Here is a 72,089-nt window from a genome sequence, read left to right as displayed (position 1 = left end):
GCCAGAAGAATGTGTCAGAACCCCTGAAAATAGAGATCTACGTGGTTTATGAGCCACCATGTCGGTGTTAGGAATTAAGCCTGGGTCCTATGGAAGAGAAACCTGTGCTTTTAACCTCTGAGCCACGTTTCTAGTCCCTATTTTATTTTAAGGTTTATTTTTATTTGTGTGTGTGTGTGTGTGTGTGTGTGTGTGTGTGTGTGTGTGTGACTGTACTTTCTCACAGAGGCCAGGAGAGGGTGCTACAATGCACAGAGCTGGGGTTACAGGGGGTCGTGACCTGTCCCACAGGTGTTCTGCAGTAAGCATTTTTTTTTAGTTTGTTTTTTGTTTTGATTTTTGAGGCGGGATCTCTCTATGTAGTCCTAGCTTTCCTGTAACTCACTCTGTAGACCAGGCTGGCCTCAAACGCACAGAGATCTGCCTGCCTCTGCCTCTCAAGTACCAGGATGGAAGGTGTGCAGTAGCTCTGAGCTTGTGTTCTAATATTCACAAGTGAAAGGATCAAAGAGTAGAAATAAAGGCCCACTGATTTCTTTATGAGTCTAAATGAATATCAAAAATTAATGTTGCAAAATTTAGAGTTCCACTTTTTTCATTTGTATTGAAATTTTATAACTTGCCTAAAGGCGGTGCTCAAAGCAGGTCAATGTTTGATAAATAGATGGAGGAACTACTCTGTGTTACTTGATAAATCTTCACCAAAATGTCATCCATGTTACTGAATTATTAGTAATAATTACGTGATGTCACTGATCAAGCTATTGTTTTCCAATTTCCCTATAGTCATTTTTTCTACAAGCAAAGGTAAGAAAGGAAGGTTAGTGGCTAACTTTTAGTTGTGAATATATAAATTACACACACTGACTGAAAGCTAATTTTCCTTTAGTGATTCAGAATGTACCACAGGATTACATGGTGCTTCGATAGCATCATCAAACTTGTGAGTATCACCCAGGGCACTGGAGTTACAGGTTTCCTATGAAGAAAGTATCTTTCCAGGGGCTGGAGACATGGCTTGGATGTTAAAGATGCCTGCTGCAAGCCTAGTGACGCGAGTTTGAGCCCCAGGGATCCTCACAAAAGAAGAGAACTGACTTCTGTTTAAAAATACAAGTAAGTAAACATGCAACTGTATAGAACACATGCCACTAACTGGACATCAACGGGGATTGCATGATTGGAGGCTGCAACTCTGGATGAGAGTGTGGTGCTGGGGACAAGCCTGTCCTGCTGCAGACAGTACAAACATTGACTGTCTCTTCTACCCAGACCTCCTCCTCCTCCTCTTCCTCCTCCTCCTCTTCATTTTTTGCCCTTCCTTCCTTCCTTCCTTTCTTCCTTCCTTCCTTTTTTTGCTGTTTCAAAAAGCTTTACTTTTACTTGGCCCAAGATTTGGGAGGGGCTCTACGGTGGTTACAAATCTGTCTAGTGGCTTGAGAGGTTCATTCAGGTGGAGATCCTAAGGCAGGCTGGTGGAGGGCCAAAGAGGGAGCCCCTTGCTTTGTTTGTTTGTTTTTCAAGACAGGGTTTCTCTATGTAGGCTCGACTGTCCTGGACCTACTTTGTGTACCAGGCTGGCCTTGAACTCACAGTGATCCGCCTGCCTCTGCCTCGCGAGTGCTGGGATTAAAGGTGTGCTCCTTGGAAGGTGAGGAGGCCTCATAGTCACGCTTGAGAGTGAGCCACTCCTAGAGATACTCGCTCAGAGATGCCTTTGGCCAGCCAGTCTGTGGATGCTGGTCAGGTGGCTGCCCATCTTCTTGACGAGCTTCACCTCCTCATCCAGGAAGTAGTCTTTCAAGAAATCACAGAGATGAGGGCCCTGCATTTTTCTTAATAGTTTCTCTCAACAATTAACTAGGTTATTGTAATATTTTTAATTTATATATTTTTAACATTTTAGAGTTTTGATTCTTTTGTAATAACATTCATCTTCCAAAATATATGCACCCTATCCAACAGAACCAAGAGGAACAAACACCACCCTGTCTGGATCTGTTCCTGATTCTTCCCCTTCCATTCAGAATGCTCTTACCTTCTCTCTCATGGGACAAGGAATGAGACAAATGTGACTTGAGACATTTTAATGACCTTGCTTAGGCTCCAGATTCCCAAGTTAATCTTCTTACATTCCCAAACTCTCACTAGACTGTATAAGAAAATCAAGGACACTTTATGGCATTCTGATAAATGATTTTCTCCCTTTGGAACTTGAGACAAAACCCAGAGTGCTGAGCGAGCATTCTGTCACTCAGCTACATCCCAACTACTATAAATGTCTTTAAATTTGACTTTTAAAATTATTTTCAGAAAACATTTCTATTATTTTCATGAGACAAATGCATAGACAGCATAATTAGAGGTGTTTGCACTCTTAGCAAAGAGTCTAGTTAAAAAAGATTACACAGGATGTCAGCCACTAAGGAAACAGAAAGTGACTGAGAAATTTAAGGAATTAATCTGGGGCCAGAAAAAATTAAGAAAAAGCAGAAGAATACTGATGAACAAACTGAACAAATTTTTAAGATGAATGCAATTTAATGAGTTCAGTCTCTTAAAGCTATTTTAACTCTATTTAAAATGCAGAATAGAAACTGTGAAACTAGTGAAAATAGTATTAAAACAATGAATGGGAAATCAGTTTTAAAAATGCATAATCCTGGAAAAGAAAATATTTGGTCCCTTTGACTGCATATAGCATAATAACAATAATATGAACATTCTATGGAGCTTTAAATCCTTCAGACAGTTTTGAATAGGCATTAAATGTACATGGCATAAAGTCCAAAGAAAGTAATGCAAATTTAGTTAAAACAAAGTTTTTCTTTCCTGCTTCTCTGCTGTCCAGCTCCCCTCTCCACAAACACATCTGCGCTTTTCTTTCACCTGGCTTTGTAATTAATTTTAATCAGGAAATAATAATCTCTTGAATAACTCATGTCTAATAGCTAAATGGTTTGTTTCAGAACTTCAATCAAAGTAATATTTTCAAGCTGAGATTCCTTGGCGAAGAATAAAACTATACAAGCCTATGATCTCAGCACTTGGGAAGTAGGGGCAAAGATGCAAGGCCAGCGGTAACTACATAGAGTTTGAGACCAGGCAAGACTACATAAAACCTCGCCTCTAAAATAAATCCCATTTAGGAGCTGGAAAGACTCAGCAGTTAAGAACAAAGGATGTGTTTCCTTCCAGAGGACTTCATTTTAATTACCATCACTCACATGGAAGCTCACAACTGTCCGCATCTTCAGTTGACAGACTGAAGAGCTGACACCCTCTTGGGCACCAGATACACATGTGGTGTATGTATATACATTCAGGCAAGCCTGCATATGCATAAAATAAAAATAAACCTTAAGGCCCTCGCCCTGGCCCCAGCGCCCACCTGGTTGGCCCAGCCCAGCCATGATCAAGGCCTTCCTCATCTTCAACCACCATGGGAAGCCAAGGCTCTCCAAGTTTTGTCAGCCCTATAGTGAAGATACACAACAGCAAATCATCAGGGAGACTTTTCACTTGGTGTCTAAGCGAGATGAGAACGTTTGTAATTTCCTAGAAGGAGGACTATTAATTGGAGGATCTGACAACAAACTGATTTATAGACATTATGCAACCCTATATTTTGTCTTCTGTGTGGATTCCTCAGAAAGTGAACTTGGTATTTTAGATCTAATACAAGTATTTGTGGAAACATTAGACAAATGTTTTGAAAATGTCTGTGAACCGGATATAATATTCCATGTAGACAAGGTTCACAATATTCTTGCAGAAATGGTGATGGGGGGGATGGTATTGGAGACCAACATGAATGAGATTGTTACACAGATTGATGCACAGAATAATAAACTGGAGAAATCTGAGGCTGGCTTAGCAGGAGCTCCAGCCTGTGCTGTATCAGCTGTAAAGAATATGACTCTTCCTGAAATCCCAAGAAATATTAACATTGGTGACATCAGTATAAAAGTGCCAAACCTGCCCTCTTTTAAATAAAATATTAAAAAGTCCACTCCCAGATAAAACCCAGAGGGAAAGTCATCTAAGTTTACTATGCAGTTGTTTACCAAAAATAGAGGAGGAGAGTCTTAACTTTGCTCTTAGATTTAAGTCAAGGTACTGTACAGACACTGCAAAAAGTCAGTATGGAAGTTGTGTTGCTTTTCTTGCTCAGTGATTTTTAAAGACATTGAGCAGTTCCAGTGTGATTTTTTTTCTTTTCTTAATTGCATTCCTATGCCCACATAAGGTATGCCTCTATATATTGGCTATTATAGTAATTCCAAAAGTGAGATGTTTATTTAATTATGTACAACCCAAGATGTTGATGTTTTGTATGGATCACAGTGCAGCATTCTCTAATTCTTTTGCTGTTTGTCACAATTGTTATTTAAAGAACCAAGTGTGTATTGCATGAAAACATGACCTTTTCCTTAGTTTAAATAAGCTCCAAGGTAACTGGACTTCTAAAGTACCATTTCGTTTTGTTTGGTATCTACTTTAGCAATACTTTTTTTTTTTTTTACAATCTTCTGACTCAACAAAGTAAATAAAAATATTTGTTTTTACCACTGTTAAATAAAACCTTAAATAAACTCATTTAGAAGTAGCTTTAATGTTTTGTGTATGTATATACACATACGTGTGTTCAGAAGCCACTGAGTATCTTCTATCATTCTCTGCCTTCTTCTTTAAGACACTGTCTCTCACTGATTCCAGAGCTCACTGATGGGCTAGCCTGGCTTGCCAGTGACTACCCAGGATTCTCTTTTCTCTGCCTCCCAGTGCTTTGCTAGCAGGTGCAGAGAACCATAATAAAGAGCCTGGTTGGTTTCTCATTATTAAATACTGGACAAACCACCATATACTGCAACCTGTTTGGGCTCCTCAAGCTGGGGGAGAGAGAGGGAGAGGGAGAGGGAGAGGGAGAGGGAGAGGGAGAGGGAGAGGGAGAGGGAGAGAGAGGTGGGGGGAGGGAGGGAGGGAGGGAGGGAGGGAGGGAGAGAGAGAGAGAGAGAGAGAGAGAGAGAGAGAGAGAGAGAGAGAGAGAGACAGACAGACAGACAGACAGACAGACAGGCAGAAGAGTGGGAGGAAGGTTTGAGGGAGAGAGGGAGACAGAGGGGTCAAGGATACCATAAGAAGACCTACAGAGTCAACAAATCTGAGCCCATGAAGGTTTACAGAGACTGAACCGCTAACCAAAAAGCATACATGTGCTAGACCTAGTCCCTGTACACATGTGTAGCAAATGGGTAGCATGGCCGACATATGGGTCTCCTAACAATGGGAGTAGGGGCTAGCTCTGACTCTGCTGCCTGCCTTTGGATCCCTTTCCCCTAGCTAGGCTGCCTTGCTTGACCTCAACTGAGAGGATGCCCTTAGTCCTGCTGTGACTTGGTGTGCTAGCATGGGTTGGTACCCATGGAGGGTTTCCCATTCTTTAATAAGAGGAGGGGTCATAAAGGTGTGAATAGGAGAAGAGGAAGGAGGGGGCTGGGATCAGACTGTAAAGTGCTTAAATAAATTAATTAATGAAGAAAAATGTATTATGTTACAAATGGATGCAACCCCCAAAATGTTAACTTTATTCTGTATTATGTAAAATTTGCATGTGTGTGTATGTACACACACGTTTTTTTGTTTGTTTGTTTGTGTGTGTATGAAAGGTTGTTTTGTGTGTTTTTGTTTAATAGTTGAGGAATTTTCTCTCATTTAAAATTAAACACGTCATGTCTTCAATCTCAGCATCTGGGAGACAGAGGTAGGTGGATCTTATGAGTTCAATGTCATTTTGGTCTACACAGTAATCTCTCTCTTGCTTTCCTTTATGATCTCCAGAGCAGAAACTTTTGCCATTTGCCTTCTAGATTGCATCCACCACAAACTCACTGGGAAGGTAGTACCCAGCTCACCTCTGGTGGTGCTCCAGAACCAGGAAACTTAGCAGCACACCTGAAAGCTCTAGAACAAAAAGAAGCAAATAAACCCAAGAGGAGTAGACAGCAGGAAATAAACTCAGGGATGAAATCAATAATGTAGAAACAAAAAGAACAATACAAAGAGTCAACAAAACCAAGAGTTGGTTCCTTGAGAAAATCAACAAGATAGACAATCTCTTAGCCAAACTAACTAAAAGACAGAGGGAGAATATCTAAATCATCAAATCAGAAATGAAAAGGGGGGCATAACAGCAGAATCTGAGGAAATCCAAGGAATCATTTGGCCAATAGCCTGTACTTCACAAAATAGGAAAATCTGAACAAAATATATGATTTTCTTTATAGATACCACTTACCAGTGTTAAATCAAGATTAGATAAACTATTTAACTAATCCTACAAACCCTAAGGAAATAGAAATAGTCACTGAAAGTCTAACAACAACAACAACAACAACAACAACAACAACAACAAGCCCAGGGCCAGATGGTTTTAGTGCAGATCATTCAAAGAAGAGATAATAACAATACTTCTCAAATTATTCATCAAAATAGAAACAGAAAGAACATTACCAAACTCATTCTATGAGGCTGCAGTCACCCTGATACCTAAACCACACAAAGACTCAACAAAGAATGAGAATTTCAGACCAATTTATCTTTGAACATTGATGCAAAAAATACTCAATAAAATACCCACAAATCTAATCCAAGAACAGATCAAAAACATCATCCACCATGATCAAGTAGGCTTCATCAAGTAGTTTAACATATGACAGTCCATCAACGTAATCCACCATATAAACAAACTGTCTCAAACAACAACAACAACAACAACAACAACAACAACAACAACAAAAACAAACAAAAAACAAAAACCCAAAACACATAAACAAACTGAAAAGGAAAAAACCCCACATGATTCTCTCATTAGATGCAGAAAAAGCCTCTGACAAGATCCAACATTCCTTCATGTAAAAAGTCTTTGAGAGATAAGGCACACAAGGTGTATACCTAAACACAATAAAGGCTATATACAGTAAGCCAGTATCCAACATCAAATTAAATGGAGAGAAACTTAAAGCAATTCCCATAAAATCAGGGACAAGGTTGCCTACTTTCTCCATAGCTATTCAATATAGTACTTGAAATATAGTTCTTAAGTTTTAGCTAGAGTAATAGATACAAATTGGAAAGGAAGATGTCAGAATACTTGCAGATGATACGATAGTATACATAAGTGACCCCAAAATTTCTACCAGAGAACTCCTATAGCTGATAAACACCTTCATCATAGTGACTGGATAAAAAAGTAATTAAACAACAAAACAAACAAAACAGTAGCTCTACATCATACAAATGATAAACAGGCCAAAGAAGCAAAAATTAGGGAAACAACACCCTTTACACTAGCCACAAATAATACAAAATGTATGGTGTAGCTCTAACCAAACAAGTGAAAGAACTTTAAGTCCTTGAAGAAGAGAATTGAAGAAAATATCAGATGATGGAAAGATCTCTCATGCTCTTGGATCAGGAGGATCAACATAGTAAAAATGGCCATGTATCCAAAAGCAACCTACAGATTCAATGCAATTCCCATCTAAATCCAAAAACAATTCTTTACAGAATGTGAAAGAAAATTATCAACTTCATATGGAAAAACAAAAAACTCAAGATAGCTGAAACAATCTTGTACAATAAAGGAACTTCTGGAGGTACCTCCATCCTTGACTTCAAGTTATACTACAGAACAGCAGTAATAAAAACCACATGGTATTGGCATAACAACAGACAGGTTGATCAATGGAATCAAATTGAAGTCTTAGAAGTAAACCCACACACATATGGACACTTGATTTTTGACAAAGAAGCCAAAACTATACAATGGGAAAAATGCATATTCAGCAAATGATGCTTGACTAACTGGATGTCTACATGTAGAAGAATGCAAATAGATCCATATCTATCACCCTGCACAAAACTCAAGTCCAAGTGGATCAAAGACCTCAACATAAAACCAGATACACGAAATCTGATAGAAGAGAAAGTGGGGAAGAGCCTTCAACCCATTGGCACAGGAGACAACTTCCTGAAGAGAACACCAACAGCTCAGGCTCTAAGATAAACAAATAAATGGGACCTTATGAAATGGAAAAACTTCTGTAAGGCAAAGGACACCATCAACAGGACAGAACAGCAACGTACAGAACGGAAAAAGATCTTCACCAACCCTACCTCTGAAAAAGGGCTTATATCCAAAGTATATAATGAACTCAATACATTACACAGCAACAAACCAAAAAATCTAATTAAAATAAATGGGACACAAAGCTAAACAGAATTTTTGTTTTTGTATTTTATTTTTTTATTTTTTGAGACATGGTCTTTCAGTCTTCCCCACATGGTCTTTCTGTGTTAGCCTTGGCTGTCCTGGTATTGCTTTGTAAATCAGGCTGGCCTCGAACTCACAGCAATCCACCTGCCTCTGCCTCCGGAGTGCTGGGATTAAAGGCATGCTCCACCTTGCCTGGATGACAAAGGCATCTTTAAAGGCTGAGAATCACTTAAAGAAATGTTCAAATCCTTAGTCATCAGGGAAATGTAAATCAAGACAACTCTGAGATTCCACCTTACAAACATCACAACAGCTAAGATAAAAAACTTAAGTGACAGCACATGCTGGCGAGGATGTGGAGCAAGGGGAACACTCCTCCATTGCTAGTGGAAGTGCAAACTCATATAGCCACTTTGGAAATCAATCTGGTGGTTTCTCAGAATATTGGGAAGAATTCTACCTCAAGATAGAGGGCATATACCCAAAAGATGCTCCACCATGCCACAGGGACACTTGCTCAATTATGTTCACAACAGCTTTATTTATAATAGCCAGAAACTGGAAACCACCTAGATGTGCCTCAACTGAAGAATGGATAAAGAAAATATGGTACATTTACACAATGGAATATTACTAAGATATTAAAAACAAACATATCATGCAATGTGCAGGCAAATGGATAGAACTAGAAGAGATGATCCTGAGTGAGGTAACCTAGATCTAGGAAGACAAACATGGTATGTACTCAAAAGTAGATATTAGCCATAAAGCACAGGATAACCATGCAACAACCCAAAGAATCTAAGTAACAAGGAGGGCACAAGAGCGAATGCTTGAATCTCACCGAGAAGGGGAAATAAAGTAGACATCTGGAGTAAATGGAGGGAGGGAACTGGGAGGGACAAATGGTTGGGATGGAAACAGGAGGGATCAAGTGTGGGGAGGTTGGAGGGAGAGAAATCTGGTAGAGAAGTGGAATCAGTGGGGGGCATCTCTGGGATAAACTAGAAATCTAGGACAGTGAATACTCCCAGGAATCCTTGTGGGTGACCCTAGCTAAGACTCTTAGCAACAGGGGATATGGAACATGAAGCAGTCACTTCTTGTAACCAGGAAAGACCTCCAATGGAGGGATGGGAACACCAACCCAGGCTCAAAAACTTTGAACCATAATGTTTCTGCCTATAAGAGGTGCAGGAATAAAGAGGAAGCAAAAGGTGAGGGAATGGCTAACCAATGACTGGCCCAACCTGAGTCCCATGCCATGAGAGAGAGCCCACCCTGACACTGTTAATAATATTCTGCTATACTTACAGACAGGAGGCTAGCATAACTGTCATCTGAGTGGCTTCACCCAGCAGCTGGTAAAAACACGCAGAATCCCACAGCCAAATATTAGGTGGAGCTCTGGGAATCTTGTGGAAGAGAGGGAGGTAGGATTGAAGGAGTTGGAGGAGTCAAGGACAACACACACACACACACACACACACACACACACACACACACACACACACACACACAAATCCCCTAAAGACTCAACTATAACCTGAGCTCATAGGGGCTCAAAGAGACTGAACCACCAACCAAAGAGCACGTATGGGATGGTTTTAGCACCCTCGCCCTATGTAACAGATGTACAGCTTGGTCTTCATGTGGGGTCTCTAACAGAAGGAGCAGGGCCTGTCTCTGACTCTGCATCCTGTCTTTGGATCCCTTTCCCCTAGCTGGCCTGCTTTATCTAGCCTCAAAAGAAGAAGATGTGCTCAGTTCCACTACAGCTTGAGATCCATGGGAGGTCTTCCCTTCTCTGAAGAGAAAGGGTGAGGGGCACAGGGGGAGGGGAGGGGAGAAGGAATGACTGGGAGGTGAGGAGGGAGGGGAAACATTGATAGGGATATAAAATAAATAGATAGATAAATAAATAAATAAATAAAGTCTTGAATAAATCATATGAATTTTGCTACTTGCATATTTAACATCATGTTTGGAAGTAAATCAATAAGGAAAATGTTGCATGGTGGTTGGACATTGTTAGATATTAATTAGTAGACAGTTTTAAGATCAAAATCATGTTCTAACAAATGCTGCATGGACAACGGCATGTCTTTTTATTTCTAAAATATATTTTTATTGCTACTGTGTGTGTGTGCGCGCACACACAGTCATTCATGAGTGCAAGTGCACAGAAGTGTCATGTCTCCTTCTCAAAAAGTACTTCCAGGTTCTCTCTCTCTCCCTCCCTCCCTCCGCCTCCCTCCCTCTCTCATCCCTCCCCCTCTCTCTCCATGTAGTTGATGAGACTGATAGGCCTGGGCAGCTCATGCTGAATTCTGTCAGGAAAACTCCACAGTGAATAAAGGTTGGACAAGAAGAGAGAGACTTGTCAAATCAAGGAAGCAGAGATTTCAGTGACATTACAGAAAAGCTATCAGTGGCTTGTTTAAATCGTGCCACTCCTTACAATAGTCAAAGAAAATGAGCATATAATGAGATTGTCCCTGGTTGGGACCCCAGACCACCTTCAGAATGGCAAGCTAGAACTCACCAAATTTAAACATACCCTGGATGAAGTGGGTCAGATGTTGCATATGTGCTCTGCTGATCTAATGGAAGATTTTGACATGTGACATACAAGAAAGATCCCAAAGATGACCCCAAAACATTGCTTTTCTCTGAAACTTGCTCTCACTGTGTGCATATGGTGCTAAGAAATAGTTGAAATCCACATATGAACAGGTGAACCTGATTGGTGAAAAGACTCGGAAAACAGTCATACCTGTGGCATACCTGGCTATCAGGAGTCACTAGACCACAAAAGAAGTTATTGGCCATGTGGCCCCAGTGTACGGTGGTCATCGAGGGCACCTTTTCTGTGAAACCAGAAAAGGAGCGCAGGAGCGGCAAGAGGATGCTTGTGAACACAGGATGTCCAGTGATTACTTGAGCATCTCAGTATCTGGGATATCTAGTGCTGCAAGAAAACACAAAGATACATCAAAGTCAGACGAGGGTCAGAGTGGCCTTGAGAGGTTTGTTTCTGGAAGAGCATAGTGATTATTTTAGACATAATTTGCCGGTTATTTGATTAATACATCTGGACCAGAGTCAAGGCCATGGAAATCTCAAATGTGCTGCCAAACAGATGTGATCACTGAGGGAGAGGGACAGAGGGCTGAGAACTGTCGAAGCAGACACAAGTGGGGCAAGGACTTATCTTAGTCATTTCAGCAAGAGGGAGCTACTCACAGTGTCAGTCCCAAGTCCTCTCCCCATTGTTAAAGGTGCACTGGTTAAAAAAATTATTATTTGCTCAATCCCCATTCCTTTCAAGAGAGACAGGCTTCTAAATTTCTGTGTCTGACTATTGGTTTTCATTTTGAAAAGGGATAGGAATGACATCTTTATTCCAATATATTGCCTCTATTTGTATGTGGATTTGGAAAATCTCTCTCTCTCCCTCTTCCCCCTCTCTGTCTCTCTCTGTCTGTCTCTCTGTCTCTTTCTGCATGTATGTAACTGAACTCAGGCCTTTACACATGTTAAGCATGCACCCTACAAACAAAATCCATCTCTAGTCCCTAAAGATGTCTCTTACTCATGTCCTCCAAAGGAAGTCCCCAAGGGATGATATGGTGGTCTCTGGAGGACTGCATGGGCCTTTGAGTCAGGGATCCTCCAATACTTAGTACTCCTTGGCTTCCTGAAGAACAGTTGCTGTGTCCTATGTAATGTGTCTTCAGAGGATTAATGCTCAACAATGGTTTTCGAACATCATTTCAGATTTGGCTGATTTGAATACTTTGTGTCAGTCTGCTCTGGATGTGAGGGTGGAACTTAGACAGTGTAGGCTCTCTGTAGTGTCTCCTTATATGCTCGGCTTCTCATGACAAGGTGACTGTGTTCTGGTGAAGTCTCTATAGCCAGTGTATATAGAAGTGCATTTCCAATATAGCCAAAGTCTTTAAAGTTATGTCCCATATCTTGGAAGTGGCTCTAGGGTTTTTTTTTTTTTGCATGTAATGGCATTTAAATGCTTGTACACTACTTTTGAAAGACTTATTTACCAAGAACAAATTAAGAGAGGAGGGGACACAATTGGTATTGCTGAAGAGTGCTCCAAAAAGTCATAAAGATGTGCTTCATTTTCACAAGTGAGAGGGCAGGAGGAGGTGTTCTTTGAATGGTGACCAGTTTATAGGTCATGTCTATTTCCAAAGCACAACCACCCATCCACTTTTAAACCACCCATTTTGAAAAATTGAAAATAGATTTTCTCATACAATATATTTTGACTATGTTTGCCCTTTCACCATTTCCTCCCAGATCCTCCCAATCCCCACCTACACAAATCCACATAATTCCTTGCTATTTCTCAGTAGATAATAAACAGGCATTCAAAAATGAAAAATAATAAAGTGAGACAAAATTATAAAGAGCAAACCTGATTAGCACAGAACAGATGAACAAGAAGAAAAATGAAGAGCCAAAGAAAAACAAACAGAAGAAACATATATAGACACACACATGGGAATTTACATACTCTAAAAACAAAATTGGAAACCACAGAATATAAACAAAATACTTGTAGGGGAAAAACAAAAAGCCCAAACCAAGCATCACGGGACAAAAAATGGTCCCGTGCACCCTTCCCTGCTAGGTGGATCACTTCCGTTCTTTTCCAGAACCTCGTTCCACTATTTCACATAACCAAGCATAGCTGCAACCACATACACCCCAGACTCTCTCTACCAATGACAGAGATCCATGTACATCACTGTGCTCCTTGCTTTGCCAAGGACACAGTCTCAGAGCAGCCCGCATTGCCTGCCTCTTTGACTGTGCATGTAATGCGCATCTTTGCCATCAGAGAGCAGATGAGGATCATTTTTAGAGGAAGGAGCTCTTTCAGATCCGGAAAGTTTCAGTGTCCAATGCCTCAGAGTCTGATGAAACTGGACATTTGGGGATTTTTCCTGCTAGAAGCCACAGGACCCTGCCCTGTGCCATCGTGTGGGTTTCTGTGGGTTTCGAGCTAGCCAGGAAAAGCGAGCCTGCCAGGATCATGCGTAGAAAAAAGAAACGAGAACATTCTAAGGTAGATGAGAACTCACTAAAGAGTTTGTTTGTTTTTGTAAAGTGGTCAAAGATAAGAACAGTTAATTACATCAACGTGACACAAATTCCTACAAACGCCGAAGCTAGAACCGACTTCACAGTAAAACTATGACTTTGAATGAGACAAACATACACGAAATTGTTAGTAAGAAAAGCTCAGATTAACCCGGCAGTGGTGGCATACCCCTTTAATCTCAGCACTACGGGAGGCAGAGGCAGGTGGATCTCTGTGAGTTCGAGACCAGCCTGATCTACAAAGCGAGTCCAGGACAGGCAAGGCTATACAGAGAAACCCTGTCTCGAAAATCCAAAAAACAAAACAAAAAACCAAAACAAATAAAAAATTAAAACAAAACACTCAGAAATTCTCAGATTAACCCATTATTCAAACACGAAGATCAATGGAACGGAACAGAATACAATACCCAGATACAAAACCCCAGGCACCTCCTGTCATCTGATTTCTAATAAAGATGGAAAAATATACACTGAAGGAAAGACAACATCTTCAATGAATGGTCTTGAGAAACTTGAAATCCATGTGCAGACTAGGGGAGCTAATTCCTTATCTCCCATTCTGTATAAAAAGCTACTCATGATAACTGAAGGGACCAGGAACTTTGAAATTATTATAGGTAAAAGAAGGAAAACGTTTCAAAATTCAGGCACAATCTGATCTTTTTTGAATGTCTCACATTTAACTCCTTGTCTACAGAGTGGGCTGGGGGGTCTCTCCTGAACTGAGTGCAGGCTTGTGAGGTTCCATCTTATAATTTAACCAGCTATAATTATCTATATTAGGAAAAAAAGATATATGAAAGGATGACAGAGCCGCACATGTGCTCCTAAAAAGCTGCCAGCTGGGCTGCTGTAACCTGCCCAGAGACTTACCACTGTTTCTGTCTAATCTGGGCATCTCATACCCAGCTACAAGCCCCCTTACCCGTCTTCCCCAGCACTGCAGACCTTGCTCTTTTAACCCTTAATCTTCCTTTAAGCGCCACCATTTGTTCTCACTGTAGCATCTGTTAGCAGCTTTCACCCTTGGCCCCTTTCCCTTAACACCTGCAGACAGCTCCGGCCTCGATATGACGATTATAGGACTGGGTGTCTGCCCCAAGGACTCCTAGGCCACATATGTGAGAGATGTTTATTGCGGCACTACTCACAGCAGCTAAGGTATGGAGATAGCCTAGGTATCCTACAAAGGAAGAACAGATGGAGAAAACGCGGTTTAGGTTGGTTATTCAATACAAATGGTCAGTCCTGAAAACGCACATACAAGTAACATTCTACAGACAGAGCAGGCTACATTTAAGAATATATAGTGGAGAAGGAGATCTAACTTTCACACAAACTCTGGTGCCCCATATTTGAACATGTCCCTTGGACGGAGATGCCTGGTGGCACTCAGAGGAAAGATAATAGGTCACCAAGGAGAGACTTGATACCGTATGAGCATATTCAGGGGGAGGAGGTCCCCCTCAGACACAGACTTAGGGGAGGGGAGGGGAGTAGGGGGGAAGTGGGAGGAAGGGAGGAATGGGAGGATACATGGGATGGGCTAACAACTGAGATGTAATATGTATAAATTAATAAAAATGTATTAAAAAAAAGAATATATACGCATATAAATACATGAATCTAACAACAATGAATGAAAAGAGAGGCCTTGAACTTAAAAGACAGCAAGGAGGGGGTGTTTAGGAGGGTTTGGAAGGAGGAAAGGGAAGAAAGAAATTATGTAATTATAATCTGAAAAAAGAAATAAAAAAGAAAAAAGATACTAAACCAGTTTCAGAAAGACATATATCATGTTTTTTATTTCCTTTTTTAAATGTGTAGGAGTGTTTGCCCATCTATATCTATATCTATATCTATATCTATATCTATATATGCTTCAAGTATATGCCTGGTGCCCAGTGAGGCCAAAAGAGGACGTTGGAGCCCGTGAGACAGGAGTTACAGGTAATTGTTAGCCACTGTGTGGGTGCTGGGAATTGCACTCAGGTCTTCTCAAGAACAGCAAGTGCTCTTAACTGCTGAGACATCTATTTGACATATTTGTCACATGTTTCTATTATCATCTTATATTTAATTACTACATTTTGTAGAGCTCTGTGAAAACATGTATATTTTATATGACATTAAAGCAGAATTAAAGCTGTACAGAGGGATATAAAAAGGAACAGTAGGAGAAGTGAGAAAAGGATGATAATAGTGTTTGGGGGGAAGATATGTCCAAGATACTCTACACACTTGAATGAAAGTTATATATGCAGCAATAAAAATTTATTACACATAGTAATGAATTTATAAAAACTAAGAAATTAGTAAATATTTGGGAGATAGAGGCACAAGTATCAGGAGTTGGAGTTAAGTACCTGCAATATTCATTTGCATTCCCAAACCCCAGATTCCAGCCTGGGATACCTGAGGCCTTATGCTTCCTATTCCCCCACAAAAGTATCATATCAGAGTATTTCAGACTACAAAATTGAATATATATATAATATGTGGGGTACAGAGGCCACAACAATTTCATTTTGTGTTGGTTCTCTAATTTAAAAGATTTGCTTATTTCCTCAAACCGATCTGTATGGATGAATTAAACAACAAAGGCTTATAAATGTAGAAATTTGGTCTATAATTTAAAATGGATTTCATATTGCTTGGGGAGAAAGAACTCTAGAAGGTGAGGGAGTAGGTTTCTGAGGAGTGTCCTTGAGGGTCTGTCCTCCATGGCTGTTTCTTTCTTCTTCTCGGATCCTCTCTTCCTTGGCAGGAACTGCTCTGGCCCATCCCACTGTGCCCTGCACACGGATGGGCTAGAATTTCCAAGGCTACTAGCCCATGTAAACTCTCAGTCTCTTAATTTGTCAGGTACTTTGATTACAGAGAAAAAACCTAACACCCAATGTATATGTATATTGAACCATTGAAATGTGCATTTTAAATATACAACCTTTAAAAAGACAGAAATGAGGACTAGGGGGTAGGTCATTTGGTATAATGCTTGCTGTGTGAGTACCAGGGCTGAGTTTAAGCCACAGAATGTATGAACAGCAGCATGATGCCGTGCCCTTGTAGTCCCAGCACTGTTGGAGACAGACTGATTAACAGCATGGTGTCATGCCCTTGTAATCTCAGCATGGGGGATATAGAGACAGACAGATTAAGAGCACGATGTCATGCCCTTGTAATCCCAGCATTGGTGTTATAGAGACAGATTAACAGCATGATATCATGCCCTTGTAATTCCAGTATTGGTGGTATGGAGACAGATTAATAGCATGATGTCGTGCCCTTGTAATCCCAGCACTGTTGGAGACAGACTCATTAACAGCATGATGTCAAGATCTTGTAATCCCAACATGGGGGGTATGGAGACAGATGGATCATGAACACAGAGGTCAGCTAGACTAAACTAATTTTGGAGCTCCAGGCTACTGATTATTCAACTGAGATGTGGCACCAGAGGTTGAGCTCTGTCCTCAACACAGGTGCACCCACTCACACATAAACAAAACACTCCATTTGTTTCTGCAGGTAGTTTGGACACAGGAACAACTATTTAAAGAGATTTCCAAGATGGCGACTGGCTGGCATAGTAATCACGCCAGGCAGCGAGGAGTCCAGTGAGTCAAGGCCATGGCACTGTGCTAGAGATCAGAGCTGTGGCCTATAGATGTGGGAGGAGAAGAGCGTCTGCAGAAGCATTGGCGCTGCCTGCACTGTTTCCGATCGAGGAGGCCTAGGCTCTACCCTCCCTGCAGAGCTTAGTCCACATGCTCTGACTGCAGAGGGGTAGCGCGCCCCAAGGTTCCAGCTGAACGTGTGCAGGCAGAGAGCTGAGAAAGAGGAACCCGAACTGCAGGGCGCACAGGCCTCCTTGCGCAGCTCTGCAGTCTGCTCAGGGGTGTCTTGCAATACCTGGTGGGGCAGTCGAGGCTGCCCGCACTACCTCCGTCTGTTGGCCTGTCCTCCTGGCTTGTTGTCCACAGCTGTTGCCTGTGAGGAAGCATGAGGCACAGAATCATGGTCACAGATGGAGCACACGTGTGACCAGTGCTTGACTACAGGCTGCTCTGCACTCACGGTGGCAACACCAAGATTTTTGTGAGTTTTACTTGCGCACTCAATAATGTCAGATTTCTTTCAGCTGGCTTAGGGTGTAGCTCACTGATGGAGTGTCTAATCAATACACTGAAAGTATTGAGCTGGATGTCTAGATGGAGGGTGGTACAGTGACAAATCAAAGCAGGCCACACAAGTAGCTTAGACACTATGTAAACTGGTGACAGATATGACACCACCACCACTAGCAAACAGTGGATAAGGCAATGCAGGAAAATGAGAGAGAGAGGGAAAGGGGGGGGGGAGGGGGAAGCGGAGGGGGAGGGGGAGGGGGAGGGGGAGAGGGAGAGAGAGAGGAGTTGGCTCAGCCATTAGGAAAATTACTGCTCTTCAGGAGAACCTGAGTTTGAGTTCCACCACCCACATGGCAGGACACGATTATCTGTAACTCTAGTCCCTGGGAATCGGATGTCCTCTTCTGACCTCTAAGGTCAACCAAAAAAGTACACGGTGCACAGACATCAGGTACAACCCTAGCACACATAAAATAATAAAAGAAACACATCTAGAAAAACTATGAAGGATCAGAATTAAGGCACAGAGTGCATGAAAATGGGCTGGGAGGCGTAGTACTCTGGAGCCAGAGGTGAAGAGTGTGTGACAGCCGAGGCTGCATCCCAAGCACAGAAAATGAAGCTAAACAAAGAAAAACAAACAGAAACATGGAGAAATGAAAACAGAAAAGTGAAAAACAAGAACATTAATAGATACATGAAAATGTGTACATGTTATACATGTCTTTGTGCATAGTTTCTGTGAATGGATATGTACACACGTGATGCGTATGTACAGTATGTATACACCTATATCCAGGAAAACAAGAAAATTAGAAAAAATTCTCACAGTAATTTATTCCTTTACTAATAATCTTTTCTTACTTAAAAATGGTATTTTCTTTCTTTCTTTCTTTCTTTCTTTTGGAGACAGGGTTTCTCTGGATAGCCCTTTCTGGAACTATCTTTGTAGACCAGGCTGGCCTTGATCTCAGAGATTTCTCTGCCTTTGCCTCTGCTAGTATTAAAGGTATGTCACACTGCCCAGCTTCATTTTCCTTCTTAAATAAAAAAAGCTATGTGTAGTGATACATATCTTTAAAGATAACACTTGGAAGGCAGAGGAAGGTGAATCTCTTCTGAGGCCAACCTGATATACAGTGTGAGTTCCAGGACAGCAAGTGATGCAAAGTGACACCATGCCAGAAAAAATATTCAATATGTACTTACTCATTTTATTTTATGTGTATGTCTGTTTCTGAGTGTAGGCACATGCAGGAGTCTTCAGAGGTCAGGAGACTGAGGTGGATACCATGGAGTCTGAGTAACAGGCAGTTGTGAGCCTGAGATTTCTGCAAAAGCAATAAATTCTCTTTTTAAAAAATATATTTTATGAATTTATTCATATTACATCTAAATTGTTATCCCATCCCTTGTATCCTCCCATTCCTCCCTCCCTTCCATTATACCCTTACTCCCCTCCTCTATGACTATGGCTGAGGGGGACCTCCTCCCCCTGTATATGCTCATAGGGTATCAAGTCTTAAGCCAACTCCCCTACCCTGATGGCATTTTCAAACACACTTCATCTTCTTTTCCTCTCTTTTCCTCTGATCCTTCTGCCACTCTTCCCACTGCTTTTCCTTTACCTCATCCTTCCCTTTCCGCTCTTATATTGCTGTGCTCTTCTGCCCTTTCCCATTTCTTTTTAAAAGCATTTTCCCTAAAGATTGCTCCTTACTCTTCTAGTTTATTGGACTATAAGTTACCCACTACTCTATGAAAAGGAGCGGTGAGGCATATGAGAGAGAATTTGTTGTATCTCCTTTCTCTGCCTGGATTACCTCACGTATGCATTTTCTATTTCCATCACTCCCGTGTAAATTTCATCATTCCAGTTTGTGGCTTTGGAGAAAGCCATTATGTTCGGGAACCACATTTTCTGAATGCTGGGACTGCATCTGACTTTCTACATGGAGTTATATTTTGGGTATTATATACTAGTTGTTCGGACTGAACATCTGCTGTCCTAGCCTGCTAGCAAACTGAACAAGGAAGGGCCGATACTTTGCTATCTATGCCTGTGGCACAGAGCTGGTCGCCAAGCAACCTCTGCAAAGTCCTGTCATTTTTACACCAAAAACAATGCCTCAGTTCTTTGTCACTGGACAGCGTTGAACAATGTTGACCTATCCAAGTGAAGACAGTTGCCCTGTGAAATAATTTCCCTCTCTGAACGTACACTTGACCCCACAGGATGACACGGCTTTACCCAAGCAGTGAATATTTCATCAATGAGAGAAGGAAAGAGATGCTCCGTGCAGCTGTTTGTTGGAAGTTCTGGAGCACGTTTTAGAAGTATTAGGTGACCTCTACACAAAAGGCAGGGAGAGAGGTGAAAGAGAATATGCCAGGAGAAATTAACCAGGTGCCTAACAGTCTTTTATTAAATCCACCAGGGTGTACTCTGGATGGGAAGAGAATGCAGCACCAGCAAGGGCTACGGCAGTGTTCTTTATTGGAGGGTAGGATAGGAACAAGTTACAGGCTAGCTAGTCAGGCCCTGTTTGGCTGTTGGTTGGAACATTTCCAACTAAGGGCGTGGGGACATGCTATCTGATGTTGGGTCTCTGGCTATCCACTCGCTCTAGAGCTGAGAAAGATGCCAGGGCCCCAAGATGAACAGTCCCACAGGAAGATGTCCTTAACTTGGAGCTTACAGGCTAGTTCTCCTCTGTTCTTGGTATGGTCCTCTCCCATCTGGATTCCAGAGACTTTGTGCTGGGGATTCTAGAGTGGTAGGTGCCTTGGCAGAGCTGAGGCCTGTATTGGTGAACTCCTTCTGGGCAAGTCCCTGGCCACCAGGACCGCCCCTGCTACTCTACAGACACAAGAGCGAAAGGGAAAAATAAACTCCCACCCACCAGATATTGATAGATGGTAAAAACAGGGCAAGAAGTGAAAGGAGGGGAAAGAGATGATTGGAAAGCAAGAAAATTCCCATGTACTATGAAGAATCCGATGGAGAAAAATGGGATGCTGAGGATGGTTGCAGTGCAGACCAGACTACAGCTCAGTCCATAAGACCTGCAGCAGCCCCTCTTATCTCACAGATGCTGATGGGGGCCCTAATAAGAGCATTCAAATATGACAGCCAATGGGGGCTATTATTATTCAAACCTCCATAGTGACTAAGACGATTTTGTATTAAAAGTTCTAAGGTCTAAGTTTAACAGTTAAAAAAAAAAACAACTAGATACATGTATGTTTATTTAAAAGTTTCTGGCTTTTAAAACATTACATAATAGTTAAAAGTATCAGGCTGGTACAATTGATATTCTGAATGTTTCTCCTGTTGTGTCCTGTCTTGCTCTCTTTAACTATACTAGAATACTATCTATCCACCATTCCTATTTGTCAGTGGTGGGTTAGAACAGATGTGCCCCTGTCATCTGGGTGGCCCATAAGATTTATGGCTTTAGGGTCTGAGATAGGTTAAAAGTATCATTTTTCAGACATGACCAATCCACCACTTGAGTTTTACCATGTCTAATCCCCCACAGGGTACCCTGATTGGATGGATGTTTCCCAGTATGCGTGAAAATCTGGATCCCTATTTCCAAAACAAGCTTCCCCCTTTGGGCATGCTCCACAGGTCTAAAGAGCTCTGTGCCTCTGACTAAAAGACCTGAGTTGCTGGCTTGCTTGTCTCTGATGCACCCACCTGGTCTGAATACAAATGACTCCTTAAGATCCTCTCATTGGCTACATCCTGTTACAATGTCTCCAAAGGAAAAAGTTCAGCTGGACCTTTGGATTTTGGCCACAGCTCTGGAAATGTGGTCATCCATGGGGCACGGTGGTGCATGCCTTTAATCCCAGCACTCCTGAGGCGGAGGCAGGCGGATCCACGTGAGTTCTAGGCCAACCTGGTCTACAAAGCAAGTACGGGACAGCCAAGGCTACACAGAGAGACCCTGTCTTGAAAAACAAAACAAAACAAAACAAAACAAAAACCCAACGCCCCCCAAAAGATGAACAACTATGGTATGGACAGCCTTTTATATTTGGACTCACTGCTGTGTTAACACTTCACATGTATATTATGGACTGAGAGTCCTTCAGTTGAAAAGAGTGGGGACACTCCAACATATCTTGTGTCAATTGTATCCTATGCAGTTGTGTAAACTCTTCTCAAGCGAGCAGCCTTCTCTTGTTTCTGTCCCCTTCCTTTGTTAGGGTTCCTGTGTATCTTAGTACACAGGATGATACATGGTACGGTGATTTCAGACAACATGTTCTCTTTGAATTGAATCAAGCTCTTACTAAAAAACAGATTATTTTTGTAGGTCTTATTTTAACTGGCATTTTTTTTTTACAGTAGTCATGCCTATAGCATTTGCAGCTACTCTTACAGTAAGGCTCCTCAAGAAGTGCAAACTGCCAAGTTAGGTAATGAGCTTGTTTATAATACCTCTATAGCTGGGCAACATAAGAATGTATAGATAAAAACACTAGAAGTTAAATGCTTTAGAAGCTGTAGTATTGCACCTAGAAGACAGAGTATACTCACTAATATAGACATGTAGACATAAAAAATAAACATCCACGTGTACGTGCACAAATATGCACATGTGTTCACATATGTTGGGGTGCGCTGTGAGAGAGTTGTACTATTACATTGTTAGCTCCGTACTGATAGAGCGCTGAGCACTAGCTGGATTTTGGTATTGTTATTATTATGGGTTATCACCTGCCTCAGTGTTTTGTAAACTTACACCTTCCTCACTCTTGATCAGCTTAATAAAGAGCTGACAACCAGTACTGAAACAGGAATGGAGGGAGGACTTATGGACAGAGAGTGGGACTCTGGGACGAGCATCAGATGGGGAGATTCACTAGGGGACACAGAGGCGAGTGAATGGACCAGAGTGGAGCGGAGAGGCAGGGCGGGCCACTAGGTGGGTCATAGGGGTAAGTTTAGAGCAGCTGGGAGACTGGGGGCGTCCAAGATAGTCCAGCAATACACACAGATATACAAATATACACACAAATAAATAAAATACAGTCATAGGGGAAGGGAGTAAGGGGAAAATGGGAGGGAGGGAGGAATGGGAGGATACAAGGGAGGGGATAACAATTGAGATGTAATATGAATAAATTAATAAAATATGTAAAAATAAATATACATGTATACTCATATAAATATACTTAAGTACAGATAAATATACACATGTACACACACACAATAAACATATACATGTACACACATAAATATACATGGCTACACACAAACATAGATTATACACTTGTGTACACATAAACACAAACCTGTATATGCACATAAACATATAAATAAACATATACATCAACACAGACAATAACATACACATACAACACACAAACCTACATATATAAACATGAATATACACATGCACACCTATGACTATATACATGTATAAACATGAATATATGTATATAAAGACATAAATATACACACATATATATACAAATAAATATACACATTAACAGACAATAACATACACATATAAACACATAAACTTCATATGTACACACATGAATACTCACATGTACACATATGCATATATACATGCACAAACATGGATATAGATATAAATACAGAAATAAGCATAAAAATGTATACACATACATAAACATACACATATACACATGTAAATATTTTTATATACACACAGGAGCCTATGCATTCACACTCATAAAAATACACATGTACAAACCAACATATAAACAAGTAGATATATACATATAAATACATACATGTCAAAATTGACACAAATATATACTTTCCTACAAAGGTGCATACATACATACATACATACATGTAAACATACATATGTACACAAATAAGTATGTACATCAATACACATGAATATAAATATACATTTGAGCATGCATAAACATAACCATTTACACAACATAAATATTACCATGAATGCACACAAGCAGATATATACATGTGTGCATACTCATAAATGTTTATGTGCATACACACTAACATACATACGTGCATGTATACACAGAACATACACATGTACCTACACATAGAAATATACAAATTTATACAGACATAAATATATGCATGTAAACATAAATATACATATGAACACAAACAAACATACACATGCATGTACATAAATATACACATGTATAAACATATATTTACACACACTTACACACAAATATTAATTTTCATATGGACTCTAAATGATTCTCTAAAGTTTAACCCCCAACCCTAACCCTGACATAAAACATTAACCCTAACACTAACTTTGTGTAACTCTAACCCTCAGCCTGAACTATAAAACCAGCCCTCTCACCCTAACCCTGACTCTGACCCAGACTCTACCATGTTCTGTATGTCTCTGAGGTTTTTTGAAGAAATCATCTATTTTACTTTATTTTCCTATAGAATCTCACCTATCTGTTACACCGAGGATGTATATTCTTGTGATAAGAATAGACTAGTAATTGATATGATCATCATTTGATCAACTAACAATTAACTTGTATAACTTATATACATATATATATATACATATATATATATAGTGTGTGTGAAGAATAATCTTAAATTTGAATTTTATACCAATGTATTAAAATTAAACTAATTTTGCACCTATATACAAAATTCTGTTCTAGTGAATTAAAAACAACCTTGTGAGTAACAATTAACTTGAGGAGTAGATTCATTAATCTACTTTTTGTCCTATCGTCTCTATATATTTCTATATTGCCCCTTTTTTCTTTTCAACCCCTATCTCCATACCTAAGAATGGAAGATAAAGGAAAAGAGAGACATCCTTGAGTCCAACCTTGTTTTCTTTCTAAATAAGACCAATAATAACTTGTAACCAATTCCCATGGAAAATAACCCTCCATAGCCCAAGAAAGCAACCAAAAACCTAACCTCCTCCTCCCTGTAAGGGAAATGGGGTGTGGTTCTCTTAAGGTTTCTTCTGGCTGATTTGGGAGGAATAATACCATTGTAGGGTCCCAAACAAAATTGGGGAAATAAAACAAACGATGAATAACATTTGCAGTCCAGTTTCTAAATGTTGAGAAATTCCAAGTTTAATTAGAGTCCTGTATGGGACAGTCTGAAATGCTGGACCAATTGGGACTGGAAGATTTCTTTGAATCTGTGCTAGGAGCTGTCCTGTTCTGACAAGGAACAGCAACTGAAGCACTTGGTGCTGGAACATGAAGGACGCAGGATGTCAGTGTCCAGTATGCTGAGAGGAATGCATCCTGTCAGGTCTGATCCAATGTCAGTGTCTTTCATTCTGTAAACATATAGTTTTTCACAAGCATTATACAGTCTTAAAATTATAAATGTATAAGGTGTGCATGATGCACAGAATAATGAAGGCTGGTTTTCTGCTTTTTGTATGAGCAGAAGAAAAGACATCTGTAAATCTTCATTCATGCCATATGAAGAATGGCATCTAATAATAATTCACAGGAGTTCTTTAGCCAGCAAGAAGCATTGTGTAAGCCTAGACATTCCTGTCTCAGTCAGTCTCAGAGCTATTCCTATGTACTAAGATTAGCATTATAAGTTACCTGCTTGTTCTGCAGTTTGAGTTCTTTGCATTCTAATTATATCCCCTTCCTCATCCCTTTCCAATTCCCCCTCCCTCCCTCATCCTCTCTTCCTCACTCCCCTAGTCCTTAGAAAGGGGAGCCCTCCTCCCCTAACATCTGACCTCAGCCTATCAAGTCTCATCTGTACTACCTGTAACCTCTTCTTCCTCTGTGGCCCAGCAAGGCTGCCCTGCCAGGGGGAAGTGATCAAAGTTGGGGGGCCAGAATCCATGTCAGAAGTAGTTCCTACTCTTTCCATACTGTGGGACTGTGCTACTACATCTGAGCAGAGGGGCTAGGTCCACATCATATATGGTCTTTGGTTGGTGCATCAGTCTCTGTATTGTAGTGTAGTTATCCAGAATTATGTGGCTAATATCTGCTTATGGGTGAGTATATAACATGCATGTCTTTCTGGGTCTGGGTTACCTAACCCAGGATGATCTGGTTCCATCCATTTGCCTGAAAATGTCATGATTTCTTAGTTTTTAATAGATAAGTAGTATTCCATAGTGTAAATGTGCCACTGTTTCTTTATCCGTTCTTCAGTTGAGGAACATCTAGGTTGTTTCCAGATTCTGGCTGTTATGAATAAAGCTGCTATGAACATAGTTGAGCAAATGTGCTTGTTGTATGGTGGAGCAGCTTTCGGGTATATGCCCAGGAGAGGTATGTCTTGAGGTAGAATTATGACCAATTTTCTGAGAAAGCTCTAGATTGATATTCAAAATGGTTGTAGAAGTTTGCACTTCTACCAATAATGGAGGAGTGTTACTCTTTCTCCACATCCTCCACATCCACATCAAATGTACTGTCATTTGAGTTTTTGATCTTAGTCATTCGGATAGGTGTAAGATGGAATCTCAGAGTCGTTTTGAGTTGCATTTCCCTGATAGCTAGGGATGTTGAGCATTTCTTTAAGTGTTTCTCAGCCATTCAATATTCCTCTGTTGAGAATTCTATTAAATTCTGAGCCCCATTTCTTAATTGGGTTATTTGGTTTGGTGGTATTTAGTTTCTTTTTTTTTTCAGGTTTTCTTTTTTTGTTTAATTTTATTTTTTTACATATACATTTATATTATTACACATATATACAATATATTACCTATAGTAAGAAGAACCATGACACAATCAGGAATTATACAAATGTTACATTTTTAGTGTTTTGGCTATTTGTATTTGACAGCCTTGAAGATGTCATCTTTCTATCTATCTCGGTGTGTCTAAATTTCTGGATGTAAATCAATCTCCATCACATATTGTCAGTATCAACTTAAAACACCTATCTAGACCTAAAAACATCTTAACCACTAAATAACTAAGCTTCATTGTAAAACTAAGCTACTTGGTCTTCAACTCCATCAGAGACTTGAGAAGGAATACACTCGATTACCTGAGTATGCCAGGAGTGCATGAAAAGATGAAAAGATGACAGAGACAATTTTCTACCTGGATAGTCACCCAAAACTCTCTATAAGAGACTCAGCCTTCTGGCCCAATATATCCGATAGACACATTTGTGAGGCAGGAACTATTGGGGACTTGCTTACCCTGTCTTGGCAGAGTTTGGCCATCGACTCTGCCTGCATCCATGGTTGCCTTTTTTTTTTTAGGCAGAATTCTGTCTGTGGTAGAAATGAGGACCTTTTCCCCAGTGGCTAGTTTGCCACATTTGAAGCCATCTCCATAAAGAGGTTCTTTGATGCTCATCCTCCTCCTTGAGGTAGGCTGGGTGTTGCCAGGAGTTAACCTGTCTCATTGCCAATGAATCTTTAAAGTAATAAAAGCAGTTTTAAATGCCATATTCTGCATGTCTCTGTGGTTTTTGAAGACCTTGTCTACCTATCCTTCCTTATCTTTCTATAGAGTCATATCTATCTGCTGCACCTAAGAAGTATATTTTTGTGATAAGAGTAGACTAGCAATTGACAAGACTATGATTTAATCTACTAACATTTAATGTGTATAACTTATTTCTCCTAAACAGTTTGTTATAGCACTTTCAGAGCATTGGAAGTAAATCTTGTATTATAATTGAGTTATATGGGTACAATACAATTTCTCACAAACATTATACAGTCCTAAAATTATAAGTGTATAAAGTGATGCACAGAACAATTAAGGCTGAATTTCTGCTCTTTGTATGAGCAGGAAAAGAAGACATCTGTACATCTTCATTCATGCCATATGAAGAATGGCATCTAATAGTAAGTCATAGGGGTTCTGTAGCCAACAAGAAGCATTGTCTATGCCTAGACACTCATGTCTTAGCCAGCCTCAGAACTAGTCCTATATGGTGGGATTGTAGCCCCCTCCCTCATTCCCTCCTGATCCTCCCTCCCTCATCCTCTCTCCCTCCTTCCCTTAGTACTCAGAGAGGGGAGCCCTCTTCCCCTAATATTTGACCTCAACCTATCAAGTCTCATCTGTACTAGCTGTAACCTCTTCCTCTGTAGCCTGGCAAGGCCGTCTTGCCAGTGGGAAGTGATCTAATTTCGGTGGCCAGAGTGCATATCTGAAGTAGTCCCTACTCTCCACATGTGGGATCCACAAGGAGACTGTGCTACTACACCTGAGCAGAGGGTTTAGATCTACACCATACATGGTCCTTGGTTGATGTTTCCGACTCTGTTTTGTAGTGTAGTTATGCTGTATTATGTGTTTAACGTCCCATTATGGGTGTTTAATTTCTTAAGTTCTTTTTATATGTTGCATATTAGCTCTTTGCCAGATGTAGAGTTGGTGAAGATCTTTTCCCAGTCTGTAGGCTGTCATTTTGTTCTGTTGACAGTGTCCTTTGCCTTACAGAAGCTTTTCATTTTCATGAGGTCCCATTTATTAATTGTTGATCTTTGGGCCTGGGCTGTTGATGTTCTGTTCAGGAAGTTATCTCCTGTGCCAATGAGTTCCAGGCTCTTCCCCACTTTTTCTTCTAACAGATTTAGTGTGTCTGGTTTTATGTTGAGGTCTTTAATTCATTTGGGTGTCAGTTTTGTGCAGGTGATAGATATGAATCTATTTACATTTTTCAACATGTAGCCATCCAGTTAGACCAGCACTATTTGTTGAAAGTGCTATCTTTTTTGCATTGATTGTATATAGGTGTGTGGGTTTATTTCTGGGTCTTTTATTTGATTCCATTGATCAACCAGCCTATTTCTATGCCAGTACCATGTAGAGAGAGATCTGAGTCCCAATCTGCTCACTGGTGGCTCACATGTGGTTGTGGCCTGCACAGGTCTCTGCTCAGTCTGTCTGATCTGTGTTCTAGCTGTGTCAGATGGGTGGAGGAGATCCGTGCCCGAAGCTGCTCACAGGACAGTAGTTAGTGCGGATTGTGGCCAGTGCCTGGATTCAGCTCTGCCTGTATGCTCTGTGTCACAGATGGGCCAATCGGGTAAGTGGCTCGGTCACTGAGAGAGATTGGAGCCCAAAGCTGCACAGGTGCTCCACAGGCGTTTTCAAGATGGTAGGGCTCTGGCTATCTGTTCTGTGACCCAGATGGGCTAGGCCAGTAAGCAGCTGGGGTGCTGAGGGAGATCAGAGCTCAAAAGCTGTTTGTGTGCCCCACACTCTTTCTCTGGATGGCAGCTGATGTGGATTCTGACTGGTGTCGGGACTCACCTCTGCTTGTCTGCTCTGTGTCCCAGATCCATTAAGCATCAGATGGGCAGAGAGAGCCCAAAGCTACATGGGTGTCTCACGGTCTTTCTCAAGATGGCGGGGTGGCCTGTCCCCCAGGACTTTTGTGCGGGTTAGCTGGGTGGCCAGGGGTCAGACCAACCCATGCTCCACACAATGTGCTTTCCTTTTATCTGGGAATCAGCAGCACTGGTGTTTTGTAGCTTTCAGTTTGGTCTTCAGGTCGCTGTGCAGTCCTGGTTGTCCTGGTGATTGGAAGTGGTGTGTGATCAGCACTGCCATCTTAGATCGATTCTTTAAAATCTTAAAACAAACATGAGCTGTTCTTCAAACAATCTCTTCTTCAGTGGTTTCCTTATACCTTTTTGAAGATCCTTGTCTAACTGTAGTTTTCTCAAAATGTTATCACTTAGAAGAAAAACAGTTTCAGTTTCCAGTTGTTACGACAATAGGTTTTCTCAGATAGACACTTTATAGCTAAAATGAAAGCTATTGGACTACGCGCCTGTGCATCGAGCATGAGGGTCGTAGAGTACTAGAGTTCTATGGGTCCCAGCAAATGGGTTCTGTGGTCTAGCATCCCCAAGATTGCTGTCTGTGACTGTGAGCCCAAGTCTACAAGGACAGGCGCTGCTGAGCCGGCCTGGCCTGGTTGGTGCTGCTTTGAAGCCCATGCTGCCAGGGTCTGGGGGACTCGAAGCCCCTTCCTATAGTGCGGTGACTGGACTCATGTTCTGCTCAGGTCTCTGCAGCGCCCAGGCGCTGAAGCATGGCAGCCCTCCCTTCCAGAGGCTTGCTCATGGCTACTCGTGACTACTACCTGCGACACCTAGGCTCCTCCTCTAGCAATAGCTCCTGTGGAAGTACGGAGGACTGAGGGATACTGTGCCCCACTCCTGGGTCTCCTCTAGGCCGACCCCAGCCACTGATGGGCCAGCTTCCTCCCATTCACGGCCACAGTGTTGGAATCTGCTGAGCACTCTGCAGAATCCCTTTATGCCCCCAGATATCCTATCATTGGTGACCTGGCTCCCGAAAGCAGGAAGAAGCAACCAGTCAATCATCCTGGCCTGGCTAATACCAGCCCCCCTGTGCTGATCTGGTAGAATCACCAGCCAGCACAAGCTTCAGTGGAGCTAACCCAGAGTCCCATCCACCCAACCCACCCTACCTGTAAACTAGGAAGATACCAGTAAGAGCTGGAGAGAGCTCCCTCTTAGTTCACAACACTTGAGTTTTCCTGACCCCATAACTGTGCCTTACACCAAGAAGAAAACAAACTTCCAGCAGCTATCCTCAAAAAAACAAAACAAGAAACCAGTTCTCATCAGAGCTCGGGGAAGGAAGTGTCTCTGTCAGGCTTTGAGGGAAGCCCTTGCACCAGCAGGCAGACACTGGGTGCCGTCAGCATGGGCAAAGGAGACCCCAACAAGCCGTGGGGCAAAATGTCCTCCTATGCCTTCTTCGTGCAGACCTGCACCCCGACTCCTCGGTCAACTTCCCTGAGTTCTCGAAGAAAAAACCCTCTGAGAGATGGAAGACCATGTCTGCAAAGGAAAAGCCGAAGTTTGAAGATTTGGCCAAGACGACAAAGCTCGATATGACGGGGAGATGAAGAGTTACGTTCCTCCCAAAGGGCCTAAGAAAGGGAAGAAAAAAAGATCCCAATGCTCTAAAACGACCACCGTTTGCCTTTTTCCTGTTTTGCTCTTAACATCGCCCAAAGATCAAAAGTGAACACCCGCGCCTGTCTATTAGAGATACTGCAAGGAAACTGGGTGAGACGTGCTCTGAACAATCTGCCAAAGATAAACAACTCTATGAGCGGAAAGCAGCTAAACTAAAGGAGAAGTAGGAAAAGGACATTGTTGCACACCGCGCCAAGGGCAAAAATGAAGCTGGAAAGAAGGGGCCCGGTAAGGCCACAAGGCTCAAAGAAGAATGAACCAGAAGATGAGGAAGAGGAGGAAGAAGAAGATGAAGACGAAGATGAGGAGGAGGAAGATGAAGATGAAGAATAGATGGCTGTTCTAAAATGTGTGAAGTGTATGTGCTCAGGCAACTCTTTTGCTAAGAATGTGAAATTGAAGTGCAGCGCAACATTAGCGTCACTATAAAAACTATACAGATTTTTGTATAGCTGATGAGATTCTTTGTAGAAAAAGTACTTTTAAAAAAAGAGTTTGTGGCTTTTTCAGGGGCTACAACAGTTAGATTTAAAGCTTTTGATGTTGAATGTTCCTAAATATTTAACGGTTTCTTTAATTTCTTATGGTAGCAAAAAACCAAAAAACAACAGAATAAAACAAACAAACAACAACAACAAACTAAATAGGAATTTGTACTACAAGGAAATTTTTTTAGGATGTTGCTTTTAAAAAAATTGTAATAAAATAATGTATATTAAAAACAAAACAAAAACCCAAACTCCCAAAACAAACAAACAAAACCAACCAACCAACCAATGAACCAACCAAACAACTGATGTTCCTCATGAACACCACTTGTCCACCTAGTCTTTTTAGCATACCTGCTAGCAAGACATGAAGACACATATTCATTGTAATTCAGTCTATGATTCTTAATTGTTCGTTTTCACATTTTATATTTAATCTTTCTTTCTTTCTTTCTTTCTTTTTTTTTTTAGGAAAATCTCTGAAGATCACCTCTATCTAGCATGATATTAAGACCAACATAAATTGCGGAACATGACAAAACACATTTTCTAAATGTGGGAAGGCAATGATAATTTTATCTTGAAAACTGATGATTTATTAAATTCTACAGAGTTTCAAATAAATGTCATGTTTTGAAAAAAGAATCAGAGGAAGGATAGCAGGTTACCGAGAAGAGACTTGATACATGATGAGCATATACAGGGGGAGGTAATCCCCCTTAGGAACAGTCATAGGGGAGGGGAGTAAGGGGGAAATGGAAGGGAGGGAAGAATGGAAGGATACAAGGGATGGGATTGAGATGTAACAAGAATAAATTAATAAAAAAATTTAAAAAAGCAACAAGGAGGAAAATAAAGAGCACATCTTTCAACAACAACAACAAAAAGAATCAAATAATCTATTTTTCATGCTCAAATCTTTTTATTTTATTTTGTGAGGTTTGCAATGAAACCAAAACACAGAAATGCACCTCTAAATTTTGGTCTACACTGCCAATAATCAAAGCAGAATGCACATGAGGAAATCAATTTAGAGGACTGGATAAACGTGTGTGTGTGTGTGTGTTCTTTATAACTATTTATTAAGCTGTTCATGTCAATAAAGAATGGTTGTGCTTGTGTTGCCCCAAGTCTTTGTCTGTCTTTCTTTCTTTCTTTCTTTCTTTCTTTCTTTCTTTCTTTTTGGTTTTTCAAGACAGGGTTTCTCTGTGTATAGCCTTGGCTGTCCTGGACTCACCTTGCAGACCAGGCTGGCCTCAAACTCACAGCGATCTGCCTGCCTCTGCCTCCCGAGTGCTGGGATTACAGGCATGTGCCACCATGCCTGGCCCTTCCTTAAGTCTTATCCTCTCCTCTAGAAGTGAAGCCCTCCCCACAACTGGAGAGCAACAGTAAATTGAAGAGAAAGGTTCTTTTTCAGCTTTTTAAAAGTAGATTTCACAATATATTTCTTAGAAATATTGAACTGGAGGTATCGATTTGATAGCACAGAAGCATGAAGACCAAGCCACAGTGCAGATTATCATTTAGGCATTTTTCTTTTTGCTAAGGATAAAACTCTCAATATGGTATAACACTGTATCTAAGAGTTTCTTAATGGCAGTTATTCTTGATTTGGAATAAAATCAGCACTAAAGTTGCCAGCTTAACCCATTGGAAGATGATGAAAATGCATTATTTTTTCCTTATTTCCCTGCTCCCATTCATCTTCATATCGATGAACACATCCAAGTTTCCAGGCATTGTTCTAAATATATCGTATATGGTACCTCACATTCCCAATATTACTACAGTAGAAATAGTTTTATTCCCATTTTACTGATGTTTGACTGATGTGCAAATAGATAAAATATTTACACATTCTAGTTCAATCCATGCAGTTTCACTCCAGAATTCACCTGTGGTTCTGAGTGTGGGTATGTAGACATGATGAATGTGTCTTTGTTCCCACTCAGTTTTTGTGAGATGTGTGATATGGGTGCCAGCAATACAAATAGGGCACTCAGCAAAAGCAGCGTATTTTCGTAACTGGAGCCATCTCTCCAACTCCCAGATCTCATCTCTTTATCATTGCTCTGTCTCACTTTCTTAGAAATAACTGGTAGAGGCAGTTAAACCTAGTGCTTCATGCACGGTAGCCAAGAACCCTTACAGTGTTTTACTTGCCTTTTGATTACTATGATAAGACACAGTGGCAAAGGTAATTTATAAAGGGAAGCATTTACTTTGGGGGTTATGGTTTCAGAAGGTTAGAATCCATAACCATTATGGTGGGGGCCATGGCAGCAGGCAAGCAGGAGAGTGCATCTGACATAGACCAACAGGTTGTCTTCAGTGACAGAGTCCCAAGTGAATGACTGGGTCTGAGCAGATAGATGTGCTGGATGCTTTTATGTCAACTCGACACAAGCTAAAGTCAGCCGAGAGGAGGGAGTCTCAATTGAGAATATGACTTTAAGAGATTAGACTATATACAAGCCTGTAGGGCATTTTCATAGCTAGTGATTTATTGTTGAGGGTCTAGCCCACTGCGGGTGGTACTATCCCTGGACCGGTGGTTCTGGGTTGAGGGAATGCCAAATCCACGACTGGTCTAAGTTGAGACTCACCCCATGGGAGAGAGGGCCAACCCAGTCACTATTAATGATACTCCGCTCTGTTTGAAGACAGGAGCCTAGCATAACTGCCTTCTGGAAATGGATGCAGAGACCCACAGCCAAACAGTAGGTGGAGCTCTGGAGTTCTGTGGAAGAATGAGAGGAAGTGGGGGCAAAGGGAGGGAGGGGACTTAAGGGTGGGACTGAGGGGAGAGGAGGTAGGGGTTTGGGATTGGTCTGGAAAGAGATTAAATAAACAACTAAATGAAAAAAAAAACGAGGGTGATGTGCATCAGAAGCGGCAGATGACTTAACATTATTTAATGAAAAGGGAAGAAAAGGGAGAAATGGGGGAAAATGAATAATGAAAGGGAAAGAAAAAAAATCCTTGTATGTGATGGCGCAGAGAAACTACCAAACAAAACCTCTCTGAGGGTAGAAAGATTTACTGGAGGCCAAACTGCCAGAGCCAACTCTCAGGGGGCAGTGAGAAGAGCAAAATGATGGGAAAGCACACAGATTTATTTATTTATTAAATTTTAATTTATTATAATTCATTCACATCACCTCCTGATTGTTATCCCCTCACTCTTCCCATTCCCACCCTCCCTCCCTCCCCTGCCCTATTCTCCTCCCCTAGACATCTGACAGGGCCTCCCCTCCCCCACCTTTGACCATCGCATATCAGGTATCACCAGGATAGCATGCATCCCCTTCCTCTGTGTGTCTATAACGCCGCCCCACCAAGGGAAAGTGATCAAATCATGGGCACCAGAGTTCATATTAGAGGCAGTTCTCAACCCCGCCCCCCATCCCCACCCCTTGACTCGGAGAATGAGCCATTCATTGGCTACATCTGAACAGGGTCTAGGTTCTCTGCCTGCATTGTTCTTGGTTGGCGCATCAGTTTGCGCAGGTCCCTCTGGGTCCAGATCCACAGGCCTTGATGGTCTGTCTATGGAGCTCCTGACCCTTCCAGGTCCTTCTGTCCCCCTATTTTTCCATATAACTCTCAGCACTCCACCCAGAGTCCAGCTGCAAGTCCCAGCATCTGTCCCAATCCCCCGCTGAATGAAGTCTCTCAGAGGACGTCTATGCTGGCCTAATATCCTTTTATAAGTGAGTATATACCGTGTGTATCTTTCAGGGTCTGGGTTACCTCACTAAGGATGATCATTTCTAGTTCCATCCATTTGCCTGCAATTTTCATGATTTCCTTGTTTTTATTTTTAATTTAATTTTAATTTTTTTTGGTTTTTTGGTTTTTCAAGACAAGGTCTCTCTGTTAGCCTTGGCTGTCCTGGACTTGCTTTGTAGACCAGGCTGGCCTTGAACTCACAGCGATCTGCCTGCCTCTGCCTCCCGAGTGCTGAGATTAAAGGCGAGCGCCACTACGCCCAGTGATTTCCTTGTTTTTAAATGGCTGAATAGTATTCCATTGTGTAAATGTACCACAGTTTCTTTATCCATTCTTTGACTGAGGGACATCTAGGTTGTTTCCAGATGTTGGCTATTATGAAGAAGGCTGCTACGAACATAGTTGAGTAAATGTGCTGGTTGTATGGTGGAACATCTTTTGGGTATATGCCCTGGAGTGGTAAAGCTGGGTTTTGAAGTAGCACTATTTCCAGTTTCCTGAGAAAGCATCAGATTGATTTCCAAAGTGGTTGTACAAGTTTGCACTCCCACCAACAGTGCAGGAGTGTTCCCCTTTCTCCACATCCTTGCCAGCATGTGCCATCACTTGAGTTTTTGATCTTAGCCATTCTGATGGGAGTAAAATAGAATCTCAGAGTAGTTTTGATTTGCATTTCCCTGGTAACTAAGGGCTTTGAGCATTTCTTTAAGTGTTTCTTGCCATTCATTATTCCTCTGTTGAGAATTCTCTGTTTATCTCTGTACCCCTTTTTTAAATTGGATAATTTAGTTTGGTGGTACTTAATTTCTTGAGTTCTTTATATATTTTGGATATTGCCTTATGTCAGATGTAGTGTTGTTGAAGATCTTTCCCAGTCTGTAGGTTGTTGTTTTGTTTTGTTGACAGTGTCCTTTGCCTTACAGAAACTTTTTAGTTTCATGAGGTCTCATTTATTGATTGTTGATGTTAGGGCCTGGGCTGTTGGTGTTCTATTCAAGAAGTTGTCTCCTGTGTGCATTTCTTTATGAAAGCACTTAGTGCTATGAGCTCTTCTCCTAACACTACTTTCATTTTGTCCCATGAGTTTGAGTATATTGTGCATTCACTTTCACTGAATTCTAGAAAGTCTGTCATTTCTGTCTTTCTTTCTTCCCTGACCCATTAATCATTGAGTAGAGAATTACTAAGTTTACATGAATTTGTAGGCTTTCTGTTGTATGTATTGTTGTTGAAGTCCAGTTTTAATCTATGGTGTCTTGTAAGACACCAGGAGTTATTTCAATTTTCTTTAATCTGTTGAGGCTCACTTTGACAGATGACATGGTCAGTTTTGAAGAAAGTTCCATGAGATTCTGAGAAGAAGGTTTCTTTTGGATGGAATATTCTTTAGATATCCATTAGGTCCATTTGATTCATAATGTTGGTTAGTTTCATTATTTCTGTGTTTAGTTTCTGTCTTGACCTGTTCATTGGTAAGAGGAGAGTGGGGATATTGAAGTCTTCCACTATTAATGTGTGAAGTTTGGTGTACGATTAAAACTTTAGTACTATTTCTTTTATGAATGTGGATGCACTTACATATGGGGCACAGTTGTTCAAAATTGAGACATCATCTTGATGGATTATCCTTTGATGTATATGAAGTATCCTTCTTATCTCTTCTGATTAATTTTGGCTGAAAGTCTATTTTTTTTTAGATATGACTTTTCCAGCTTGATTATTGAGTCATTTTCTTGGAAAAATTTTTCCAGCCCTTTACTCTGAGGTAGTATCTATTTTTGCAGCTGAGGTATGTTTCTTGTATGCAGCAGATTGATGGATCCTGCTTTCTTACCCATTCTGTTAGCCCATGTCTTTTTATTAGGGAAATGAATCCATTGATGTTGAGAGATATTAATGACCAATGACTATTAATTCCTGTGTTTTTGATGTTGGTGGTGCTAATGTATGTGCTTGTGTATTCTTCCCTTTTTTGTTTTTGCTGATGTAGAATTATTTATTTCCTGTGTTTTCTTGCATGTAGTTAACTCCTTGAGTTGGAGTTTTCCTTCTAGTATTTTCTGTAGGGCTTGCTTTGTGGATAGATATTATTTAAATCAAATTTTGTTTTAAAATATCTTATCTTCTTCATCTATGTTGATTGAGAGGTCTACTAGATACAGTAGTCTGGGTTAGCATTGTGGTCTCTTAGGGCTACAAGAAATATTTGCAGTCCCTTTTAGCTTTTAGAGTCTCTGTTGAGAAGTTGGATGTAATCTTGATAGGTTTGCCTTTGTATGTTACTTGGCCTTTTCCCCTCATAGGTTTTAATATTCTTTCTTTGTTCTGTAGATTTAGTATTTTGATTATTATGTGGCAGAAGGATTTTCTTTCCTGCTCCAATCTAAGTGGTGTTTTGTAAGCATCCTGTTTGTTTAGAGGTGTTTCTTTTTTTTTAGGTTAGGGATGTTTTCTTCTTCTGATTTTGTTGAAGATAGTTTCTGGGCCTTGGAGAGGAGACTCTTTACTTTCTTTTATTCCTATTATTCTTAGATTAGGTCTTTTAATAGTATCCTAGATTTCCTGGATGTTTTGTGTCAGGAAGCTTTTCGATTTAACGTTTTCTTTGACTGATGTATCATTTTCTTCTATCATATCGTCTACATCTACGATTCGCTTTTTCATCTCTCGGGTTCTGTTGGCGATGCTGTGTCTGTTGCTCCTGTTCTCTTTCCTAGGCTTTGTATCTCCACAATTCCTTCAGTTTGTGTTTTCTTTATTGCTTCTCCTTCTATTTTCATGTCTTAGACAGTTTTGTTCACTTCCTTCACCTGTCCAGTTATGTTTTTCTGTATTTCTTTAAGGGATTTATTCATTTTCTCTTTAAAGGCCTCTGTAATCTTTATAAGATTGGATTTAAGTTCATTTTCTTGAGCTTTGGTTGCGTTAGGATATCCAGTGCTTATTGAAGTCAGATAGCTGCACTCTGAAGGCGCTATATCATGCTAGCTCTTGGTGATTGTGTTCTTTCAATGTCTTCTTCCTGAGAGAACCATTATTGAGAAGCTGGGCCTAGACTGGATGTTTCTGGTGTATCAGGCAGCCACTGGGCAGCCTCTGCTGGATGTTCCCAATGTAGCAGGCCTAAGTGTTCCTGGAGTAGCCGGCTAAGTGAATGCCAGTGGAAGCTGGATGGTCCTGGGGTAGTAGGTGTGGTGATGGGGGTAGAATGGTGGCCTGGCAGGGGAACTGCTCACAGCTCAGGGTACCTGAGCATGTTCCAGGGAACCCCGGGTGACATGGGACTTGGGAAAGGAGGGTATAATCTGGGTGTTCCTGGAGTATCAGACTTAGTGAATGGGGCCAGGCATGGAGGTCAGGGGACAGCAAACCACTCAGTGCAACTGAACAAGGGGGCATTGCCCTCTTTTTGGAGCACATCAGTTTAGGTGAAAAGATTGTGATTTCAAGGCTTATTTTGCCTTTGAAAGATGTGGAAAACATTTTAAGTTCTATAAAAGGTAGAAAACAATTTTACAACAGTATTTTTAAAAATTCCAAGCTAATAATCAAGCAAGATAACATTATTTTACAATGATTTTTTTCTCTTAATTTGTATCCAAAGACTTTCTTCCTGTATAGGAAGTTTAAAAAAAAAAAAAACGAAGCAAATTTGTCCCTGTATGTTGTTTGAGTTGCTTTGGAAACAACTGTGGCTACTGAGAATTTTATTTATAGGGAATGATAGCATCTCTCAATATAGTGATGATCAGTTATCAAAAAAGAGAAGCAAGGCAGAAAAATGAATTTTGTTTAATGTCCTGGGAAAGGAATGAGGCTTAGATTGTAAAATTCAGTTTTAGAAAGAGAAGATGATAGTTGTCCTGGGGCTGCACTTTTGATGCAATCTTGCTTAGCAAATTCAACTGGAGAGCTGTTGAAAAGTCTTCAAGGATCTTCTTTTGAAACACCCAGTGGGAACAGTGTATGTACAAAGCTTTACTTCAACATTGCAACTGCATAGAATGCATAACAATAACAGATTTTGAGAATCTGAAAAAACTTGTTGACTATTAGATATTAGGTTTCCTCTCTTAAGAAAATGTATATACTTATTTAAGAATTATTATGCAGCTATAATAATGAATATATGCATATCTATGTTAATTTATCCTTAACAAATATTATAACACATAAATGATCACAGAGAAAGAGAAATGAGCAGGTAACTAGTTTATGTATCCCACATGGAACAAAATAGTGCCAGAATTCCAACTAGATGAGTTGAAACAAGGTCTAACTCTTCTATGTTCAAAAGGAGTCAGATGTTGCCTTGACAAAAAGAAATGTTTATTATATTTTTCCTGTCCTATCATGAATGGACAACTGGTCAACCACATCTTCTCCAAGAGGAAAGCAGTTGTTTAGCAAGAGTGATTAGGCTTCCTCTGTAAATATTTTGGTAGTAAATGATTTATTTTGCAGGCTATGTGATCTAAACCATGTGTAGGCATGCATGCAGATACAGTGGGAAAGCTGTCAAAGGTAGCTGATCGTACAGAATTGTGGCTTTGTAAACTTTATTTTTGAAGATGAAACTTAAATGTTAAATACTGTTCATAAAAATCCTATTCTTTGGATTTCTCCTTTTGAAGGTAAACATAGCCACACAGGTAAATGCAAAATAAATAAATATATAAATAAATAAATGCAAAATAAATAAATAAAAATAAATAGAAACCCAAATTATCAAGTGTACTTCCTTATTTTGTTGTTTGAGAGCCTCTTCACAGATGCCATTATTCTTACTGTTAAGGAACAAAGGCTCAAAGAAAACTGTTGTATAAAGAGGACAATTAAGGACCTGAAAAACTATTGCACTATACTTTTCAAATAATTATATTAGTGTCAGTTAAATAAATAACATGCATCTTTGATATGCACTATAGAATATGTAAGTTAAGGAATATGGTAGTACCTTAATAACTGTTGGTGAATTAAAAATACTTTAATGTTTTTAGACTTTGTTATAATAAGAAGTGGGTATTTTTGGGTTCATAAATATTAAACGACACACATATTTGCCTAGGATCAAATGCCAATGCAATTGTCAGTTAGGCAAACTGAATACATACAATTATAGATAACAAAATGACTTTATAAGAAATTTGGCCTCATGTTAAATTTATGTACCCAGTAAATAAAAAGGCAAAAATATTGCACAGGAGAAATATCAGGAAGAAGTGACTTCTAATCTTAGACTGGGGAGCAAGGAGGAAGTAAGAAGGAGGTCACTTTGGAGGGACCAGAGGGAAAAAACCAGTATTGATGTAATTGTATTTTGATTATTATATATGATAATAGCAACAGTAAAATATGAATAAAGTAGCCTAAAAATACCCCAAATTCAAAACAGGTAAAATATATACTAGGAAACAAAATGGTATGGATAAAAACACGGAATCAGATTCTTCTTATCATCCAAAAAATCATAAGCTTGTCATAGTCAAGCAGAAAAATAACTCATGAACCCCATTTTCCAATAGAGTTTCTAAAGAATTTTGAGGCTAAGTTTTAAGTTCTCACAGTCGTGAAAACTTACTTAAGGTATAATGTGCCTTGTATTATCCATATTCCTTTCTTTATTACATAGTATGTTCTTTTAAAAAGTTTATTAAATAGTCACACATGCTCATGTGTTTGGAGCAAATCCAAACTGATTGCCTTCTCATTAATTCTCCTATCCCCTCCATTTTTCTCTCAACTTTATGCTCTCTCTCTTCCCTTCCCTCTCTTTCTTTTTCTCCCTTCCTCCTTCCCTCTCTCCCTCCCTCCCTATCCTTTTTTCCCTCCTTCCATCTTTATGTCTCTCATCAGTTTAGTGATGCCACCATGTGCTTGGGTGTGGGACTAACTACTGGAGCGTGGGTAAACTCTCAGGACTTGCATCCCTGAGGAAAATGGGCTCTTTCTTCCCAGGAGCCATCAATTGCCAATAGCTCCACAAATAGATGTGGGATTTCATGAAATACTCTCCACCCATTTCCCCATCAATGTTGAGATTTTGAGTAGCTTAATCTTGTGAAACTCCTGTACATATAATACCAACTGATGTTTTTTTATGTGTATAATTGTGCATTAGCTAAGTACCCTTTCCCCCCACTACAGACATCAACTACCTCTGGGTCTTGCAACCTTCCTGTCCCTTCGCTCACAGTGATGCCTGAGTCTTGAGCTTCCTTTTTTCTTTTCCTTCAGGAAATAACTATTAATGTAGAAACCTACATTGGGTAATCTGCAAATAATAAAAGACTGTGGCATGCTCAGATCTAAATAGGACATACACAACATGTTCTTGACCTCTCCTTATTTTCCGAACCCTATAATAGGCGCTGGGGTTGGCTTTATCTAAGGGAGTAGATAGTCAAAGGTGTGTGCTTTAAATTATTATTAAAGAGGTAGCTTAAATAAAAGATTGTATAGTAGTAAATGTGAATCCATATGAGGAAATATATGCAAACCTAAGAGAAGTATAAAATGTAAGATCATGTACTGAATTTGTTTTATCAAAGAAAGGAACATGAACTATTATTTCAAATAGAAAATTAGAGTAGTCATAAATATAGAAGCATAAACATTACTTCCTACTTCTACAAAACAATATGCATTTTTACTGTAAGACAAGGAATATTTAGCCAAATTGAGGAGGATTTTATGATGATGATAATGATTATTATATTATTATCTTTAGAAGTTCATATTAATTCATAGGCAATAGGAAAACAACCATCACAAATATGTATATCTTTGCATCAGTTAATATTACAAAGAGTAAAACAGAGACACTAAAAGTGTTTTTGGGATGCTGGTTGTGTCATATAATTGTGGCAGAGACTTAGGGAGTAAAATTATAAAGCTGAAAATGAAGTTGAGAACTAAAATGCACTGAATAATTCTGCCTTTAGTCACGTTTCAATTTGGCTTTAAAGTCCTCCTGTGGTGACTGGCTGCTGTAGCACATGATCGTTCCTAACATCACCAGTTCATGCTCATCCTGTTTGATTACATCTTCACCAGCCTTTTGTTTTCCATGGTTTCTTTCACTGCCCAAGCTTGGCTGTTCTGGAACCTACTCTGTAGACCTAACTGGCTTCAGACTTTTGTGTGCTGGAATTTAAGGTATGCACCACCACACCTGGCCCTATGTTTTTTTTTAATTCCTATTCACAAGTTCGAAGCTCAGCTGGGTGAGGTCGTCCCCTGAGGCCACCGCTTCTATTATCCCATTTAAAATCAGGTGCTCCTTTAGTCTGTTTATCTTCTTGAACACAGGACTTAGCTCCATTCCACTTCCTGTTGCCCCTTTTCTCCTCAATCTGTAAATTTTGCATTTTCACTTGCGTGGCTTGCTCCTTTTCATTATAAATCTTCCTAAGAATGAACACTAATAACCACACCACAAAGCCAATACTAGGCTGTTTGGAAATTTCTTCTGCCAATGTAATTAACCCAAATCTTTTCACTTTAGCCTCAGGCAGACTTTTCTGACAGGGGCAAAATCAGCCACATTCTTCACCAAAATATCACAAGAATGAACTCTAGGCATCATACGAAAATTCTTCTCCTTTAAAATCTCTCAAGCCATCTCCCCACAGTTCAAATCACCCTCAGTACTAGTGTCTTCCATGTTCTTACTAGAATGGCCTATTAAGCAGCACTTAAAGCATCTCACTGCTTTCCTAACCCCAAGTCCCCAAATCCATATTCCTCCAAACAAAAGCATCATCAGGTCAGGCCTATCATAGCAATATTCCAGTCCCTGATACCAACTTTCCACGGATAAATTTGTAATATCCATTAATGCACAGAGTGACCTATTTCACCTTCTGGAATGTCAAATATTCATGAAATTGACCCACATCCATAAAATAACCAATTTTCTTCACTTACATTTTTGCAACTCTTTTTTTTTTTTTTTTTTGGTTTTTCGAGACAGGGTTTCTCTGTGTAGTTTTGGCTGTCCTAGACTCGCTTTGTAGTCCAGGCTGGCCTCGAACTCACAACGATCCACCTGCCTCTGCCTCCCGAGTGCTGGGATTAAAGTTTTTCTCTGCAGCCACATTCTCTCTGCATGATTTTCCCATGCTGAGTTGATTGGACCAAGTATGTAGCTTGACAGAAGGTGGAACACATAGCTCTATCTAGATTACCCAAAGTGTTAATAATGTCCAGAAGAGTATCACTATAAATAAAGATTGCATCAATATATGTAAAGCATGAATGGACACAGGACATGACCTGTCCCTGATTTCTAAAAAAATAAAAAATAAAAAAAGAAAAGAAAAGAAAAGAAAAGAAAAGAAAACCTATACAGCTTGGAGTTGAAGAGAAATAGCCAATACTTAATTTTGAGAGATACAGAGACTAGTGAGAAACATCTCAGCATTTTAGGTATCTTATTCCTTAAAAAATTCTTCTTGAGATAAATTTCTTCTTGGGCTTGCATGAACATTTTCCTCTAAGATATTTCCCCAATGTGAGTCAGCTGGCTTGGATTGGCTTCTACTATAAATCTCCTAAATAATATATGTCTAATATGAGTCCCATAAGTAATTTATCCACATCTTAAATTCTGCAAATCAGCAAAATAGCAATGGCTGCAATTGTAAAGTCATTTTTCAAATTCTCTATACTGTAGGAGACAGCAAAGCAGTGCAATTGTGCAAAATGCATTTCCAGTGCATCCTTAAAATGAGAAAAATCATCATTATACTTATATAGAAAAAAAGGGAGAAACTACTCTGTAGATATGTAATATAGCAGTCATTAGAATAGAATTCCAGTTCCAGAGTACCAGTATTTCTTTCTTTAAAAATTTATTTTATTAGTTTATTCAGATTACATCTCAATTGTTATCCCCTCACTTTTATCTTCCCATTCCTCCCTCCCTCCCTCTTTCACCCTTTTCCCCTCCCCTAGGTCTGTGACAGAAGGGGACCTTTTCCCCCACCATATGTTCACAGCCTACCAAGTCTCATTCTGGTAGCCTGCTTATCCTTTCTCTGAGTGCCACTAGGCCTCTCCAGCAAAGGGAAGTGCCTTTCTTTTCTTTAGTTTTCTTCTCTTTCTTTCTTTCTTTCTTTCTTTCGTTCTTTGAGTATCAGTATTTCAATGATTATAATTTTTGTAATTTGGACAATTTATCGAATAGGTTTTGTCCATCATCTCATTTCTTTATAAAATAGAAGTGATAAAAATATTTCCAGACTCCCTCTTTAGATAGTGCCTCCAAACTTACAACACTAATCCTATCTACACTATAAATACAGACTAGCAATGCTTCCACACTGTTGTTTGAAGGGTTGCCCTGCCCAATAGTGAACACCCAAGTCAGGAAACATCTTTAATTTCTTTATCAATGAGTGGTATATCTTACAAGATGACTTCCAGGGAGTAATGCTTATAGATTAAGGTTTGTTAATCCTGAAACTGTGCCATTTTCCTTGGAATCTACCATAGCATATGTGATAGCAGAGAAAATCAGCTTGCACAGTTTCTCACTCCACCCTATAGTAAACATTGCAATAATTTTAAGTCACTTATATAATTTCTTCTCTGTCAACAGAGTTTTTTTTTGGTGAGAAAAAAACATACAAATGTAGGGAAAATAACAGATGTGTTAGCTTGAGCATATTGATGAGACACTCTTCACCACTGCTCTTTCCTAGTGGAATCTTGAGAAGTGTGGTAGATAACGAAAGTGATGATAATTGTAGCATGTGAAGAATACTGTAGATCAGATGTTTTACTGTTTGTCATGCCCTCCTATGACAGTGACAGTATAAAATTCTAGCTTAAAACTAATAATTTTAAGGGATTTATTACTCTTAAAATGATAGCTATTTGTTGGTTTGAATAACGATATTTTTCTGATAAAAAATAATCTAGGGAGCCAGGCAGTGGTGGTTCATGCCTGTAATCCCAGCACTCAGGAGGCAGAGGCAGGTGGACGTCTGAGTTTGAAGGCCAGCCTGGTCTACAAAGTGAGTTCCAGCACAGCTAGGGCTATACAGAGAAATCCTGTCTCAAAATCAACAACCAACCAACCAAACCAACCAAACCAAACAAAAATAAAAACAAAAAATCCTTACAAAAACAGAAACAAAAGAACCTTAAAGGAGAAAGGCCTTATTTGGGTTTACAGTTTGAAGTCACATCGTGAATGTGAAAGCATGGTGGCAGGGCCAGGAGGCTGCTGATCACATCGCATCCATCCTCAGACAGCAGATAGGTGAATGATGGCGTTTAGCTTTAGCTTCTTGTTTTGTCCAGCCTGGGTCTTCAACCCATGGAATGGTGCCCTTCCACTTAGGGTGAGTCTTCATTCCTCCGTAGACATTTCTGGATATTGTCATACTGGCTGGCATGCTGTGAAGTATGTTTTCATTGTGCCTTTAAATCCAGTCATGTTGACAATGAAGGTTAAGCAGAACACTGAACAGTCCCTTCACTGCAGGAATTACGTAGTGTTGTGCCCATTTCAGAAGACCTCCCCCTGGAGGACCACCAGGAGATGAAACAGATGCAAGAACAGGAGGATCTTTATTCGCAGCTTGAGCTGGGCTCCAACTGTCACCAATGCAGTCTGGAGAAGAGTCCTGAGCTATGAGCTGAGGGTAATTTATAGGTCCCTTTCCCTCCCAGAGTGCCTCAAGCAGGGGAGTTCTAGCCTGTCAAGTGCCTATTGCTTGAGATACAAAAGGAGATATTGTGTTTTAAAATGATTGGTTGTAAGAGGGCGCCCAAATCACAAATGATTCCGGTTTTCTTTGTTTTTGTTTTTGTTTTTTTTCTGTGGGCTGGTTTCCTAGCAAACCTTATCTCCTATGGGAGGAAAGGAATGCAGCAAGGCTTGGTTGCTGGTTCCTCTCTGCAGGGGACCAGATATGCCTCATTATGCTTGGTTTTTCTTTAGGCCTGTTTCTTAAACTTCGTCCCAGTGATCCCGAAATACAATTTTTAATTCTTCTAGTCTCTCAGTAGGCAGTAGGCAAAAAGTTTTGAAGAGAAGAGTGGGTTCAGCAGAAACACATTGTGAGAATGCCTTAACCATATGTGAAACCAACTAGAGGATGGAGAACAGGGAACAATGGGGTTGTGATGGAGGTCATGTGTATAGTTAGCGTGAGCACCACTCTTGACATTAAAGAGTTAAAAAAGAAACGTGGCATACAACAAGGAGAGAAAATAAATAAGAAGTGAAAACTCAACAATTCAACAAAAAAAGAAACTCAACAAAAGACCTCACTTTAGAAAGACGTGTATTTTGTATTTTGCTGATTATAGCATTCACTAGGTCATAACCATGAATAATTCATATGATTTGTTTTATGGTTGTAATGGTATTGGTTAGTTATTTTTTCCAGGATGAAACATTCTCTTTAGGGGAGAGGAGTATAATCGAGTAAACAAAACTCACTAAGCTAAGGAAACTCTTGAAACTAACCCCAATAAACTCACTGGCTCATTAAGACAGACTTGGTGAGATGGCTGTTTTGGTTTTTCCTCAGGGTCCCATCTAGGTACATAGATGCTTGTTCATACCCCTCCCCCCATGTGGTGGTTTGAAAGAAAACGGCCTTCATAGGCTCATAGAGGGTGGCACCATTAGGAAGCGAGGCTTGCTAGACTAGGTGTGGCCTTTTTTTGTGTCACTATGTGGGTTGTCTCTGAGGTCTCATATTCTCAGGTTAGGCCTAGTGTGGCAGTTTCCTTCTGCTGCCTGTAGATCAAGATGTAGAGCTCTCAGCTCCTTCTCCAGCACTGTGTCTATCTGCGTGCCACCATATTTCTTACCCATGATGATAATGGACTAAACCTCTGAAACCATAAAGTAACCCCAATGAAATGTTTTCTTTTATAAAAGTTGCCGTAAACATGGTGTCTCTTCACAGCAATAAAACCCTAACTAAGACACCCTCTTAGAGAACGTAATACATTAAAATAGATAAAACTGGTGAATCATGAAGTTTAAAGTGCTGACAAGAGAGTGTTGTAGGTTCCTGGGTATTGTTGAAAGATCCTGATGCACCAACCAAGGACAATGCATGCAGAGAACCTAGGTGCCCTGTTCAGATGTAGCCAATAGACAGATCATTCTCCACATGAAGGAGGGTTGTGGGGAGAGAAGGGGACTGCCTCTGACAGGGACTCTGGTGCCCAAGATTTGATCACTTCTCCTTGGCAGGGTGGCCTTGTGGGCCACACAGAGAAAGGAGATACAGGACACACTCATGAGCCCTGAGAGGCTGTGGTCAGAGGGCTGGGGAGGAGGCTCCCCCATCAGAGGACTAGGGGAGGGAAATAGGGCAGAAGAGGGATGGAGGGAAGGAACGGGAAGATATGAACAAGGGGGTAACGATCTGGATGTAATGTGAGTAAATTATATAAAATTAAAAAGTAAAATAAGAGATCTTGCTGGTCCTACATCCATAAAAATAAAGGCACAAAAAGCTTTTTAATATTTCAAAGTTTAGGTCTTAGTGGGGGCAGACTGTCAACTAGCTCATCTAAGTTTACCTGGGTACCTAGTCCCATTGAGCTACATGACTAGCTATACCTTTTAGGCCTGCGGTCACGTCAGTATTCTCTTGTGTCTCCTTGCAAGAAGGCTTTCCTCTTTCTTTTTCTCAGTTCTTTCTATCTTCCAGGAAGTCCTTCCTTCCACTTTGATCTCTGCTGGTAGAACAACCAAAACTTACCCACTCCAACCTCAGGGAATGGGACATCAGTCTCTTAAAATTACTTACTGCTGATTTGGGGCATAGGATTCCTTTTGGGGGGGGTGCAACAAAATTGGAAAAATGGTTGTCTTAAAAAGTAAACAATTGACATATAATATGAATAAATTAATAAAATATATTTAAAAAAGTTAGCTGTAACATTTGCTGTCCAGTGTTGGGTGCTGTGAAAGCTCAGGCTTAAGTGAAGTCCAGCTGGAGCAGTCTGTAAGGCTGGATGAATTGAGGTCATCTGGCATCAGTATCTTTCTTTGAGGCTGCCCTGGAAGCCAGCATCGATGAAACAGTATATGAGGCAGCCTTTGAGGCTGAGTCATCTGGGCTACTTGTCTTGTCTTCCTTGGTGTCTTGTCCTTTTGAGCTGAAAACATATAAACTTGCAAGTAATACACAGGTCTGCGATTATATATATATATATATGGAATGTGTAATGAACACAGATCAGTTAAAGATGAATTTTTGCCCTCTGTTTGAGCAGGAGAAAGACATTTGTCATTCTCTGTATGTTAGTGTGGGCTATATAATCAATCTATAGTGAATAATTTTTATCTATGCCGCTTGAAAGGATAGCATGATGAGTCCTGAGGACTTTGCAGCCAAAGATTTATTAGCCATGCGTAGTTGAATTTCTGGTTGGAGATATTTATATTTCCCACTAGTTTCAGAGTTGTTCTATATAGACAGGTTGGCATATACACTACTCATCTAGTATTTTTATTTACTTTTTTCTCCTGTCTATAGCCAAGATTTTCAGGTGGTGTCTCTCTGTAAAATCTGATTTCCAATAGTTTGGGTGGAAGACATTTTCCTGTTAGAACAAATGTAAACTCTCCCCAATGCAATATATCTCCTTTCTTACATTATGAGGATATCATATATACATCATACATACATATATCCATATGTATGTATGTATGTATGTATGTATGTATGTATGTGTATATATGTATATATATATATGTGTGTGTGTGTGTGTGTGTGTGTGTGTGTGTTCCTAATAGAGGGACCATCTATCTATTGTACACATACATAGTATACAAGAAGTATCTGTCTGTCTATAATTGTTTGTCCTGTAGGATTGTAGGATATATCTGGAACACTTTCCATGCTATAATGTCCAAAACCATTTGTAGTCTGCTATCTTTATTGAGCCAAGGTTACTCTGTGCATCCCTGCTGTCTTGAATTTACTCTGTGGATCAGGCTAACCTCAAACTCACAAGGAACCTATCTGTCTTCCCAAGTATTGGAATCAAAGGCATATATTTAATTATTTTTCAATTGGATATATTTATCCTTTTGTTTTTCCCTTTTAAATTAATATCCTTCCCTGTATTCCATTTCATTTAAACTCCTTTCCATCTTTTTTTTACTTTTTATTTCCTTATATTTCTTTTTTACATATACATTCATATTATTTGACATATATACAATAAACTACATACAGCAAGAAGAACCACAAAACAATCAGCAATTACATAAATGTTACATTCATGTTTTGGATATTTGTATTTGGCAACCTTGAAGTAAACTTCTTTCCTATCTTGGTGAGTCTAAAATTCTGAATGTAACCAATATCTATCATATCTCATCTCTATCAACTTAAAATGTCTATCTGGACCTAAAATCATCTTAACCCATAAACAACTAAGCTTAAGTGTGAAACTAAATTATCTGGTCTTCAACCTCATCAAAGACTAGAGAAGGAGTAAAAATTATTTTTAAGTATATTGTACCCATTTAGAGGTTTGGATCTTGGCTCTCTATTTCGTGCTAGGCTAAGCATGGTTCTCCTGTGGGAGCCCAACATCTTAAGGAGACTGGTTGGCTACCCAAAGTAGCATGACACCCCACCTCATGTTAGCTTTCAATAACTCTTGGCATCAGCTTGCATGTTGACCTCCCAGCTTAACTCTGGGTCCTTACATTGACTAACAGAATGTATCATTTCTAGGGCAAAATGCCTTTCGGCACCAGTTCTCCCACGGGATCCCCACATCTTAAGGAGACTGGTTGGCTGCTCAGAGAAGTGTGCCACCCGTTTCTCTTCATATAACTTTAAGACTGATGTATAATGAGTGTGGTGGTGCATGCCTTTAATCTAAGCACTCAGGCAGGCAGAGGCAGGTGGATTGCTGTGAGTTTGAGGTCCAGCCTGGTCTACAAAGCCAGGACAGCCAAGGCTACAGAGAGAAACATTTTCTCAAAAAAACCAAAAAAATTTTTTGATGTATTTATCTTTTAGATCAGTAAGGAAATTATTCTTTATTACTAAGCAAAAACCTACTAAGGAAAAATGTGTTATTTTGAATTTTAGACTATCATTTGTAAGCAGCTTTGTCTTATCAGCAGAGGGTTCCACCCTGACTGGCCTAGAATACACAGATATCCTCCTGTCTCTTTCTCCTGTGTGCTGGGATTAAAAGTCTGTGCCATCACCGCCCTGCTCAAATATTTCACCTCAATTCTAAATCTTTGTAACTCTATAATTTAGAAAACAACAATTTTGAACTGTGGTGACATTCTGAATTTACTTAAAAATCTATAAAATTCTCTTATATTTAGTAACGCCAAACAATAAAAATATCCTTTTTATATTTCCCACTATTAAGGAAAAACAAAAGCATTCAAACAAAGACCAAGCCAAGAAGCAGGAAAAAGTTTAAGTTTTGCGCCAGTTGCGTTATCTCATGCTGCAGCAGCGAAGCCTTGTCTAGTACTCCTTGGAATCCAGGTGTTGCATATGGTATTGGTGGGTCCTGAGCAGGGAGTGCTGACAACCATCTCTGTAGCCAGAGAGCTCTGAGTTCCAGCTGCCAGCAACTTTCTTTTTTTCTATAGGGAAAAGCCCTTTTCCTTCCTCTAGTTTAATTACTTGTAATGTGATATTCCACTCCTCAGTTCTCTCCTCATTTAATAATGTCTATGCTCCTTTGAACTTTCTTACAGAGGGCACAGAAAACTGTGATCATTACTAAGTATATTGTAACTAGCTCCATGGCGGCAGTAACTAAAATGAAACTATACAAGATCCAAGAGCTGGTCTTCATGTGGTTCCCCTAATAAGGGGAGCGGGGACCCAAGTCTCTGACATGGACTCTGTTGCCTGCTTTTTGATTAACTTCCTCCTGGCGGGGCTGCCTTGCCAGGCCACTGTGGAAGAGGAGAAGCTCAGTCCTGATAGGACTTGATGTGCTGGAGTGGGTTGGGAGGCTCTCTTATTTTGAGAGGTGGGAGGTGACAGGGAGGAGAGGAAGGGAGGGACTGGAAGGAGAGGGAGGAGAGGGCTGTGACTGGGCTGTAAAGTGAATAAATAAATAAATTAAAAAAAAAGATACAAGCATCTTCTGCTTTAGTGTTTTCTATTTCACCTGAACTTTGGTCTGCTTTTGCTCTTTTTTTTTTTTTGTCTTTGTTTTTGCTTTTGCTCTTTTTAAAAGAGACTAGGCCTTTTGTTATGCTAGCCTGAATTTCTCTCCCTTTTACCCAAGCCTTCTCAGGCTGTAAGTATGGATTCTATTTGCAGAAAATTGGATGCCAACTTGTTGTACGACCCTAGATGTTATTGAGAGATCCTGGTGGCCTTTCATCCAGAAAAACAAAGACACCAAGAGCTTTTAATGTTCCAAAGCTTAGCCTTAGGTGGGCATCCGGCCACATTGCTAGCTGTACCTTCCAGACCTGCAGTCACAATCATCTTTTTTTGAGGTTCCTTGAGACAAGGCTTTCCTCTTCCTATCTCCCAGGAAGATCTGCCTTCCACTTTTATCTCTACCCAACTTTGTGCTGTCAGCAACTTTTATTATCTTATTAGGGACAGTTTGGGAGGCCAATTTCATACAACATCATCCTTAACATGTGAAAATCTACTCATAGGACGACAAAGATCCTTGCGGGAAAGCGACCAACACTTGAACACATAGTAGCTCCCGATTAACCCCAACAAGAGAAATTCTACTAAATGCTAGGGTATATGGAATATGCGTATTATTATTATGCATGTTTTAGTGAAGTTGATATTTGAGGATAATGTCTTTATTTTCTTACTAAAATTATACAAGAATAGTTGTAGGATGTTTGAGTGATGTGACAGAGATAAGAGATGCTGACGGAAAATTCCAGGTCCTTTCCTTGTCCATTACAAGCAATTTAGTATCCAAGGATCAGGAGTAAATGAGAAAGATCAGTCTTTGCCTTTGTTTAATTCCTGGAAAGAGAATTTCCTTCCAAGCTTTATTAATCTCAGGGCAGGGCAGTGAGCTGAAGTTTCGAATGCCCTGATAAGTGGGATCACACATGACTGAGCTTCCTTCTTTCCCAGAAGTTGTTAGAGTTGTGGGGAGCAGTACATAGGAATCTCAGATTTCTTTTGTTCTTTTCTGTCTCTAAAAATAGCAAGTGAACTTAATGTAATATACTGCTTTTGAATAATTTCTCTTTTTTGTTTGTTTTTCAGTTAGAAAATTGGTAAGCTATACACAGTAAATTTTCTTCGTAGGAATCATTTCTTAAAAACAAATATGCTAAGGTCTTTATTTTTGTGTGCAAAATAATAAAAGCCTTAGTACAATGGATCTTGGAAGAAAATCAGATCCACTTGAGAGGCCTCTTATTTTATATTAGACAAGCAAATTGTAGATGATGGAACTTAGGGCATCAATCTGTTAGTAAACTATATCTTTACTTATCAGCATACATTTGAGAGTATTTAAGTATATATTTTGGGCTTAAAAATAATTATGGCAATTTGTATACTCAGTTGTTCAATATTCTTCCCATTAAAGATGAAATAGTCAATTAGAGAGTAAGACATAAAAATGCAGATTAATTCAAAATAAGTATCAGATAGTGCATGATAATAAAGAAAGTAATTTGAAAGCATTTCATGCCCTTGTTCTAAGAGATTGGCCTTTTACTGACTTCATGGATATCATATTGATCAGCAGCCTGTCAGGAATGATCAAATTATATATTGTGTAAGCAAATGTGGTTCATGAACTTTTATAGTGACCTCTGCTGAGAACATGGCTTCTTTAAAATTTGTTCTCTCACTATGACAGTCTAGTCATGTTACTGAAAATGTTACACTATATGGATAAGTAGCAAAGAAATACTGATATTACTGAAAGTCCCTCTCACCTCAATCTCTGCATCCTTTATCAGGATCCCCAGTAGAAATGAAATAGCACACTAAATATTTATCCATATAATCTATGCAAATTATTGACCTTTCTCAAACTGTTATTTTTTTTTAATCATGGATTATAGTTACACAAAGCACAAGGTAGACAGCCACCGAATGGGATCGATATTATGTTGATTTTGTACAGATTGGAAATTTCTGATAAGAGCAAATAAGAATTTATCACAACTGTAGAATTATTGCAGTTGTACTTCCAGGCTCATCAGTGACCAGTATGTCATATCTGACACATTTTAATTGTATAGTCAGCAAAACTGTAAAATGAGTACAGTATTCTTCATAAAGGGTTGTAAGAAGGATGTAATCTTTTTCTAGGAAAACAAAGAGTATGCCCCCTCCCTGTTTTCCTGATATGGCATTTTCCTCTGAATAAGAAAGGTCATGCTTCATTAAGATATTTTCTTGTTGTTAATGAAGGACAGAAACCTAGCTTTATAGGTATGTTTGCATATACATATGCATACATTACATATCTACTCTTTTTTTTTTGAGACAGAGTCTTACTATATAGTCCAGGCTTGCATCCAACACACAATCCTCCTAACGTCCAACGTCCAAGTCCTGGCAATATGTATGGCATTTTTCTTTATATCATATAATGAAGGACTGTATTTTGGGGCTACATGTTACACATCTAACCGAAACATTTGGTGAACCTCTCTTATATACTGGAATTGTACTCTGTGCAGATTCCTTCTTCACTTAAAATTTAAAAATTTTCATTATTTTTTAAATCAATCCTTTATCCACTTTACACCCTGGCTGTAGCCCCATCCCTCCCCCAACCCCTCCCTCTCTGATTCCTCAGAAAGAGAGAGCGAGGGAGCCCTCCCCCACACCCACCCTAGTTCATCAAGTACTATCAGGACTGAATGTGTCCTCTTTTAAAGACATTGTCTCCATGTGCAATTGCATTTTGTACTGTCACACTTAAGACTTCAATATATGAACACTTTTGGAGGGAGCACAACTTAACTTATCACAACCCAGCTCCCCAACTGCCATCCCTTCATCACTTTGCATAGCTTCAGCCTCCTTTGTGGCCTCTAACGTTACAAGGACCACAGTGGGTGTCATAGAGAACTTTCTGTGATGAACTCTTTCTCTGCTAACTTTCGTAGTTCCACTGAAGGGACACTAGCCCACTTGAGAGTGTAGCTCTGGTAGGCCTTGCCCTTCTCCCTGATTCGCCCTGCCTGGCTAAAAGCCAGTAGATTACAGCCCTAAAGCTAGCCACCAAGGTCTATTCCATTATTTGGCCACTTCCTCGTCCTGAGGCTGACTACCAAGGTCCAAGTATGAAAGGATGAAAGTCCAGCAATAAAAAGCCCCCTTTGGCTCATCTAATTAACATGCTTTATTATAATTAAACACCTCATCCTTACACAGGGTTTCTCCTTCTACCTTTATAAACTGCCATTTGTCTATGGGCCATCTCCTCTCTATCCACAGGCTGTCCTTTTCTTCCCCTTCTCCTTCTTATTCTGTCTTCCGTCTTCATCCTGTATCCCTATCCTCTGCCCTCTGGGGCAAATAAGCATCCTTTGTGCTGGGAACTTGGTCTTTGGCATCCTAATGGATACTTTTCCTTTCATCCATCATATCCAGCATTCTGGAAAAAATCATCTAAAACTCAAAAGGCTGGAATTTCACTGATTATAAAATAATGGCTCTTTTTCCCTAGCAAACTCAGAAAGACATGTAATACAAATGTTACTAACTTTTCATAATTCAGGATTATTCTCCTCTCATAATTTTCACATTTTTTGCCTTATTTATTCTCACTGTCTTGGTGCACCAGGTAAAAATAAGCACGTTCATATGTTATAGCCGTGCTGGCTGCAGCCATTGCATTATACTACGTAAACATGTTAGCTGTTTTTTAATGTTAAAAATTCCTTAATTTTTTATTCCTGGCACCACTATCACAATTTACAGGGCAGTGTGCCTGATGTGATGAAAACAAAAAGATGAAGCAATGCTACAACAGATAAAAGACCCCAGGAATGTACATTTAATTGATACTACATTGCATTAGTCAATAGCTGCATTTTTTGCAGACTATGGCTATGACAGTCCTGAACAAGAAAGGCTTCCTGTTTAAGATGCAGTAATTTTTCTGACTATGGATCATCGCTCCTTCTGTGGAAGATTTTTACAGTTCCTCTAATGAGTTTGGGATGACTGCCTCAAAGTAACCTGCAGCTTTCCTGACAACTCCCCCCTTCTCTTCTCTTCTCTTCTCTTCTCTTCTCTTCTCTTCTCTTCTCTTCTCTTCTCTTCTTTCTTTCTCTTCTTCTTCTTCTTCTTCTTCTTCTTCTTCTTCTTCTTCTTCTTCTTCTTCTTCTTCTTCTTCTTCTTCTTCTTCTTCTTCCCTCTGTCTGTGTCTGTCTGTCTGTCTGTCTCTCTCTCTCTCTCTCAGAACAGTAGCCCTTTTCTGCTACTTTTTTAAACCTTCTGCTACCATATCCACCACTTCCATCACCAGATCCATAGCCACCACCATAGGGAGTGGCTGAGTCTCTTCCACCAAAACCGCCCCCCTTCATGGGTCCATAATTTGATTGCTGTTTCCCACTATAATTTCCAAAGTCATTATAGTTCCCACCACTATAGTTACCTCCACTAAAATTTCCTCCTCCGTTGTAACCACCATATCCTCCTCTTCTTCCACCATATCCACCACCTTTGTTTCCATATCCTGGTCCACCACCACCATAACTTCCTCTACTACTGTAACCAGGACCACTGCCATAGTTGCCACTGTCACCTCCAAATCCATTATATCCACCATCACCACCTCCATAACTAACTCTGCTACCACCACCTCCACCACCATTACCTCCTTTCCCACCAAAGTTTCCACTATGATCCATAAAATTGCCATATCCACCTCTACGGCCTCTCTGTGATTCAGCAGACTGCATGTCTTGTTTAGAAATGACCTTTTTCCATTCATAATTATGCCCATTAATAGTGTGGTATTTCTGAACAACAATTTTATAAACTGTGTCATGATTATCAAAGGTTATAAGAGTAAATCCTCTCTTTTTTCCACTCTGCCTGTCTTCCATAACTTATATGCTTTCAATCTTGCCATACTTTTCAAAGTAGTCTCTCATTCTTCTGTATTGTCTTTAATACCACCAATAAAAATTTCCTTTACCATTCAATGGGTACCAGGCTTTACAGAATCCTCTCTAGAAACAGCTCTCTTTGATTTCACCACATGTCCATTGACCTTGTGTGGCCGAGCACACATTGCGGCATCCACCTCTACAACCCAAGAGTAGGTCACAAAACCAAAGCCCCTGGAACATTTTGTTTGGGGATCTCTCTGTAAGTTTGCCCCATTTCTCAAAGTGTTCTCTTAAGCTATCATCTGTGGTTTCAAAGCCCAGGCCGCCAATAAAGAGCTTCCTCAGATCTGTCTGTTTCCTTCGGATCATGGCCTTCCACATTGAGAGCGGACTTGCCTCTTCCAACTTGAGTTCAATATGGGACCGAGACCATGTTGGCTTTCTTAAACAACTGCTCTTTAAATAATTACTCTTTCCTCCATTAATTAGTTAACTAACTTTACATCCCTATTGCAGCATTCCCTCCTTCCTCTCCTCGCAGTCCCTCCCTCTCATCTCTCTTTGTCCCCTCCACTGCCCTTTCTCCTCAGAGAAGAGGAGGCCTCCCATGGCTATCAGCCCACCTAGGCAGTAGGGACTAGGCACATCTTCTCCTATTGTGGCTAGACAAGGCAGCCCAGTTGGGGGGAAGGGATCCAAAGGCAGGCAACAGAACTTGAGACAGTTTCTGCTCCAGTTGTTAGGGGGCCCACATGAAAACCAAGTTGCACATCTGTTACATACATGTAGGGGGTTTAGGTCTGCCCCGTGCATGCTCTTTGGTTGGTGGTTCAGTTTCTGTGAGCCCCTTTGGGCCCAGGTCAGTTGATTCTATAGGTTTTCTTTTGTTGTCCTTGACGTCTCCATCTGCCACAGGATTCCCCAAGCTCCACTTAATGTTTGGCTGTGGGTCTCTGCATCTGTATCCATCAGCTGCTAGCTGAAACCTCTCAGAGGAGAGTTATGCTAGGTTCCTGTCTGCAAATAAAGGAGAATATCATTAATGGTGTCAGGCATTGGCTCTCTCTCATGGGCTGGGTCTCAAGTTGGGCCAGTCATTGGTTGTCTATTCTCTCAACTTCTGCTCCAGGCAGTACACATTTTGGGTTGAAGGTTTTGTGGGTGAGTTATTGTTCCCATCCCTCCTTTGGAAGTCTTGCCTGGTTACAGGCGGTAGCCATTTCAGGTTCCGTATCTCCTGTTGCTAGGAGTCTTAGCCAGGGTCACCCTCATGGATTCTTGGGAGTTTCCCTTGTCCTAGGTTTTTGGCTTGTCCCAGAGCTGCCTCCGAGTACCAATTTCAGTTCTCTTTCTTAATTCTCTCTTTCTCTCAGTCCTCCCTGAACTTGATCCTTCCTGTTCACCTTCCTACCCCATCCTACACCCAGTTCCCTCTTTCCATACTTTATTTTTTTTCCTTTTTTAAAATTAATTTATTCTTGTTACATCTCAATGGTTATCCCATCCCTTGTATCCTCCCATTCTTTCCTCCCTCCCATTTTCCCCTTATTCCCCTCCCCTATGACTGTTCCTGAGGGGAATTACCTCCCCCTGTATATGTTCATAGGGTATCAAGTCTCTTCTTGGTAACCTGCTGTCCTTCCTCTGAGTGCCACCAGGTCTCCCCCTCCAGGGGACATGGTCAAAGGTGAGGCACCAGAGTATGTGTGAAAGTCATATCCCACTCTCCATTCTACTGTGGAGAATGTTCTGACCATTGGCTAGATCTGGGTAGGGGTTTAAAGTTTTATGGCTTGTATTGTCCTTGGCTGGTGCCTTAGTTTGAACAGGACCCCTGTGCCCAAATCTGCCTATCATAATGTTCTACTTGTAGGTTTCTAGGACCCTCTGGATCCTTCTACTTTGCTATTCTCCCATGCTTCTCTCATCTAGAGTCCCATTTTAGATGTCTATTTTATTTCTCCTTTTGAATGAGATTCAAGCATTCTTCCATGGGGCTTCCTTGTTGTTTAGTTTTGTTGGGTATGTGGATTATAGCATGGTTATCCTGTACTTTATGGCTAATAGCCACTTATAAGTAAGTACATGCCATGTGTCTTTCTAGGTGTGGGCTACCTCACTCAGGACGTTGAAAGGATTTCATATGTAATTGAGATTTATTGGAGGATATTGGAAATTCAAAATAAAAGGCTTAGAAAATGAGCATAAGAAAAGTAATTTCAACAGTGCCATAAAAAGGAAATACAGAGATAATGAAAAAATGATGTGGCTAGAAGAACTTAATTGAAATTGTGTATTTAAAATATTTTTCTAGCCGAAGGCTACACAGAGAAACCCTGTCTCAAAAAACAAAACAAAACAACAACAACAAAAGAAAATATTTTCCTGGATTAAACAAATAAACACATAGAGAAAAGAAAAATAAATTGTGTGTTTTTGAACAATTCTGTTTCAAAATTTAAATGCAAAACAACTTCTATTGGTAAAGGTGACAATAAAAATTTTTGTTTTGATTGGTTCAACATAAGATCCAACCAGACGTGGCTAATGGGAATGGATTCAGAGACTCACAGCCAAACATCAGGCAGAGAGAAAGCTCAAATTAGAGATCTTTATCTGGTTTCTCCCCTTGAAGGTTGAGGAAGTCCATGGAAGAGGAGGAGGAAGGATTGTAGGAGTCAGAGGGGTCAAGGACAGTATGGGAACATGGTCCATAAAATTAACTAAGCAGGGATCATAGAGGCTTATAGAGACTGATGCAGCAAGCATGGAGCCTGCATGGGTCTGTGCTAGGTCCTCTGCAAATGTTATGGTTGTGTATCTTGGTGTTTTCTGGGACTCCTAACAGTGGAGTGAGGGTGTCTTTGACACTTTCACCTGCTCTTAGGACCCCTTTCCTCCTGTGTGGTTGCTTCATCCAGCCTTAATATGTTTATGTTTAGCTTTATTGTAACTTGTTATGCTGTATTCTGTTGATATCTTTGTGGGGCCTGCTCTTTTCTGAAAGAAAATTGAGAAGGAGGAGTGGATATGGGGGAGAGGGGAGGTGTGTGTGTGTGTGTGTGTGTGTGTGTGTGTGTGTGTGTGTGTGTGTCTGTGTGTGTGTGTCTGTGTGTGTGTAAATGGAAGGAGCAGAGGGAGGGGAAATGCAAAAGGATGTATTGTATGAGAGAAGAATAAAAAATATGAGAAAATGATTTATCATTTCAAATAATTACTTCTGTGTGGTAAAAAATTTAAAATACTGATATTTATTAAAAAAAAGAAATCAAGCCAGATGAAATCCCAGCACGGATGATGAAAGCATTCAGAAATTCCTACCTCTCCCTAAGGAGCTATTGGCAGAGATGTAGTTGATGGCTGCTGGAAAGGAGGAAGCTTTCTTCTTGAAAATAGGCCCTCAGAGACAGCCTGTGTTCTAGCAGGTGGCCCTAGCCCCATGTGCACCCTGGCAGCACTAAGTGGACTCAGCGTTTTAAAAAATAGAGCACATGAAATCGAGAGAAAATATTGATAGAGGAGATAGTGGAGGGATTGGAAGTGAGGGAATAAAATTGGGTTTATCAAAACACTTTAAATACATGCTTGAAACTCTCAATAATAGCTAAAGAAGTAAATTGATCCAAGAGAAATGTGATCAAATGTGTTCTATTAAATTTCAACAAAACTTTGAGGTTATATTTCAGAGCAAAATTTGAATGTTTGAGGTCATGTGAACTACCTTGGAAGAATGTTCTATGTAACTTTGATCTACTCCAATATTGTCATACAGTTTAGTTAAGAATGTATATTTTGTTTGTGATAGTGATATTTTAAAGCTATCTTATAGTAGGCTGAGCAGCTAAATAATTGATGATTTTTACTTTCATTTAGAAAATGGCTTCTCAAAATCTTAGGTATTAATCATTCTCAAACCAATCATATTTATGAGAGCATGAACTATTTTCAAAAATAGTAATTATTTTTTGATCCACAAATAATGTGTTGCTACCCACTGTCATCTCCATAACAATTCACCTGAAGTCCATCTGTCAGGTTACCATGCATTGTAAAACCGAGAAATAAATTGAGATAATGGTGTCTCTCAGACTGACTGATTTTCATTTAGAGACTGGTTAGGGTTAGAGTGTAATGTTATACTCAGTTGTCCCTGCCTCACCACCACAGACACCCCACCATTGCAGAGTACAGGGAAACAATTGTTCAATAATATATATATATTTCAGAAAATGTAAAAAAAATCTTTAAGTATAATTTGTCTTTTTTTCTATTTTTACCTAATTATTACTTTTATTTTTGAAACTATAATATATTTATATCATCACTGAACTCTATTATCTGTTTATGAAACCAGTTGTCTTTGTAGGCTAAACAAAAATAATACTAAAATAGTTTTAAATATTATAATCTTAGAGCTCTTAATATTAAGTCTATTTTTTGTTTGTTTGCTTTTTTTTTTTTGTTTTGTTTTTGATACAGGGTTTCTCTGTGTAGCCTGGTTGTTCTGGAACTCTCTTTGTAGACCAGGCTGGCTTCGAACTCACAGAGATCCCCCGGCCTCTGCCTCCGCAGTGCTGGGATTAAAGGCCTGTACCACCATGCTGAGTCTCAGATATCAAGTCTTATGAAGTCTTTGGTAAAGATTAAGTGAAAGTTTGAGCTCTGAAGATTAAGTGAATATTTTGTGACAACAGAAAAATAAGGAACGTAATATTACTCATAAAAGCTGAGTTTTCCTGGGAGGTTTGGATTCTTTATAGCCATAAAATTTGATAGGGAAAGATAATGAAGATTAAATTCATCACATGACATTTGTTAGTCTTCACTCATCACGTCTTTCTCACAACCTTATCTAATGATTCTCAACTCAATAAACTTAAAATTTGCGGATTGACACATAGATAATGTCTATGACATGTGAATGTTCACTAGTCTATCTTTCAGCTTCGGATGAGCCATTGGCTTTGTTTTAGCCCATGAACTCTTTGTACCTCACAATTATCCATGTTGGCCTCCAAATTATTTTCTTTAATGTTAAATCCCTTAAAAACTCTTCTCAAATCTTTTATTGGTTTCTCTCATATATTACGTTCTGAGTTCAGTTCCCCTCCTTCCTCTCCCCTCAGCCTCTCTGCCCCACCTCCTCTCTCTCTCCAGATCCACATTCCTCCTCCTCCCCTCAGAAAAGAGCAGACCTCGCAGGGACGTCAACCAAATATCTCATAACAAGTTACAATAAGACCAGGCATATAAAGCTGGATAAAGCAACCGAGTAGGGAGAGAAGGGTCCCACAAGCAGGTAAAAGAGCCAGAGATAACCCCTGCTCCCAATGGTAGGAATCCTACAATAACACCAAGCTACTCAGCCATAATGTATATGCAGAAGACTTAGGTCAGACTCCCTCATGCAAGCCCCCAAGAGTCCTGGTCAGTTGGTCCTGTGGGCTGTGTTCTCATGGTGTGTCCAGGACTCTTCTAGTTCCTCTGGTCCTTCCTCCTCTTTTTCCTCTGCAGGACTCCCTGGGCTGGGCCTGCAGTTTGGCTGTGGGGTTCTGTGTCTGCTCCCATCAGTTGTTGGATGAAGTCTCCTGGGTCTTTCTGATGACATTTCTGTTAGGCTCTGGTCCCAGAAAACTGTAGGCAGGACAAGTGTAGGTCAAAGGTTCTCTGGCTGGGTTGGTGTCCCAATTCTTTCACTTGAGGCCTTGCCTAGTTATAGAAGGTGGCCAGTTCAGGCTCTTTGTTCCTTATTACAAGAGTCTTTACTAGGGTTACTCTCACAGAATCCATGGTGTTTCCATTGCACTAGGTCTCTTCATTAATAATGAAGTGTCCCCAGTTGCAGTCTTTTCACACAGTATTTTCTCCCTCCCCTACACCTGATCCCTTCTTGTCCCAACCCCATCCATGGTCCAAGTCTACCAGAGAAATCTATTATATTTCCCTTTCTCTGGGAGATCCTTGAGTCCTCCTTGTTACTTAGCCTCTCAGAGTCTGTATTACAGCATGATTGTCCTTTACTTTATAGCTAATATCCACTTACAAGTGAGGACATACCAAGTTTGTCTTTCTTTTTTAAAAAATTTTATTAATTTATTCATATTACATCTCAATGGTTATCCCCTCCCTTGTGTCCTCCCATTCCTCCCTCCCTCCCATTTTCCCCTTACTCCCCTCCCCTATGACTGTTCCTGAGGGGGACTTCCTCCCCCTGTATATGCTCATAGGGTATCAAGTCTCTTCTTGGTAGCCTGCTATCCTTCCTCTGAGTGCCACCAGGCCTCCCCATCCAGGGAACATGGTCAAATATGAGGCACCAGAGCACGTGTGAAAGTCATACCCCACTCTCCACTCAACTGTGGAGAATGTCCTGTCCATTGGCTAGATCTGGGTAGGGGTTTGAAGTTTACTGCCTGTATTGTCCTTGGCTGGTGCCATAGTTTGAGCAGGACCCCTGGGCCCAAATCTGCCTATCATAATGTTCTTCTTGTAGGATTCTAGGATCCTCTGGATCCTTCAACTTTGCCATTCTCCCATGCTTCTTTCATCTAGAGTCCCAATAGGATGTCCTCCCCTCTGTCCCAGTTTCCTGGTTAGTGAAGACTTTCATGGGACATGCCCCTGGGGCTAGTATGCAGATATAAGTGAGTATATACCATTTGACTATTTCTGCTTCTGGGTTAACTCACTCATTATGATCATTTCTAATTCAATCCATTTGTCCACAAATTTCGGGAATTCCTTGTTTTTAATAGCTGAGTAGTATTCCATAGTGGAAATGTACCACAGTTTCTTTATCCATTTTTCTACTGAGGGACACTTACCAAGTTTGTCTTTCCAGGCTTGGGTTACCTCACTCAAGATGATTTTATTTTAGTTCCATCCATTTGCCTGCAAATTTCATGATATTGTTTTTAACAGCTGAGTACGTAATACTCCATTGTTTAAATGTACCACGTTTTCTTTATCCATTCTTCTATTGAGGTATATATACGTTGTTACCAGCCTCTGGCTATTATGAATAAAGCTGTTATGAACATAGTTGAGCAAGTGGTTTTTGTGGTAGGATGGAACATCCTTTCGGTATATTGCCAGGGGTGGTATGGAAGGGTTTTGAGGTAGATTGATTGCCAATTGTCTTAGAAATCACAATACTGATTTCCAAAGTGGCTGTGCAAATTTGCACTCTCAACAGCAGTGGTTTCCCTTGCTTTGCATCCTGGTCATCATGACCTGTCACTTGTGTGTGTGTGTGTGTGTGTGTGTGTGTGTGTGTGTGTGTGTGTGTGTGTGTGTGTGTTTTAAAGATTTATTTATGTATTTCATGTATATTAATGCTCTGTCTTCATGAATACTAGAAAAGAGCATCAGATAGCATTAAAGATGATTATGAGCCACCATGTGGTTGCTAAAAATTGAACTCAGGACCTTTGGAAGAGCAGCCAGTGCTCTTAACCACTGAGCCATCTCCTGTCATCTCAAAGTCATTTTGATTTGCATTTCCCTCATGGCTAAGGATGTTGAACATTTCTTTAAGTGCTTCTCAGTCATTAGATATTGCTATATTGAGAATTCTGTTTATCTCTGTACCCCAAATTTTTAATAGGGTTATTTGGTTTGTTAGTGTTTATTTAATTTTCCTTTAAATTTTTTAAAAAAGATTTATTTATTAAGTATACAGTGTTGTCTGCAAAGAGGGTATTAGGTTACATTATAGATGGTTGTGACCCACCATGTGGTTGCTGGGAATTGAACTCAGGAACTTTGAAAGAGCAGGCGGTGCTCTTAACCACTGAACCATCTCTCCCGCCCCTTAAAATTTTTTTGAGACAGGGTTTCTCTGTGTAGCTTTGGCTGTCCTGGAACTTGCTTTGTAGATTGAACTGGTCTTGACCTCACAGAGATCTGCCTGCCTCTGCTTCCTGAGTGTTGGGATTACAGTTATGCCTCACCACACCTGGTATGGTATTTAATTTCTTGAGTTCTTTATATATTTTGGATATTATCCCTGTGTGAGATGTAGGATTGGTGAAGATCTTTTCCCATTATATAGACTATTTTTTCCTATTGATAGTGTCATTCGCCTTGCTGAAGCTTTTCAGTTTCATGAGGTACCATTTATTGATTGAGTACTTTATTGAGTATTTTTGCATGATGGAAATTGGTTTGTAATTCTCTTTCTTTGTTGAATCTGTGTGTTTTGGGTAGTAGGGTGACTGTGGCCTCATAAAACAAATTTGGCAATGTTCCTTTTGTTTCCATTTTGTGGAACAGTTTGAGGGCTATTGGTATTAGCTCTTTTGAATGTCTGGTAGAATTTTTTCCTAAAGCCATCTGGCCTGGACTTCTTTTGTTTGGGAGACTTTTAATGACTACTCCTATTTTCTTAGTGGTTATAAGTTTATTCATACTGTTTATCTGATCTTGATTTAACCTTAGTAAGTGATATCTATTGAGAAAAATTGTCCATTTCTTTTAGGTTTTTCAATTTTGTGGAGTACAGGTTTTTCAAGCATTGACCTAATGATTCTTTGGATTTCACTGTTGTCTGTTGTTATATCTTCCTTCCTTTCTCTTTTTGCTTCTGATATTTTTATTTGGATATTCTCTCTTTGTCTTTTTAGGTAGTTTGGATAAATGCTTGACTATCTTGTTGACTTATGAAAGAGCCAACTCTTTGTTTCACTGATTGTTTGCATTGTTCTCTTTGTTTTTATTTACTTGATTTCAGCCCTGAGTTTGATTATTTCCTTCTACCTATTCCTTTTGGGTGTGTTTGCTTCTTTTTGTTCTAGAATGAGATCTCTCCAGTTTCTTTAAGAAGGCAGGTAGTGTTATGAACTTTCCTCTTAGCACTGCTTTTATTGTGTCTCATATACTTAGGTATGTTGTGCATTCGTTTTCACTGAATTCTAGGAAGCCTTTAATTTCTTTCTTTATTTCTGCCTTGACCTGATAGTCATTAAATATGGAATTGTTAAGTTTCTACTAGTTTGTATGCTTTTTGCTGTTTCTGTTGTTGAAATCTACCTTTAATCTGTCATGGTCTGATAGGATGCAGGGGCTTATTTCAATTTTCTTGTATCTGCTGAGACTTGCTCTGTGACTGAGCATATGGTCAGTTTGGGAGAATGTTCTGTGAGGTGCTGAGAATAAGATATTCTTTTCTGTTTGGGTGAAAGGTTCTGTAGGTATCTGTCAGGTCCATTTGATTCATAATGTTTGTCAGCTTTACTATTTATCTGTTTAGTTTTTGTCCGGATGATCTGTCATTGGTGACAATGGGGTACTGAAGTCTCACACTATTAATGTGTAAGGCTAAATGTGTGATTTAAGCTTTAGTATTTCTTTTATAAATGTAGTTGGCTTTGTGTTTGGGGCATAGATGTTCAGAGTTAAGATATCATTTTGGTGGATTTTTCTTTTGGTAAGTATGAAAATTTCTTCAATTCTTTTAATTAATTTTGGCTTGAAGTATATTTTTGTTAGATATTAGAACAGCTACACCAGCTTGCTTCTTGGGTCCATTTGTTCAGAAAATATTTTTTCAACCCTTTACTCTGAGGTAATGTTTATCTTTGATGATGAGGTGTGTTTCTTGTGTGCAGTAGAATGCATCCATTTTGTTAACCTGTGTCTTTTTCATTAGGGAATTGAGTCCATTGATGTTGAGAGATGTTAATGACCAAGATCATTAGTTCCTTTTATTTTGTTCTTGGTATTATTATTATTATTATTATTATTATTATTATTATTATTATTATTATTATTAATTATTGTGTGTGCTTCTCTTCTTCTATTTTTTGCTGGTTTTGCTGGTGTAGCTACATTCACAAAAATGACACCTTCTTAGCTTGGAGTTTTACTTCCAATATCTTCTGTAGGGCTCGATTTGTGGATAGATATTGTTTAAATTTGACTTTGTCATGAATCATATTGTTTTCTCCATCTATAGTGATTGAGGGGTTTGCTGGATACGGTAGTCCAGGCTGACATCTGTGGTCTCTTAGAGTCTGCAAGACTTTGCTCAGGCCCTTCTTATTTTTAGAGTCTCCATTAAGAAGTTGGATATAATTCTAATAGATTGCCTTTATATTTTTCTTGGCCTTTCCTCCTTGCAGCTTTTAATATTCTGTCTTTGTTCTGTATGTTTAGTGTTTTGATTATTATGTGGTTCTGGGACTTTCTTTTCTGGCCCGATCTGTTTAGCGTTCTGTAAGTGTCTTGTACCTTTATAGGCACGTCTTTCTTTAGATTAAGAAAATTTTCTTCTATGATTTTGCTAAATATACTTTCTGGGTTTATGAGCTGGGATTCTTCTCCATCTTCTATTTGTATTATTCTTAGCTTTGGTCAGATTTTATGGATGTTTCGTTTTAGGAATTTTTCAGATTTAACTTTTTTTTTTATCTCTTGTATTCAGTAAGTGATCCTTGTGTTTGTAATTCCTGTTTGCTCACCTAGATTTTCCTTTTCCAGAATTTTGTCAACTTGTGTTTTCTTTATTGCTTCTATTTCCATTTTCAAGTCTTGAAAAGTTTCCTTCACTTGTGTGTTTGTTTGTTTCTTGGCTTTTTTGGAAGCAAAGTTAAGATATTTATTAATTCCCTCCAATGTTTTGTTTGTCTGTTTCTTGATTTCTTTTTTTTTCCTTTTTTTCTTTTTCTTTCTTTTTAAAAAAATTTTAAAAATTAATTTATTTATATTACATCTCAATGGTTATCCCCTCCCTTGTATCCTCCCAATCCTCCCTCCCTCCCATTTTCCCCTTACTCCCCTCCCCTATGACTGTGACTGAGGGGGATTACCTCCCCCTGTATATGTTCATAGGGTATCAAGTCTCTTCTTGGTAGCCTGCTATCCTTCCTCTGAGTGCCCCCAGGCCTCCCCATTCAGGGGACGTGGTCAAATATAAGGATTCTTTTTCAATTTCTTTTTAAGGATCTCTATCATCTTCATAAAGTGGGGTTTAAAGGTTATTTTCTTTAGCTTCATCTGTGTGGAATATTCAAGTCTTGCTGTGGCATAATAGCAGCATTCTGGTGTTGCTATATTGCCCTGGTTGTTTTTTTTTTTTTATTGTGTTCTTATACTAGCCTTTAAGCATCTATGTTTGGGATGATTATTGATCTAGGTGATGATTTCTGAGTTTGTCTCTGTTGGATGAGTGTTTTGTTCCTTGGTTCCTATTTCCTCTTTGATCTTCTGTTTTTTTGTGGCCTGGATTTGTGTAGGGAGTTTCTGTCAAAATTGGGGGCTGGATTTGCTGAGGCTAGCTTGGCCTTTGGTGTAGCAGGGGGTCTCTGCCAGAGTTGGGGGGGTGGGGTAAGGCGATGAAGAAGGGAGTGGGGGTTGGAGGTTCTGAGTTAGTGGAGGAGATCTACTGATGTGCTGTCATTCTGGCAACCAGTATGATATCTGGTCCAGCAGGGTGTCTCTGCTTGAATTTCCCTATCTGTTTTCTGGCTTGCTTGGGCTGCACCTGTTCTTCAAACTGTTGTGGCCTGCACCTGTTGGCCCCATTGGCATGGCCTGCTCCTGAGGAGAAGAAGCCCACCTGAGTTGTGGCCTGGGACACAGCAGCAGGAGGGGACAGCAGCAGGGAGGGACAGAGGGGACAGTGAAGTGGTTTTGGGAACTGAATCTAGGAAGTAGGGCAGTTCACCTGGCAGGTGGGTCACCCATTTGTTCTGACTCTTCTCAAATCTTGATGCTTGTCAGCATTTATTGGCTTTTACTGTGATTTTCTGTTTGAAGTAATATTTGGATGTTTAACAATGTCATGAAACCTATAATAATAATTAACAAATAAACAATGTGTGTGTGTGTGTGTGTGTGCCTAGGTGTGTACAGGTACAGCACACATAAGGAGAAGATAAGGACATTGGCTCCCCTGCTGTATCAGTCTTTTTTTTTTTTAAAGTTTTATTTACTTTATTTATTGCATATGAGTGATTTACAGAAGAGGGCAACAAATCTCATTGTAGATGGTTGTAAGCCACTATGTGGTTGCTGGGAATTGAACTCAGGACCTCTGGAAGAGCAGGTGGTGCTCTTAACCACTGAGCCATCTCTCCAGCCCCAGTCTTACCATACCCTTCTGACTCTGAAGCTAGACTGGCAGCCTATAAGCCTCAGCAATTATTCTTTGTCCACCTTTCACGTTGCTGAAGATATAGGTGCACACGGCCATGCCCAGTTTGGATTTTGCAGATATGTACTTAGGTCTTCATGTTAGTGCATCAAACTCTCTTTCCCACTGAGACATTCCATATGCATGAATAGGCAACATTAAAAAAAAAAAAGAAAATAGATTATTTTCCCATGCAATATATTCCAACCACAAAGATAGTAGGTTCACTTGTTCATACAGGATAAAAATAATCTCCCTGGTGAAATTCAAAAGGCAGATGGTTTAGTATAAAAGGGGCAACTGTGATGCCTTCAGTTACTTTGAAGCTCTCATTTAATTCAAAGCCCAGACTCATTTTTAGGCTCTCTCCTATGCTTAGAATGGTTTTTACAAAGATGGCTTTGGGAGCACTGAAGGCTAGATATCTTCATGGAGTGAAATGTATAGATTTTCCAAACCTGGTTACTACAAACAACGCTGATATAGCCCCGTGCTAGTCAGCCAAGCTCTGTTGTACCCGACTGGTATATTGTATCACTGCCAGCAGGATAGAGCTTGTTTTTGTCTTTCTTTAGTCACTGTTCCTGTGATGCTAAAACCATGTTTTCCAGCGTGCATCCCACAGCTGTATCAGACCTTCTCAGCAACTCAGCACTTCATGGTTTTCTCTTCACTACAAAATGGTCCTTAGGCATGCAATGGATTTATCATATATTCATCTTTATGGGCAGAATGTTTTAGATTTGTTGTTCTAAGATTGTTGAGCACATCAGACAGTGGGAGAGGGTGTGCATAAAAAACCCCAGCCCTCTGACTAGATGCTGAGATAAAGACACACATTAGAGTTGTTCTCTCTGTGTCAAATTCCTCATATTCACATTCTTTCCTTCTGTCTCTCATACTTTTTGTCTCTTCCATTTTATCCTAACTATTTGGACCTTGCCTTATGCCAGTTTCTTGTATTGTTTGTTAGTGTTTGTCCCACAATTTATCACTCCTGAGATTCTCCATGACCCATAGAGAACTTTCAAACTTTAAGAACTATATGACTGGCTAAACAATACTGTAATTTCAACATTTTCATATTTTTGAGACTTAAAAGAATTGGAAGTTGACATATAATTGCAAGTCTTTATTATTTTGTGTTAATAATCTGCATTTTCTAACAGCTATGAGCTACTTAGTTTAAAAAATGAGTTTTATACGATGAAGAATTCAAACATAAAATAATACTAGCATTTTATGTCATTTTTGTCAATTCAGTATTTAAATATATTCATGTTTGTTTTGAGCAGGTAAACAAAGATTCTTTTTTTTTGCAAAAATACATTTGTTAATTATTTGAGAACTTTATACATGTACACAATATTTTATATAACACTCATCCCAAATTCCTTCCTCAAGCTTTTTCAGATTCATACCCACTTCTATATTCCCTTCCAAGTTTGTGTCTTCTTTTTTAATACACAAATATAACTTCCTAGGGACAGTTTGTGCTGTCCATATAATTATAAGCATGGGGCCATCTACTAGGGAATAGCTGACCTACCAGGGGCTACAACATAAAGAAAACAGACTCTTCTATGCCTAGAAAAAAATCATAAACTGTCAGTAGTTCATCAGCCAAGGGTGGGGTTAATGAGCCTCTCTGATACTTTATGAGAGAATGTTACCTGACTTGATCTTTTGCAAAGCTGCTGGTAAATTCATGTGTACAAGGCTCCTGTCATCCCAGAAGACATTGTTACAGTGAGGTGCTCTCTGACTTCTGACTCTTACAACCTGTCTACCTCCTCTAAGACAATGGCCTCTGAGCCTCTGGGAAGAGATAGGACATTTACATATCCCCAGCTTCTCCCTCCTGGCCCTGTGATTGCTTATAGCAAATAAAATATTGTGTTGTTTCTTAAACGATGTAGTTGATGGTATAAACTCTGAATTAATTGATTTGCATTAGAATGTCATGTTCTCAGGTAAGTTGGTAGCTTCTTCATATATTAGCTGGTCTGGAGAGGAAGCCTGTAAGAGTAAGATCACCAGTGTTACAATATTAGGAATACAGAAAACATAGTAAGCACAACAGTCTCTGTGATAACTATGAAGAAGTAAATATAGAATTTAAGACAACATATCAAAATACCCCATTGTTTCTTCATATTTATGGGGCTGCAAAGGTCTGTTTGTATATTTTTCCATTTTAATTTACTCATCTAAATTGTAGTGGTCTTATAATAAGAACAAGGACAGCCAAGGAAGATAATAGCAATGATATTAATATGCATAGAAACTGTATTGTGTATTCCTTTTAAAGTAATGAAATTTTTGGGGTCCATGGTCCTGCTGCATGTGGGAATTACGTTGATGCCCATGGCTCATGTTACCCCCAAAGTCCATGTAGATGTCTGTGGTCTGTGCAGCCACCTGGAACCATGCTTATGTCCATGCCACTAAGGACCATGTTGGTGTCCATGGCCCATGTTGCCCTGGAGGCCATGTTGATGTCCTTAACCTGTGCTACAGGAGAGGGCTGTGTTGATGTCCATGACCTGTACTGTCATTGGAGATCATGCTAACGTCCATACCATGTGCTGATACTGGAGATCATGTGGATGTCTGTGGTCCATGCTCCCACTGACTGTAAAGGACAGTGGTATTGATGACTGCAAAGTCACAGTTGAGAAAAGGAGACATAGAAGGCTTCTGTGACAACACCTATCCTCCATATACCCAAAGTAACAGCCTAGACAGGAAGCTATCAAGGAGAACACTTAAAATTTGTGATAAGGATGCTGAAGTGTAGCTTTCTATGCTTGATGGCTTCTGGCAGTGGTGTGGATGGGGAAGGACTTAGTCTTCCTTAAGGGGCTGACTACTAGGAGTTCAACCATGCTTTGCTGAGTATATTGGAAGCACAAATTGGACTTGGTTTTTTTTTTTTTTGGTTGGGGAGTGGAAGGAGGGGAGGATGTCACAAAGCTGAGGGGATGGGCTTGAGAAGACTGAGAAGTAAGTGTGATAGGCATGCAATGATGTAAAATTCACAAATAATCAACTAAAATGTAATGATGGAAAAAAGTACTGACATATATCTGATTTTATCTATCTCCATTGAAATCGCTGTAGGTGGGGTGATATTTTACATAGTATAAGCATTAAGGAAGGCAAAGTTCAAGAAAATCAGTTAACTAATTAAGATAGCACAACAACTAGATTTCATATTAACATCTTTTATGTTCTAATTATCTGATGAAGTACATGGTAAAGGATAGGTTGGGCAGGGGTCTTCCATTCCCAAGTCTTTTCCGTTGTGTTGATGTCCTTTGAGACAGTCTTCCATCACAACTCTTCATATGACAGTCTACTATCAACAGTGTTAGTATTCACCCTTAAATTTTATTAAGAATGAATTTATTCACTTTCATTAAAATACGCTCGTCATTCTAATTGATTTGTTTTCCATACAGTCAATTTACTTTGGAAGATAAGCCTGTAGTCTATGCATTCCATGGCTAGCTTCTTCCTGTCTTTTGTATGTATTCTTTGCAAACATTACTTTTCATTTCTTCTTCTAGACCACAGCTTATAAATGATCTTTATAGATTCTCCAAATAACTCTTTGACTGTCAGTCATTGGCCTTTTTGTGTTGAGTCCATTATCCAATATAAAAGTTCAGTGTTTGCTATCATGGATGTTATAAATTTGTTGAGATGTTAAAATACAAATGCAAAGGGAGTTAAACATTTCAAAGAACTTGTTAAGGAGTTTGAGACCTTTAGGGAAAGACCACCAGACTCAATTGGGATTATAATTAGTCAAATCTATTAAAACTGCTAGCAAGGCCATAGTCTGAATCCCAGATCAGAGATGTGCTACTTAAAATCAGGAGAAAGATGGGTTTTTAAATGTGAAAACTGCAAGAGCTGTTTTGTTTAATCTAACTTGCCAAGATTAGATCTTCAAAGTGACCTCAAACCAATCCTTGAATTTCTGCATAAGCCAGTTACAGAAGCCAAAATTAGCAGTTAACCATATCATAGCAAGTAGATGGTCAAGACTGCCTTCTTTCTTTCTTTCTTTCTTTCTTTCTTTCTTTCTATCTTTCTTTCTTCTTTCTTGGGTTTTTCTAGACAAGATTTCTGTGGCTCATTAGTGTGTGGAATAAAGGCATTTCTGTAAAAGTAGCTTTTATTCT

At 39.8% G+C, this 72,089-nt stretch overlaps 3 pseudogenes across 3 annotated transcripts; 2 read left to right on the top strand and 1 right to left on the bottom strand.

The window, feature by feature from the left end:
• The first annotated feature begins 3,376 nt into the window (after window positions 1-3,376).
• LOC311592883 (AP-3 complex subunit sigma-1-like) lies at window positions 3,377-4,143 on the top strand (annotated as a pseudogene). The gene has a single exon. The product of its transcript is annotated as an AP-3 complex subunit sigma-1-like (transcript).
• A 26,057-nt stretch (window positions 4,144-30,200) lies between these two features.
• Window positions 30,201-30,812, top strand: LOC311583700 (high mobility group protein B2-like; annotated as a pseudogene). The gene has a single exon. The product of its transcript is annotated as a high mobility group protein B2-like (transcript).
• Window positions 30,813-43,306: 12,494 nt separating this feature from the next.
• On the bottom strand, window positions 43,307-56,144 carry LOC311578174 (heterogeneous nuclear ribonucleoproteins A2/B1-like; annotated as a pseudogene). Its single transcript has 2 exons — window positions 55,128-56,144; window positions 43,307-43,426 (listed from the first exon to the last, which is right to left on the bottom strand). The product of its transcript is annotated as a heterogeneous nuclear ribonucleoproteins A2/B1-like (transcript).
• Window positions 56,145-72,089: the final 15,945 nt, after the last annotated feature.

This window comes from Acomys minous (genome assembly GCF_964271855.1).
Source record: "Acomys minous genome assembly, chromosome: 2".
NCBI classification, from domain to species: domain Eukaryota; kingdom Metazoa; phylum Chordata; class Mammalia; order Rodentia; family Muridae; genus Acomys; species Acomys minous.
Note: the sequence above shows the minus strand (reverse complement) of the source record. Positions and strands in the feature narration are given on the sequence as shown.